Below are 72,089 nucleotides of genomic sequence, written 5' to 3' on the forward strand. Positions count from 1 at the left end.
CAGCATAACTAGCATTTCCAATGGAGCAGCAGCTGGACCAAAAGTAACCATTTTGTCATCCTCCAGCAATGATTCATATGCCAATAGACCACCACACCCCTAAGATGGTGTCACACACTATATAGCATCGAAGGCAATATCCGAATGTCTAGTCCACCTCTGTGGGATCTGATACATATCAAGTGGCAGTTCAGAGATAAAAAGAACACAATTATGCATGCAGTTACAGGGTTATATATAATGGCTAAGCTAGGTAGTTCACAGTATGCATTAGATATCTTCTCACAAACCACCCAGAAAGAAATGTGGTGAGAATCACAGGCATCAATATTTCCACAAATTCATAGGGACATAGGGATAGACTGCACTCTACATTAGTGGAGTGAGGTTGTGAGGTCAGCAGAAGCTGGTGATCATTGGGATGGGAAGTATCTGTGTCAAACATGATTTTCTCTGCAGTAATGACAGTGGAGGTGCCACTACAGAACCATGCCATGGGGGAGCTGTGATGGTGTAGTTCTCTGAAAGGAAGTATGTTTTCATGCAGCATGAGTCTAGTGCCATAAAGGTTGTGCAGGTACATGTGGCAGCTCTCAATGAGTGCACTTATCCAGGCTATCCATCATCACCAAGGAATGTGAGTATCTCAACTTTGATGGCAGTTACTTTGAGATGGTCATCTACATCCATCATGTATAAGCATATGTCCATAGCTATGAACCAAAGTGAGATGGAAACCACCAATGGTAACATTTTATTGCCTTCTTCAGAAGCTGTCCATTGTAACTATGTAGCCCACAATGTAGCATACAAGTCTGATAAAAGCCTAGTTACGAGACTCCATTGTCTCCTGATGGTCACCAACAACACTAGCCATTTCTACATGTGTAACAGTGCACTGTTTACAAATTATACCTCTGTATATCAAAAAACTTAAAATCACCAGGAAGACGCCACTAGCGAAAAAAAATAATTTTTAATCTAATCTATGAACCTGAACCTAAATTCATTTAGTGCTTTTGTCCATCATAGAACTTCATCAGAATAAAGTTACATTCACTGTTTCCTTTTTTATATCACAAACAACCAAATGAAACACATAATTACTTAATTAATCATATTAAACATTTAAAAGGATAACTGCATAATAAAACTACCTTATTTTAAAAAGCATTTAATATTGATACTCTCATTTAGCCCAGGGGGCTTGTCAGCCTGCAGCCTCAATTGCCATATAGTTTCTGTCTTTTAAAATTTATTTTTATGACAGCCTCCCTTAAAATTTAAAGGTACACATTCCAACACAGCAAAATAAAATTTCTTAAAAGAACTACAAACTTGACTATATTTAGACAAAGCATTGTTTTTGTCTTTGTTTTTAACTGCATATAAATATTCTTTAATTCTTTTGGAAAATGTACATGTAGTCATACCTACATAAAATGCTTTGCAGTGTGAACAAATTCCAATATAAACCAAAACCACAGCATTACAGTTAAAGTGTTCATTAATTTTAATAGATTTATTCAAATGGGGTAAGTAAATGTTAGGAAAAAACTAATTTCCCCTGAAGATATTAAGAAATTTGTTATGGATTTAATAGTATCACAGATTTTTTTTATCTTAGGTCACTTAGATTTAAGTGTACCATATCTGGATGTTAATTACTGATGCAGAGAACTTTTCATAATTGCATACCGGATCGGTCGAGGCCCGGGTTAACAATGACTGCCACCAGTACTGTTAGCCAACAGGGTGCTGGCGGAAATTGGGCTACTGTTGGCCGAAGGAGAAGAGGAGGGCAAAGGCATGCCAGAAGGCAGGAAGATAGGAGGAAGGTTAGGAGTGTAGCAATGAGGGTAGAAAATTTGAATGTTGGCAGTATGACTGGAATAGGAAGAGAGCTAGCTGATATGATGGAGAGAAGGAAGGTTGATATATTGTGTGTGCAAGAGACCAGATGGAAGGGAAGTAAGGCCAGGTGTTTAGGAAAGGGGTTCAAATTGTTCTATCATGGTGTGGATGGCAGGAGAAATTGGGTAGGGGTTATACTAAAGGAACAATATGCCAAGAGTGTTTTAGATGTGAAGAGAGTGTCTGACAGAGTGATGTTTATGAAGCTCGAAATTGATGGTGTAATGATGAATGTTGTTAGTGCATATGCTCCACAAGTTGGGTGTGCGATGGATGAAAAAGAGAAATTTTGGAGTGAGTTGGATGAAGTTGTGGTGAGTGTACCCAAGGGTGAGAGACTAGTGATTGGAGCGGACTTTAATGGGCATGTTGGTGAAGTGAACAGAGGGGATGAGGAAGTGATGAGTAGGTATGGTGTTAAGGAGAGGAATGCAGAAGGTCAGATGATAGTGGATTTTGCGAAAAGGATGGACATGGCTGTCGTGAATACGTATTTTAAGAAGAGGGAGGAGCATAGGGTGACGTACAAGAGTGGAGGAAGATGATCACAGGTGGATTATATCCTATGTAGGAGGGCCAGTCTGAAAGAGATTGGAGACTGTAAAGTGGTGGCAGGGGAAAGTGTAGTTAAGCAGCATAGAATGGTGGTATGTAGAATGACACTGGTGATCAAGAAGAGGAGGAGGAGTGTGAAAGCTGTGCCAAGGATTAAATGGTGGAAGTTAAAAAAGGGTGATTGTGAAGTGGAGTTTAGGGAAGAGTTAAGACAGGCACTGGGAGGCAGTGGAGAGTTACCGAATAGCTGGGTAACTACAGCAGAACTAGTAAGGGTGACTGCTAGAAAGGTGCTTGGTGTGACATCTGGACAGAGGAAGGAGGACAAGAAGACCTGGTAGTGGAATGAGGAAGTACAGGAGAGTATACAGAGGAAGAGACTGGCGAAGAAGAAGTGGGATTGTCAAAGAGATGAAGAAAGTAGACATGAGTATAAGGAGATGAGGCGCATGGCAAAGAGAGATGTGGCGAAAGCTAAGGATAAGGCATATGGAGAGTTATATGAGAGATTGGACACTAAAGAGGGAGAAAAGGACCTGTACCGATTAGCTAGACAGAGGAACAGAGCTGGGAAAGATGTGCAGCAAGTAAGGGTGATAAAGGATAGTGAGGGAAAGGTACTCACAAGAGAGGAGAGTGTGTTGAGTAGATGGAAAGAGTATTTTGAGAGGCTGATGAATGAAGAGAATGAGAGAGAGAGAAGGTTGGATGATGTGGGGATAGTGAATCAGGAAGTGAAACAGATTAGCAAGGAGGAAGTAAGGGCAGCTATGTAGAGGATGAAGAATGGAAAGGCTGTTGGCCCAGATGACATACCAATGGAAGCATGGAGGTGCTTAGGAGAAATGGCAGTGGAATTTCTAACTAGATTGTTTAATGAAATTTTGGAAAGTCAGAGGATGCCTGAGGAGTGGAGAAAAAGTGTTTTGGTACCTATCTTTAAGAATAAGGGTGATGTGCAGAGCTGCAGTAACTACAGAGGGATAAAACTGATTAGTCACAGCTTGAAGTTATGGGAAAGAGTAGTGGAAGCAAGGTTAAGAAGGGAGGTGATGATTAGTGATCAGCAGTATGGTTTCATGCCAGGAAAGAGCACTACAGATGCAATGTTTGCTCTGAGAGTGTTGTTGGAGAAATACAGAGAAGGTCAGAAGGAGTTGCATTGTGTCTTTGTAGACTTGGAGAAAGCATATGACAGGGTGCCTAGAGAAGAGTTGTGGTATTGTATGAGGAAGTCGGGAGTGGCAGAGAAGTATGTAAGAGTGGTACAGGATATGTACGAGGGTAGTGTGACAGTGGTGAGGACTGCAGTGGGAGTGACAGATACGTTTAAGGTGGAGGTGGGATTACATCAAGGATCAGCTCTGAGTCCTTTCTTATTTGCAGTGGTGATGGACAGGTTGACAGATGAGATCAGACAGGAGGCCCTGTGGACTATGATGTTTGCAGATGACATTGTGATCTGTAGTGAGAGTAGGAGTCAGGTTGAGGAGACTCTGGAGAGGTGGAGATATGCCCTAGAGAGCAGAGGAATGAAGGTCAGCAGGGCTAAGACAGAATATATGTGTGTAAATAAGAGGGAGGGTAGAGGAATGGTGAGGATGCAGGGAGTAGAGTTGGTAAAGGTGGACGAGTTTAAGTACTTGGGATCAACAGTTCAGAGTAATGGTGAGTGTGGAAGAGAGGTGAAGAAGAGAGTACAGGCAGGGTGGAATGGGTGGAGAAGAGTGTCAGGAGTGATTTGTGACAGACGGGTACCAGTAAGAGTGAAAGGGAAGGTCTACAAGAGGGTAGTGAGACCAGCTATGTTATATGGGTTGGAGACAGTGGCATTGACAAAAAGGCAGGAGTCAGAGCTGGATGTGGCAGAGTTAAAGATGTTAAGATTTGCACTCGGTGTGACTAGGATGGATAGGATTAGGAATCAGTATATTAGAGGGTCAGCTCATGTTGGACAGTTTGGAGACAAAGCAAGAGAAACGAGACTGCGTTGGTTTGTACATGTGCTGAGGAGGGATGATGGGTATATTGGGAAAAAGATGCTAAGGATGGAGCTGCCAGGTAAGAGGAATAGAGGAAGGCCTAAGATAAGGTTTATGGACATGGTGAGAGAGGACATGCAGGCGGTTGATGTGACAGAGCAAAATGCAGAGGATAGGAAGAAATGGAAAGAGATGATCCACTGTGGCGACCCCTAACGGGAAAAGCCGAAAGAGAATGATGATATCTGGATGTTTGGGTTAGTTGGGATTCTGATAGAAACAAGTTTTGAAATCAGATTTATAGAAAGTTTATATAAAATAACATTCCTAGAGGTCAAATTATTAGACTTTCCAAACTGACTACAGACCATCAAGTTGTTTTAGATGGGATTCAGCAGTTGCTGGATTTATTTTCTGATAGGACTTATAAATTGAGCAATCTGCAGAATACAGCTGGAGATATTATATCTTAAAGAAATGGACTATTCCTCCCATTTTAAGTTAATGAATACACACTACGTTTTTTTCTCCCATTTTAAGTGCATGAATACACGCTAAGACTTTTGCTGATGGTAACATTAGTTATAAGTATGGTTTTAATTTACAAATGACGGTGGATGATTTTGTATAAAAACAGTTATTTTTGATAATTGGAAAATCTGTATGGGTAACCCTGAGTTATATCATAGTGTAGGTTCTGCTCCTAGGTTTCTTTAAAGAAAACCGAAGTCTATTTAACAGTTTTTGTAAAATGAGAATACTAATATACCAATATTACACACTGACAGAAGTAAAGGGGTGTTCAAGTGTGTTTTTTTGCAGTGCATGCAGTTTTATTCTGGAAGGCCTTGACATCTACTTAACCCAATTGAATAAGTCCATTAATGAGGTTTAGGAACGAGCCAATTTGTCCAGGGATATCTTTACTTTAGGGGTAAGGGGAGTTAAATGTGGGTGTGGGTTTTTCTGTTTTGGGGAAGGATATTAAGGCTAGGAAGTAAGAGGTTTAGTAGACTCTGGGAATGGAAGGGTTAAGTAGGGTGGGGCTTAGGGGTTTTATGTGAGTGCAACTGGGAAAGGGAATCAGATTTTGGTGTGATCTTGCTACTGCAAGCTGTACGTTCACAACAACATCAGATTAATACTGGTAGGTATGAGGAAAGTAATTAATGCTATTTTTTTCATATGGTTGGTTTGAGTTAATTGTTGGAGTTTGTTAGTATTGGTTAAGGTTGGTTATGGAGGTGTGCTTGCAGCCTGTTTTTCAGTGAGGATTTGGTACATGTCTGTGTGGTAGGAAGAGAGTTTTTGGCTAGTGTTGTTCACGGGTTATCTATTGTCTCAGGCATGGTTTTCATGTCGGATTGGCCATTCAAAGGTCTCTTGTTCGTTCATGGGTAATGTTCCCTTGTTGCGGGTAAAAGTCTCACTTGTATAGTGTGCTTCCCTTTACATTGTCGGGATAGAGTATTTGCATCTTAGCAGGTGATTATTTTAATTTTGTTGGTGGTAGTCGTTAAGTTTTAGTTCTGTGTTGCTCTCCAGGGTGGGATAAATGTTACCGTCTACAAAATGCATTGACTAATAGTTTTTTGTTGCACATACACAGTGAACTCTTAATAGTTGGGGGAGGGCATAGGGATGGTCTGTTGCTGGGCAGATTCGCTGGTCATAATGGGCTGGTTCTTTCACCATATTAATCGAGCTGTTGAGGTGTAGCGAGTCTCAGACTGTAAGGTCAAGATGCATTAGTCTGTGTGCTGAGGGCAATAAATTATTCAGAGTTCCAGTGCAAACTTGAAGGTTAATGATAGCCTCCCCCACATTAAACTGTTTTAATTTTCATGTTGGTTTGGCAGTTTTCCACTTAGATTGCATTATAATCTGCCCTAGATTAGTGCTCCTATTAGTATTGGTGCAATGCAGGAGTTTTATGTTTCACTCTTAAATGGGTCGCTATATAGGAATGATAGCTAACATCTGCTATAATATATATATTTTTTTGTGGATGGAGCAGACATTTTAACAAAGAGGTAGCTCTTCTCCTGAAAGCTTATAGTTATGTTTTTCCTTTCAGATGGTGTAAATGCAGTGTTTTTGGCAGAGGTGGGTAGCTATTGTGTTGCAAGCAGAGAATCTGTTCTGTGAATTACCTGACAGTGAGGCTCTGGTGGGTGAAGAACCTGGTGACTTCAGTCACAAAAGGGAAGACATGCAGCAAAAATCAGGTTTGTGGCCCAAGTGAAGCAGGCAGGTCAGTCAAGGGATGCTGTCACAGTGGATGTTCTGGCTGTTGGAGTGGTACAGGATGCGGTTGCAGGTAATGACATGTTGTTGGGAGTTGATGTAGATATGTCAGACATGATGCGGTTTGGCATTTGGTTCAGAGATATGTGAGTATGAGTTACATCAGGAGTCTGGTGGAACTACAGGTGCCATGGAGCATTAACAGAGACATCATGAAGGGGGCCAGGTTTATGGGGAGGCATTTACTGAGGAGGGTACCATGGGGTTGCCTATGGGAAGTTTGGCATCATCGTAGGCAGGATGGTTGCGTAGATCTAAAATGGGTCAGTTAGGGAAGGGCATACAAATAGTTATCTGGAAAAGATGGGACCAATTGGATGTGCCCAGTGGGTTGGGCTAGAAAGTTACTGCAGGCCCATGCTGTGAGCCTCAAGACTTTTTTTTTTTTTGATCAAGAGGGGGTAAAGTGACAACAGGTAATCAGTTCATATATGTGATGAGGAGGGCTTTTCACTGTATGGGTTTTCCAAGAGAGAGAGATTTTCCATTGATTCCTTTCACATAGGCAGGGTTTCGGATTTAGTGAGGAAAGGCAGATCGGTTAAGGTCATTAAGAGGGTGGGTAATTGGTTATCTAATGCCTTTTTAGCTTAGTGGTTTAGTATTTTTTTTTTTTTTTTTTTTTTAGGAAAAGAGATTGTTATTCTAGCTCATCTGTATATTCATTGGGCGAAGAGGGCTGCAGTTATGACTGCTAGCAATGATTTGGGTTTACATCACTTTGGGTGGAGAGTCTTATGGCACAATATTAGAGGCCTTAGGTGGAATCAACTCATGGATGAGTTGGCATGGATGGAGCTTTCTCAAGTATTGGTGATACATATGGCAGATAATGACTTAGGAATAATTCCAAAGAGGCAGTTGGTATATTGGATGAGAGAGGATTTAATTGCACTGATTAGTTTATATCTGGGTATGTGCATTTTATGGTTAGAAATAGTACCTCATTTATTTTGGAGGAATGCTGATAGATTTATGGGTTTACAATGGGCTTGTAGATTTATTAATTGTAGGTTGGCAAGGCAGCTGGGTGCTTTGGGTAGTCAGATGATAGAACATAGGGACTTTGATGACAGGGACCCGGTTTGGTTTTTGGTTTAGATTTGTTTAAAGTAGACAGGTTTATTTTGGAGGGTTTAGTGAAAGCTCTGCAGTAGGGAGGGAGAACAGCCTAGTGTCAGACTGGTGGGCAGAGAACAAGGGCAGGTGGCCTGAACCCTGTTTATTCAGGCAGGGTGAGTGGGGATATGCTACCCTAATGTATAGTTACAGGCATGTCACATGTTGTGGTTACTGGGATGTTTTGAAATGATGCAATAAAGTTATGTTGTTGGAGGTCAATAAAGGTTGTCACATTACATTTTGGTGTGATATGTTTCATTGAAGGGGGCTGGGACAAATGAGGTTTGGGAACAAACCAATTTGTCCAGGGACATCTTCAATTTAGGGGTTAGGGAGTTAAATGTTGATGTAGGGTGTTTGTTTTGGGGAAGGATGTTAAGGCTAGGAAGTCAGGGAAGGTTTGAGTAGACTCTGGTGATGGAAGGGTTAATTTAATAGGGGGGGAAATGTAGAGGAAGTGAGGTAGGTGTAGGGTGGGACATAGGGGTTTTATGTGAATGTAACTGAGAAAGGGAATCAGAGTTTGGTGTGATCTTGCTACCCATACACCCGCTCTCCCTCACTTTCTTTCTGGGTTATCATGGATGTTATGGTTATTGAGGTGGGTGTTTAGGCGGAGAAGAAGGGCAGGCTTGTCGCTCTTCTATTCTCCCTCTTGGTGTTGGGTGTTGATGCAAGGAGTTTGGGTGATGAAAGCAAGCAGTAGGATGCTGCTTTGATTAGTAAGAATAAGTGACTGGTGGTATGGATGCTCCTTATTCGGGCAGGGTGAGCGGGGATACACTTCCCTGATGTATAGTTACAAGGAGTGTACATGTTGTGGTTACAAGGATGCTCATGTTGTGATTATCATTTTGAAATTATGCAATAAAGTTATGTTGTTGGAAGTTAATAAAGGTCATCAAATGCCATTTTGGTGTGATGTGTTTTATAGAAGGGAACCAGGACAAAAATTAATAGACACTTTAACTGTAATGCTATGGGTTTGGTTTATATTGCAATTTGTTCACACTGCAAAACATTTTACGTAGGTATGACTACACAGTAGAGTTTCCAAAAGAATTAAAGAACATTTGTAAGCAGTTAAAAACTAAGACAAAAACAATGCTTTGTCTAAACATAGACAGGTTTTCACTTCTTTTAAGAAATTTTATTTTGCTGTGTTGGAATGTGTGCCTTTAAATTTTAAGGGAGATTGTTATAAAAATGCATTTGAAAAGAAAGAAACTATATGGCAATTGAGGCTGCCTCAGGCTGAATTAAAATGTCAATATTAAATGCTTTTTAAAATAAGGTACTTTTATTATTTAGTTGTCTTTTTAAATGTTTAATGCTATTAATGAAATAATTATATGTTGCAGCAGGTTGTCTGTGATATAAAAAAGGAAATGGCAAATGTAACTTTATTCTGATGAAGTCCTGTGATGGACAAAATCACTAAATTAATTAATTTTTTTCCCCTAGTGCCATCTTCCCGGTGATTTTAAAGTTTTAGTGGGCATTTGTGTTTTTAGCTTTATATATCAGCTGAGGGTTGAACAATTGTCAGGAGCTAGCTGTGACTGTGATTGATGTTGTGTTACACCTCTAGCCCACCATATAGTGAGTATGAGAATGCCAGAAGTGATGATTAAATTCTCCCCTACTGGTCCACCACTTGCAGTGGCTATCAGTGAAGGTGGCAGCCCCCCCCCCCCCCACAGAGTGGGTAATTGGTATGAAACACTGTACATTCTGTTGTGTGTGTGGAGAAGGCTATATTATTACCCTGATAAGTGGATACATTCCCACCAAGGAGTGAACAGACATTGCCACTTTGTCCTGGAACAGTGGTTCAAAGTGCATGGTGTTATTACCACCAGACCACAGCAGGGGACTGGCCTTAGCCTGTTATTGCTACCTGGCCTCTCTTAATGTCATAATGAAAGTGCTGCGTGGAAAGAAACACATAACATACCATATGATTACTTTTGGCCCACATGTCCAGTACTCCATGGTGTGTATGCTACAGACAGCTTCACCTCATAGACAAAATGTACACTTACCTGTAGTATCCATTCCCCATGTCTGAATGCCCAAGGTACCTATGAGGGACACTGGAAGTAGTTAGTAGATGTAATACTGCATGACTATATAGGCAGTTTGCCTGTCCTGCTGTCTGGGTATGTTACTGGCTGGTCCCCATGAGAGATACAAGGGATCTGGCTACCCCCAGACCCAGTGTCAATAACTCCAGGTATGAAACCAATCCCATCAATGTCAACATGCAGGAATGCAAGAAATGTTTCTTCCCTTCTGAGGCTGAAGTTGATAGGGAATCTCCCTAATACAATATTTTGCACTACTATGCTGTGTGCCTCCTACACCATCTCAATTACATATTACTGACAATGATGTATTGTGTAATTCCTCCCATCCACTGCTGTGACACTGTGCACTGCAGATTTTCAAACACAGTCAGGTAGAGGCTGGTAGGTAACCCCTCTCCTAAACATCAGCTATTCATGTCTCCCTAGTATCTGTAACAAGACATCATTCTCTTCAAGGCTGAACTTTTCAAACCTTTGCTATCAAATCTTTTTGAAGGCATTCATATACCTGGGGGTACTAGGCATCATAGCTCGAAAGCTATTGAAAGATGTAGTGATGTTGCTGAAGACCTGCACAATATAAATGAAGGTGCAATCAGTATGAGTGGAATTCTTAAACAGCATATAATGAAGTAACTTAACAATAGGCTTTCAAATACAAGTTAAGTTGTTGTAGTAAGTGTTAAGGACCAAGAAATAAACAACAAAAAATACAAATAAAAACTTTATTTATTCTGTGTACAGGGTAGAACCTTATCATGTTATTGGAATTAACCAGACAGGTCGCTCCTCCTCCTCTTAAGAACTTCCATGTTCCATTGCCCACAGACTCCAGAAAGAGCTACCAATCTGTTAGTCTTTTCTATGTCTGAGTTGGGTGAGATGTTCTGTGCACATAGGGAATGAAGTTTGTATTTTATTTTTTTAGTGTTATTTTTTTGGTGATACAATGAAGTAACTCTCAGTATGACAGAAGGTTTCATATTAAACTTTAATGCAATGTAGAAGAAGAGAGGCATAAAATTATGGACAATATAATATATGATCAAAAAACTGACGTGGTGGACAGGAGAAGCCCAGTAGGTGCATTTGCCTCAGACGAAGGCAGGACACACTGATGCTAGCAGTTCTGTGTGAGACAGATTCCTGTTACATTATATGATTAACAGGTGCCCAGCATGTTCAGGGTAGACTGAACTGTTCAAGATCCTGTTAAAATCCCAACATGAACCTCATGCTAACTGGGCAGTACAACTGTAGATCCTCCTGGAGATCAACAGTTCTTCCATTCAAGTAGCAGACAGCATCAAAGAGCTCATAAGTGATACAGCAAAATATCCTATCATCTTCACTGATGATACTGGACACAGCATTCCCATGTACGCTGCAGAATATAATATGAAATACATTATTTTGTCTGATATCCATAGAAGAACCACCATTCCATAGGACAGCAACTCTACATATGTTAGGTATAATAAACTGAAAACATATAGAACATCACAATGGGTGCAGAGTGAGTGACATATGTGTGCAATGTGGGTAGACATTTACTGAATATGTTCTGCAAATTTCCTAGGTGTGTCCATACTGTCCACACTGATCAGAAAACTGACTACTACAAACTTGAGCACTGATTGGTTAAATGACTTGTGCAATGCCACACAGTAGGCAAATGGAGGTGAAATGATGCAAACCCTGTGTCTTTAAATGAAGGAAGCAGCTTATTAAAATAAGTGACAAAACAACTCAAAACAACTTAAACATTAACAGAACAATACATGTTTCATGGATGTGCATTCTCTGAACAACAAAAACTATGAAAGTGTCATGACAGGCATTCTTGCCAGACAGTAGTACTCAGTGAATTACCACACAAAAATAAATAAATAAATAAAAATAAGTTACTGAGGGGCAAGACATAAATAGGAGTTAAAATCAATGATTTTCTGCATAACCCAAGACAGATGAGAGGGAGACTACTTTAATTCCCTTAAAAAGTTAACAGAACAAAAGGTTTGGCATCAACACCAATTTTCTGAAAAGTTGAACAGTAAGAACTATGGAACTCTCATAACTGGCATTACTGACAGACTGTAAATCTCAGTGATTTTTAACCCAAAGTGATATATCTGAAAATGAAGATGTGACTAAAGGCATTTAGTGCAGAGGATTAAAGCTCCAAGTGTTTTATCAGCTGGTTCCTGCAGTAAGCAGTATATGGTGTGAGTCTTTCTACCTCCATTTGCCTACTGTGTGACTTTGAGCAAACCAGACAGTGTTCCTGGGTTGCCCCCTTACATGGTTTAAAATATAGAAATGCAACAAAGACAGGTTACAGATATGAGCTAAAATATTCAAGCACAATTTCTCAACAATAAGAGCAGAGCTGAATCATGGTCAAATGGGTCTGTTGGCAGGGAAATGGACAGCCCCCCACCCTACCAATATCTTATTACTTGACTATCTCTCTTTCGTTACCATAAAATGGTGTTTATAACTGTCAGTGTACGTACTACTTTTTACTTTTACAGTGATCACAGAGATTAGGATTTAACTGAAGAGATTTATTAAAAAATTTACAGCAAAAGTACTGACAGCCATTTGATGCACAAAACAAAACATTTTCACATTAAAATTAGAAAGCATGAACAAAAGTTAACTTCTCTTCCTTTTAGAGTCACGGAAAATGCATTTTGGCAATCCATTAAACTACAACATACATGCTGTTACTCATAATCAATGATGTATAGTGAAACACTAATTAGCAGCTATCTGAAGGGTGCTGCAATTCAGAAGGCAAATATGTGATGCATTTGCCAACAGCTTGGGACAGCCTACTGGGACAACCCAGTAGTATTATCTGTTGAAGTGATTTGGTCAGACTCACATAGACAAAGGAAGGCTGAGGGAGTCAAACACTGCACTACAGTGCATGTAACTCCCACAGCAGATCAAAATGCTCATTGGTCGACATGTGTTTAATTGTCCAAATTTGGTTAACATATGCAAATGGTCAACACGTATGTAAGACTGACAATCCTCAGGTGGGGGAATATTCCCTTTCCACAGGGATTGTGTGATCTCAGAGTTAGTATATATAATTGCCAGAGGATTTTTTTTTGTTGGAAACTGCATGTGCCAATCGCATGGTAGGGTGCCTATGTTCAGTTTATCAACTTTTAATGGTCAGTGTTCTGACTTTCAGTGTTTGGGTTTGTCAAGGTGAGTTAGTAGACGTATATATATTTATAGATAAACTTCCAGAAAAACCCAGCCATGTTAGAGTACTTTGTAATACTTAAAATCTTATAATGAAGGACCATGGAGTATATTTATTTATTTATCATTTGTTGACCGGGAAAGTCCGACTAGGTTCCACAGAGCCTGTTTTCAGTGGAGGCCCAGGGAGAAATGCTCCAGATGCATGTCTTTGGAATGTGGGAGGAAACTGGAGTACCCGGAGGAAACCCACGCGAACACAGGGAGAACATGCAAACTCCACACAGAAGGCACCCCAGCCGAGAATAGAACCGGAGAACCTCTTGCTGTGAGGCGACAACGTTAACCGCTGCACCACTGTGCCGCCCAAATTAAAGTATATGCAAATTACCCCTTAAGGACATACAGCGTTTCAGATGCATGGCCTCAGAAAGCCCATGACTTTTAACTTTTTAAGTCTTTATGGGTATATTCAGCCCAATAAACCAAACTAGATGTTAGTTAGTGACATCATCAGCACAGCATAAGTGGATTGTTTGCTTATACTTTAGAAACACATAGCTTTAAATCAAGCTTGATGTCCTTAAACAGTAAGAAGTCTGCAAAATATCACAACCCACATCCAGAGCAAAAAGTAAAAAAGTCACACAGACAAACCATTCAGTAAAAATTGCAAGAAAAACCCAGGGGTTTATATTACATTGTCAAACTCTTAAAAGTTTGAATGTCATATGGTTGACACCACATGATCAAACTTTTAAATGTTTGAATGTTTCAACGGAGATCTCCATACAGTGCAGAATGGGAAGATTTCCCTTTTCTGCACTATAGTGCAATCTCGGAGTTGGTATATTTAAAGAGCGAGGGGTGTGGAGGCTGCAGCACCCCACATGGGGGGTGCAGGGTGGCTTGCCCCCCTGTTTAAACTGTTCAGATAGGTTTTTTCTTTGGTTTATTTTTTTTATTACATTTTCGAACTTTTAAAAGTTCGAACATATGGTGTCGACCATGTGACGTTCGAACTTTTAAAACTTTGATTATGTAATATAAACGCAAACCTAGCCAAACTGGAGTTTTTACTGTGCAATACCTTAAACTTGCTGTAGTAGAGGCCCATGGGATATATGCAAATGAGACCTTAAGGACATAAGTGCTTCGGCTACATGGCTACTGAATGCCCATGACTTCTTATGGGTACATTCAGGCCAGTAATGCCTAACCCCACTAGATGTGGGTATGCATGTTTCAACCTTTTTAGTGACTTTACTAGCACAGCATAAGTGAACAAGGCTTTAAGTCAAGCCTGATGGCCATAAGAAATAATGTGCAAACCAACATCCAAGGCAAAGGACAGAAAGGCCACAAAGTCAAACCTTTAAGTAAAAACTGAAAGAAATCCCCAAACAAGCTAGAATTTTTCACTGTGTAATACTTTAAACCTCCTGTATGCCCTTAAGGGGTCATTTGCTTATATCCCATGGGTCTTGATTACAGGAAATTTAAGATATCACATGGTGAAAACTAGCCTGGCTTGGGGGTTTTTTTGCATTTTTTATTGATCTTGGAGTTAGAATATATAATTAGCTGGGGATGTGGGGAATGTAGGGTGGCAAAGACCCCTGCAAAAAAAAAAATGATGATGATTTAAATTTTTTTTTCAGTTTTAATTTTATATGCGCCTAAGCTGCTGCTTGGTGTATGCATAACAGTGTGTTGATGTTTGTAAAGTCTATGCAGTACATCCATATATATAAATGTATTTATGTCAGATGATTGCGTTTTCAGAAACTTGAAATTCATATGGACGAGACCATATCATCATGTTTTTGAATACTCGAACATCAAAAAAACCTCACAAAAATCTACTTTTTTTACATTTATGCAGGAGTGCAAGCCCCCCTGAACCCCCTGCAAATTATATATGCCAAATCTGAAATCCCACTACAGTGTAGAAAAAGGTAAATTTCCTGATCCTCCATGTACTGCAATCTCCATTCAAAAGTTTTGAATTTTCAAAAACTTGATTGTACGGTCTCGACCATATGAATTTCGAGATCCAAATAAATACACACACACACACACACACACACACACACACACACACATTATATATATATATATATATATATATATATATATATATATATATATATAAAATATACATATGCATGCACAAGCACGCATGCATACACACACACACACACACACACACACACACACACACACACGCACACGTGTGTGTTTGTATATGTGTGTGTATTACATCATTTATTATCAAATGTTTACTTACTGAACCATTAAACTAAACAGCCCATTACATCCAAGCCCATTCTGTTGAAACACCAGAATAAGTTTTAACATGGGTCCAGTAGAGGGGAACATAAATAATAAGGTTGCCCACCTACATGCTGTCATGGATGTGCATTCATTTGATATCCTGTGTCTCACTGAAACTTGGCTCAAACCATCTATACAAGACAATGAATTGATACCACCAGCGTACGGCATCTTAAGACTAGATCGAAAAGCTAAGAAGAGAGGTGGAGTAGCTATACTGTATACATCTGGATTACAGGTGACCTCTATTGACACTAAACCCCCTCTAACTAGTAATGAAGAAATACTTATCTCCAAAATTCAACTCAATAACTGTAAATCCATCTGTAATATTGCTGTCTACCTTCCCCAGTGAATAACTCTAACACCCTAGAAAATATCCTAAATTGGCTTTCCACCAATTATCCCCAAGAAACAATAGTGCTTGGTGACTTTAATATCAACTGGAAAAACTGTACTTCTGAACAGCCTTCTACTCATATTAACCTACATGGGTTCACTCAAACTATTAGCTCCCCCACAAGGAACAATAAATGCAATAACAATGAAAGCACCCTAGATTGGATTCTGATAACTAGACATCACCAAACTTACAAAGTAGGGACTCTCCGTGAGGATATAAGTGACCATGCACTCACTTTCATAATCAGATTTAAGGCTGACATCCCTAGCCCAATCACCTATAGAACAATAAGGAGTAACAAAAATGTTAAACCTGACATCTTCCAAACTGAACTTAAAGCATGCAACTGGTCACCCCTCAAAAACTTACCTCTAGAGGAAGCAGTAATCTACTTTACTACTAAATTCTTAAGTATTCTAGACTTCCATGCTCCAAAAAGGACCATTAGAACTAGGAATAAACCTGCCCCCTGGCTCTCAAAAGCGACCAAACAAAAAATGCTCCTCAGAAATAAAGTCTAGGCCAAGTGGCTTACTACTAAAAACCCAGAGGATCACTTAAAATTCAGACAGCTAAGAAATGATACAAAAAAAGCCATTCTATCAGACAAAGGAAACTATTAAAGTCAACTCCAACATATCCAGCAAAACAAACCACAAAAATTCTGGGCAGGGATTAACACACTTTTACACCCAGGCCGTTCTGTCACACCCACCCCAGGAGGTACTGACCATGATAATCCAAAGCAAATTGCCAATACCTTTAACACATTCTTCACTGAGACCATTCAGTCTCTTGTCAATCAACTAACTCCTGACAGCTCATCTCTGACTTCCTCTACTACTACCGTACCTCCCTCATTTAATCTCAAACCTGTCCCTACATCCCTTATATGTACCCTTATACTGAAACTCAAACCTACCACCACCGCAGCTGATCTCCTTCCTGCAGAATATCTGCAAAAAGCTGCAAATGCCATAGCCTACCCCATCTCCATTCTGATTAACAGAACAATCTCTGAAGGAACTATTCCATCTATTTGGAAGATTGCGCATATTATCCCCCTGCATAAAGATGGAAACTCTAGGGAATTATCCAACTACAGACCTATTGCTATACTATCTCCACTGGCAAAAATTATGGAGAAATGCATTTATAAGCAACTGTTAAAACACCTAATAGATAACAACTTATTAGCTAACTGCCAACATGGCTTCAGGCCATTTCACAGCACTACTACTACCCTTTTATCCTTCTCTGACTGTATAAACAAAAATTGCAATAATAACACTCTATCCTCAGCCCTCTTTATTGTTGTGTCTTTCGGCTTTTCCAGGTTAGGGGTCGCCACAGCAGAACTCCGGTCCACTAATGATTGGCAGCATATTTTTACGTGCCGAGTTGTCAGCCCTGACGCACAACCTTCACCGAAGGTACGCCCATTCATGCATGTCTCCACACAGAAGACGCTCTGGCTGAGAATTGAACAGGACAACATCTTACTGTGAGGCGACATTAATCTCTCTAAAGCCTTCGATATGGTTAACCACCAACTTCTCATAAACATACTCAAAAACCTATCTCTAGATGCACTGGCTATACAATGGTTTCAATCCTACTTAAACAATAGGCAACAGGCAGTTCTTTGGAAGAACAACTTATCTCCCCATCTCCCCATTGCACTCGGTGTCCCCCAAGGTTCTATACTTGGACCTCTTCTATTTTCAATTTTTATCAATGGCCTGCATTCTGTAATTCCTCAAGCTACCGTAATACAATACGCAGATGACTCTACATTAATATGCTCAGCCCTGACTCCATCAGACCTTCACTCCCTCACCCAAAAAGTGTTTAACACAGTAAAGGAATGGTTACTACCCCATTGCCTCATCTTGAACCCCAAAAAAAACAAATTCCTACTTTTTACTCTCACCCATAGGGCCACACCACTATAATTTACTGTTACATCAAACAATGGAACCATCATATCCCCTGACTCTACCACAAAACTCCTAGGGGTACTAATTGACAATAACCTTAACTTTGATACTCACATTAACAGTACCATAAAAACAGTCAACAAAAAACTAGGCTCCCTCTATAGAATCAAATCCTTTCTTACCCCACTAGCAAGGTCTACTATTGCCCAGACCCACTTAATCTCCACCCTCCTCTACGCCTCCCCTATATATACTAACCTCTCAAAAAACAACTTGAACAAACTGGCTGTCTCCTACAACAATATTGCTAGATTTGCAACAGGCTCTATATTCAGAACCCATCACTGTACTAATTATGAACAACTAGGATGACTAGAGTTGCCAAATTTACTTCTATTTAAACAATTAACAGTTGCCTACAAAATCCTGTATCAGCCTACTAACACTCCAGTTCTTACCAACCTTATCACTCCCTACAACAACCTTAAGACCCTATGCTCATCTAATAAAATATTAGTACAAATAGGCAAACCCTACAATAAGGCTGGTGACTCTTTGTTCTCTATTACCATGGGTAAAACCTGGAACTCTCTCCCCACTGACCTGACTTCCCTTTCTTCACTAACACAATTTAAAAGCAGGCTGAAAACCTACCTTAAATCCCATTGGTTATGCCCCTGTGTGAACCCAGGCTAACTACTCATGTTATTTTTCACAAAGACACCTGTCTTATTAACTGTATATACTAATTGTCTATTGAAAACTATAAAGATAATAGGCCTTATATTTGATTAAAATCTCTATCAATATCCCTAAAATGTCATTAACACTACCTACCTATGTTAACAAATGTTACATGTCATATGATTCTGCAATCAAACGTGTTTTGAAGTGAACATATTGGCTTATATATTAATCTACCCACATCTGTAAAATCTATCATATATAAAATAGCTTAATCTTGTATTGCACCTGTACCTGTGAAATATTGTTTTATATATATAAATTTTACTGTGTTTTCGAGGAGCTTTTCTCCCTGGGCCTCTGCTGAAAATGGACATATATCTAGCTGGACTAGCCCGGTCAACAAATGTAAAATAAATAAATAAATAAAATAAAAGGCTTAAACATGGATCCTGCAGGAGAGACAATTCCTATTCTCTGTCCTAAACACATTCAACACATTCAGTGAAACAACTGTACAATCAATTAGGCTTGATCATTAACTTGTCAGCCAAATGAATGTTTCCTACAGGCACAGTAACCATGTATTTATGTTTACATGTAATATGTGTACATGTATGTGTGTGTGTGTGTGTGTGTGTGTGTGTGTGTGTGTGCGTGCGTGCGTGTGTGTGTGTGTGTGTGTGTGTGTGTGTGTGTGTGTGTGTGTGTGTGCGCATGTGAAAAATGTTTGAAAACTTTGAAATGTTTGCTGGTGGTCTAGGGTTTGGTTACAAGTACAATGTGGGTGACTACGTTTTCAGAATAAACCCATTCATTCAGTTGCTATCATTGGCTGGTCTCTATTTTAGAAGGAGGAAATGGGTAAATGCAACTGGGTTGGAATGAGTAATGTTGCATTATAAGCATTGCAATTCACAGGTTAATCATTGGCTTTACTCATAATGATACCTTGGAGCCCGAGTATGTACAACTAGAAGGGAAATAGGGGGTAAGTATACATATATATTTTAACTATTAAGAAAGTTTATTTGTAGTTGGGTCATCCTAAACATGAGTTTAATTATATTGTGTAACCGAATTCCCCTACTCCTTAAACGTATTCCCTAATTTATCTGCAAACCTGCTAGTTCACATCTAGTGAATAAGGGTTATTATCATTGTCACGTTTTTGACACAGGGAGAAGAGTCACTAATGTAAATTCACAAATATATCATGCCATTATCAAGTGAGCTTGAGTTTATGATACACACACACACACACACATATATATATATATATATATATATATATACACACACACACACACACACACACACACACACACACACACACACACACACACACACACACACTGTAAACTGCTTATAGTTTGGCCACTTTCACTAGTTCCTTTCAGTGATTTTCCATCTTCCCATGAAGTAATGGCCACCACTATGGCAGTTCATTTCAGGATATACCTTTCAGAATTTTAGTTCCAGAAATAGGGCCAAAGCCCAACATAAACAGGTATGCAGGCCTCACATCAGGAGTCATTTTTAAGCGTTCCCATTATTGGAAAGCTGTCAGACTAAAAGGATATGACTCGATTAATTTTCTAAAGTAAAAAATGTCTATATCTATGATTGTCATCATTCATTAATAATGATCCTAACTTTTCTCAAAAAAAATGTCAAGATATGGCACATCCCTGATAAAAGTCAATTTTAAAGAGGGGCAAAGCAAATTTTTGATTAAAAATCAAGTTCATCACTGAATAAAATGAAAGGTGAGAGGCAGGTTTCAGGATCTGATAAAAATTACAAGTCATTTCCATTGCCTGCATTCCCCCAGCCTCCTCTGCAGTATTCTAAGTGTCATGCTAGTCTTAACCACTGAGAGAAATTGGTTCATCCCTGAGCCAGCTAAACTGAGCAGAATAGGTTAGCTAAGAGGAAACAGACTAAATGGAAAGCAAATTATTCACTGCATTTAAGACTATGCCACCCAAAGAAACTCTTGGCAATTCACTATAACAAGGAGAAGGTAAAATGCCACTGACATGGGCTTACAATGTATTTGCAGTATGGGAAACTCCATGATTCCCTGATGTGTATGGATATCATCATTCAGCATTCCCTTACTGCCATCAAATCATTAAGGGCACAGTAGAGGGGTGTAATCCTCATTCAGTCTTGAACTAGCACTTATTCATCTTTAAGTCCCATAACATCCATTTACTTCAACCACACACACACACACTCACGCATACACGCACACATGCACCCACACACGCATACACAAACGCACACATGCACACACACACATACACACGCACACGTACACACTCACGCAGACACGCACACACACACACACACACACACACACACACACACACACACACACACACACACACATGCATACGGATCCATATACACATATACAAACACCCCAGCTGTTTCTTCTGCTTAGCAAGTTTTATAAGTGTTGCTTCAGAGTACCTTATCTCCATGTAATTACAAAAACATGTCACCATCCAAAACTATTTAAGGCATGCATCATATATAGATCAATGCTAATAACATCCTTGTTATTCTGAAAAACAAGAAAAACAAATTATTCAGTTATCACTAGTAAGGAAGTCTAGTGATGTAGCCCCTCACTGCATTATTTATCAGTACTCATCACGGGCAAATATCACTAATACTTGACAATTCAGGTCTGTAATTGTCGTAGGAATAGGCCATAACTTCAAGAGCCACAATTCATTTTAATAGGTAACACTAGATTCATTGACATACTACACACTGCTTTCATCATTGCTTTAGCTGCTTAACCAGGAGTGCTTTTTTCCCCTCTGTGTAGGGGGGGGGATGAGACCATGCGTGAATGTGTATCTCTCGTGTGCATTTCTTACAGTGCTTCACTGTTGTGTTATAATTGGTTCACACTTTTCATTTCTCAGTAGTGATTGAACTAACCCAGAAAAAAAGCAAAAGATGTCAGTGAATTCATTATTTAAAATCTGAAAGACAGTGATAAAAATATTAAAAACAAAACAGAATACTATTTGCAGAAGTTCATGAATATCATAAAAAATAAATTAATGCATATTGCAGATGTACAGTAAATCAACTGCAAATGTAAACAAAGTAATACCCTGATGAGATCCTAACAAAAAGCAATAGATTATTTCCTACTGAAAGCTGTGAACAAAAGACAAAGTGTCAGCATTTGAAGAACACTACACCTGACAGTTCAAGGCCTGTTTGCACCACCACTAGTACTCATCTCTCTCCCAATCTCTCTCTCTCTCAGTCGCATCCTACCGAGACTTATCCCAGGGCTGTAAAATGTTAGCACTTTTGTATCTTTCCTGAGGTGTATCTCCACAGAAATATTCACAGTAGGGTATTAGCAAAACACTTTAATACACATCAAATGAATATGTGCAATTTAGTTCAGCAAGAACTTAGAGTCAATGTAATTTGTCAAGAAGAATTCAAGTCTTGAGTTTTATATAGCAATATTCAATGTAATTTGTCAAGAAGAATTCAAGTCTTGAGTTTTATATAGCAATATTCAATGTAATTTCTCAACAAGAGTTCAAGTCTTGAGTTTTATATAGCAATACACATATCCATGAGGAATAAATGTACCCATTTACAAGATAGCTTTGCATGTTTTGAAAAATACTTATAGGAAATATGAAACATATTACAGACCATTACACAGATCCCATCACCTCTGACTGTATGTGTTGACTACATAAATGCCTGAGGCAAAGAAGACTGAAACTCCTAACAGATGAAAATAAAAGAAATGCAGTTTTTCATCATTTTAACAATGACAAAAGAAGGCAAAATCGTATGTTGAAGAAACTATTCATTCAGGATAGTCTGTCTTGGAACCAGGAAAATATGTTTGTCCAAGATTTAACATTTTTTAGGGCTAATCTTGTTTTGCACTGATCTGTTACACTTGCACACTGAGGTGTGCTTTTTGATTAAATTTCTTTTCTTTATGCATGGAACAACCATTACTTCATGTTTGCTGCAATTAATGCTCAGAATCCTTACTGAAACTAAAGCTGCTAAAATGCAAAACAGTACAAACATGGCTACTTGAAAACATAAGCCTCCCTGCCCTTTTCCACCTCATGTTGTTCACTGCTCACTATGAAAGGTTATTCTACTGAAAGGTAGGTAGAACTAATTACTTAGTCTTTTTTTTTCCTAACGGGATGATGGGATCCTTAAAGTGTGTTTCACATGAAAGCTTTAGCAATCCACAACTCACATATACCTCATTTTATCTGTTGCAGAAAATTCATGGCTTGTCCAGAGACTTGCACCTGTTCTATGTTTTATGCCAATACATCCAGCAATATTAGCATTATTTTTAGCAATTTATTGTGAAACTAGAAGCCACATGGTTCAGGACAGCATTCAGACTTCTGATTGGTAACGAAATATTTGTAAACTTGTACAGGGTCCAGAAATTGTATTGATCTTGAAACATTTAGCAAAATAAGAAACTCTAAAACCAGGACTGCTTCAAATTTTGTGGAAAAGAAGGATAAATATAGAAATTATCAGAGATGGAAAGCTGAGTTATGAAGCTGCATATACACTTAGATTTATGTAACAGGAGGACAGTGCAATTTATTTGAAAAATGGTGTCACATAACCAGCCACGTAAATAATGCTGTCCATATGGATAATGAAGGAAAACCACTTAATAACATCTTTACTCCCATAACTAAAATGCAAAGTAATTGAGCCCCAGTAAGATGCCTCAAATCTCTACACTCTGCCTTGATTTGGATATGGTTCCACCCTTTTAGCAACCTGTTGGCTATCCAGTGGGTTGTAAAACTGGGTAAACTAAAACACATTGCCATCCAAACTAAGCTTGAAACTTGAATGTGTAATGAACTGGGGGCATCCTAACAAGTACATTGGTGCACTAGAAAACACATAAGGACATTCAGCGACCAATGCCGACCAATGCCTATCCTTTTGTGGCAATCTTAGATAAAAGGATTTAAATTTCTGATAGTGCTTCAGCATAAGTTCTCCTAGTGTTCACTGTCCAAGAATTGTTTAGCAGGGCTACCGTCATTCCTCTCCAGTTAGCCAAATCTATGACAGAATTGACATGAGGAACTGGTGAGCTTCTGGAGCTAGAAAGTGAAATCCAGAAAGCTGAAAACATGACAGGCTGTCAGCTATTGCATTCCATTCTTATGGGACATGCTTGGCAGACTAGGTTAAGTTAAGTTTTAAACTTAGTAATACCAACAACCACATGACAGACTGAACCCTGTGGGAACAGGAGGATCTCAGCAGTAGTTTACATCTTTGTTATCTGAGTGTAAGGGAGGATGACATAATGGTTAAGGAGTTTACCTTAAAGACACAAGGTGCATGGTTTGATTCTCACATGGGGTAACTGGCTAGGCTTCAAATGGCCCAAAAGGGCAGTTAGCCTAGTACTAACCTATGAACCTATAATATGACCTTTTTATCTTTAAACCAGTCTTGCCACATGTAAATAGATGCCCAGATAGGTAAAATCACTAAGAAGGTAATGTTTATTTTAACTGGTTCTAGCCAAGATAAAGGCCAAGAGGCAGTGAATCATCTCCCATCCAAGTAACTTCCCACTCCTTTGACTGGCCGCTGAAATTCATGCATAAATGAAATGACTCAGTGGATACCAATTTGAACTGCCATGAGGATATGTCATGATACTAACTCAAGAATACCCTCCACAAGTGTAAGTCTTCTTTAATGCTGCTGGTTTTAGGAACCAAGTGGTGCGTGTTTAGCTCTCCTCCCCTTTAGTAGCTTGAGCACCAATCTAGTGACATCACCCTGCAAGAGAAGGGGCATGATCTGACGAACCTTAGCTTTACTTCCTTTTAAACAGTCATCAGTGGAGTCCTACAAATGGATGAGCTTGTCCTCTGGTAGTCTGAAATTTGTGCCAGTGATGTTGATTTACAGGCCTGAAAATCTGATGCAACAGCTTGATCCCTCAATCTTATAACTGGCCAGGAGTACTCCAAGATATCTGCAGAGAGCCATGAAAATAGCCATTACTTCTTTAGTGCCTTGTTCACCCTCCCCGTAATAAGGAAATCATCCAGGTAGTGAATGGCTGCCTTCCTCTGCACTCTTCCCTATCAGCACCAGTGGAGATTTGTGCTGAATGTTTCAAAGACTGAATAAGCAACAGAGCAGCCCATAGGCATTGCCTTTTCAAAATATAGCAGCTATTGGAAGACGAGACCAACCATTGGCCAATCCTTCTTCCAGATAGGTAACAACCTGAGAGCTTACTATATATCTAATTTTGAAAGCCAGAGGTTAGTAAACTTCCAAACATTGTTGACCTCCTTATCAATGCATCACACTTGAATCCTACTTGCTGATACAAATCATTAACTAATGTACACAGGGGGGAAGAGAGGTGATGGATGAGGGAAAACTCACCTTCTTTCTTTTTGGATATTAGAACAATAGAATAAATCCTAAAGTGTTCCCAACAAGATGTCTTAAATGCCTGGCCATTCTTCCTGCTTTAACCTCCTCATTTAAATTTGTTAATACTACCTCATCTTTGCCCAGGATTGCTTCAATTTTTTAACAATCTTGGTAGTAGAGGGCACTGCTGGTCTTATGGGAAAACCATATAAAAAGTCCCATATCAGAAATGTTGCTGCCTGTTAGCCAAGGTAAGCTCACAATACCTGAGCAAACTGTGGTACCTTGATAAGGGAGTGTGATGTCCTAGAACTGTGGAGCACCCCTTTGTGAGGGGAAAACCTCTGTTGGGACAAAAGGAACCTTCTCTCCAAATGGCAAACCTGCTTTGGGGCTAACATTTTTTCGCTGTTTTTTGTACCTGTCACGTGTCTGGTTTGACGGCTGTTTTTGCCTGCAGTTGTAAACAGAGTGGTAGTTACCAGAATGTGAACATGTATGGGCGGAATTATATGAAGGCAAGGTGTACCTCATGCTGTTAAAATCCCAGCAAGCTTTTGCTGGGGGTTGGGGATTTCAAATTCCCACCCCGAGTCTCTGTAGCAGGTCTATCTTACATGGCACTCAGCCACATAGCAGGATGGTGCTCCTCCTACTTTACAAGTTTATTAACAACCTTTAATTTTCCAATGCATTGATTGCAGCATAAGCAAGCAGCCTCCACCCCTTCCCCTACACATGTTGTTCCTTCCTGATGGTTATTAAGTAAGCCAGCAAAGGCAAAGCTTGCTGAGAGTCATTCTCAATGACAGCCATAAAAATTGTAAATCCTGTAGCCCAAGGGCCCCAATTCTTCTGATGTGGTTTATTTGTTGTTTTCTTACCTAGTATAGTTAACATTAGCATGAGATCCTTTGATATGGATTTTTCTGCTTTTAACAGTCTGTGAATTCCATTGGGAGCTGCTAAGTCAAATACATCAATGTTGCCTATGAATAATTTTGTCCTTAATTGCTTAGGTATACGAGTGGTGATATGGGGTCTAGGAATATTCACATTTGTTAAGGTTGTGCTGGTGCTCCAGGAAATAGTGGACATTCGTGATAAAAGTTGTAATGGCCTCAATTCTGTGCACCGCATGTTCTTCCTACCCTTTGCCTTTTTACTTTCATCTGACCCTAAAGTATGCTGTAAATTAATTAGAGGATGGCCAGCAGTCTGTGAGTTGTCATTTACCCCTTGTTCCTATTACCTACTGATTCCCCAAACTATTTTCCAAAACTAAATCAAATAATTTGGCTTTACCTTTTTTGTGAAATTATTCCAGGAATTCTTCTAAATACCCATCTTTGGTCTGAGTTATAAAACATTTCCCGTCCCTGGAACTTTCTGATATTCTTGACCCTTCTTTACCTTGCTCCTCCAAAACTGCAGCTGTCATGGATGTTTCTGCTTGCATTTCAACATGCAGCACATTTTCAGCAGTTCTCTGTGCCTATTTTTCTTCAAAATGTTTATGCTGGACTATCAGCCTTCATTGCACTCTGCACTCTTTTGGATCCCACAGCACTGTTCTGGCTTCCCTCAGCCTCCAACTTTTTAAACAGCTCTGCTGCCTCTGAGGCTAATTGGGCCCAGTGAGACCTGAGAGCATGTAGTGCTACTGAACTTAAAGAAATAATTATATCAGTGTTGTGTCAGCATTAAGTATATTCATTTTTATTTTATTTTAACTTCCCCCTCTCTACCATTTCTAACATCCATCTTCCACTATTTCAGTATAAACCGTTAAAAACATAATTGTGACAGTGTGGCAGTGCTTCTATTGTGAGGGAAAAAAGTCATCTTGCGCGCTTTCTCTGTCATAAGCAAACCTAATAAACATCGCATAAATCAAATGCTTTAACATTTTCATTAGATATGTTCACTTTTCTGTTTATCTAACTAACTTTCAGGTTACTAAATAATTATTTCATTTATTAATGTATTTATTATATATATTTTATTTAACTTTTATTGGGGTGGTGGTTAATATGGTGTAAATCCTGATTTCAAAGGCCGTGTTTATTAAATGTGTCAAACATGGACACCCTTGCGACTTCTCTAGTTTCCCCTTTATATCTTTTTTGTTAGCTGCTCAGTGTTCTTTTTTTTTTTAACTACTTATTTGATCCCATTAAAACTGACCCACATTCTCTTTAAAGGAAAGGATGCATTTTGCTGCAATGCAACAAAATGGCTTCTTGTAATGAAAAAAAAGTTTATCACCACCCCCAATTTATTTAAAGTCATACCATGATTATGGCAACTATGCTTTGACTTATTCACAATGCCCTGAATAACTTGCACTAGTGATCCACCTCGTGTTAAGATTTAGCACCTTTGGAGAAAACTTTACCTCAGGTGCAATGTAGCACATGATCAGCAATTCTGTGTTTGTCTCTGAACAGCTGTTTTTTTCCCTCCTCCTCCTCCTATGATGCCTCACTTGGATCTTTCTGACAATGTCATACAGGAGGTCACTAGCCTTTTAAACATATTGTCATTATAGCCATAATCATTCAATCTCTATTTCTAACTGAACTCTTTATTGCTCTACAAATGTTCACACAAACAAAGCTAAAACAATGATACAACAAACAGCTTTCTGCTGTAAATCCCCCCATTAGATCTCATCACTGTTCTGCCCTTGAACAACTAAACTGGAGTGAACTCCCACATCACCTCCACTGTAGTCAGCTAGTACTATCTCATACTCTAGTATAGTACCCTGATAAGTGTCTGGCACTAAAAGGCATTTGTCAACACTACCACCCCAACAAAGTTCTTCGCTCTAAAGACAAAGTCCTCCTCTCCATCACTAAAGGCCAAAATGCACATGGAGCCTCCTTATACTCAATCTCTGCAGCTAGCCTCTGGAATGCGCTACCCACATGCTCTCAGGCTTCTTGAAAACCAAGAGGTATTCAAAACACATTAAGAAAACACCTCTCACCATCCCGACTCTGTAGCTGTACATCCCCAGGATAAGTATAACATCTTTGCTTCTTCTTTCTCTTCTACTATACCTCTGCACTCCTCTACTCTCTTATCAAATATCAGTCTGTCGGTACCAAACCCACCCTCTACCTATGTTTCCCTAAACGCTTTCACCACTCATTTCATTTCATTTACATCTCATAATTAAACTATCCTTTTCCTTTTCACCCTTTGTAAATAACTCCATATTCTGTATTTAATCTCTGTTCTATTGTATATTTATCTTATCTGTATAGAATATAATTAGTCTAATAAGCCTTACTACTTTATATATAATTACTGTCTTACCTGTTTTGACAAAGTAAATTTTATTTTAAGTGCATTCAGCCTAACATTGTTGCTATTGTATAACTTAAAATATTTTGTTTGTATTGCCTGTATTGGAGCTTTTCTCTCCAGGCTTCTGCTGAAAACGGGCCTTTGTGCCCAAACTGACTTTCCCAGTCAATAAATGTAAAATAAATAAATAATTTCAATATTGTTTTAATGTATGACTTAAAAAAAAATTCATGGAGCTACATTACAAATCACCCCAGAACAAAGGAGGGTTGAGTCCCTCTGCAATATGCTGCAGTGCCACAAACCCAACAGACACCCAATAACCCCTCCACACAGAAAAAGCACTCCACACTAGGTTGTCTCCTTTCCAGTTTTATTTATTTTTTAAGAAGAGGACCAATCACATCAGTAACATGGACATCATCCCAGTTCTGACAAAACTACAATTCACTTAAATTCCCTTTCTTTTTAGGTTCATAGATTAGTACTAAGCTAACTGCCCTTGGGAGCCATTTTAAGCCTAGCCAATTATCCCTTGTGAGACTCAAACCCTGCATCTTGTGTTTGTAAGGCAAATGCCTTAACCATTAGGCCACCCTCCCAACCCTTTTTGCAGACTGGATAAGGCAACAAACCCATACACTTGACTAACTATCCTGAAAATGCCTCATGGGCTGCCATGCCAAAACAACTGACCTATGCACTACAAGCCAAACAGTAAGTTACTTAGTGCCCTCTGCATTCACTCTTTGACAGATCTGCCACACAACTCATTCCATACAAAATCACTATATTGTTGTCATATTGCTATTTATTTACTTCTTTTCTTTTTCTCTCTTTCTCTGTTTTCTTTTTTATATATTTACAAACATGGTTGCTAGCTGTCAGTGCTGTAGACATCATTGCCATATCAAAGACACCAAAACATCTTTTCAGGGAAGGAAAGCTGTCCAGTTGTTTTCCAATCACCAAAATGAGGTGTTACTTACCAACCATGGAAGTAATATCCCACCTGAAGTCCTTCCCTTCAGTGAGCAGCTTCTGCACTGGTCTCAAGCTGACAAATACATCTGCTCAAGCAAATGTTACTTATCTCAGAGGCTTGGCAAACGCTGTTTTGTTATAATTTTTTCACTGAAGTGACTTTTGTTGTAATTGCAAATCTGTCTATCAACATGAGCCCATTGATTTGGATGCGTAAGAAGGGGGCTTGGTAATGGAGTTGACATACAAGCAGGGCTGTTTTGTTAATAGGTATACTTTCATTAGGATTTTAAAATATAGATGAGATAAGATCAAAATAAGAACGGACCTTAGTAATTGGGGTATGTAAGTGCAGGACTATTTTTATTTATTTATTTATTTATTTATTTATTTATTTAACATTTGTTTACTGGGAAAGCCCAACTGAGACAGAGTCCATTTTCAGTGGAGGTCTGAGAAGAAATGCTCCAGATGAATGGTATAATTTCAAGGAGTTTTTAAATAGTAGACAAGATGAGAAATTGTTGTTGTTTGTTGAGAGAGAGTTCCACAATTTAGCAATATGTGCAATTGCCACTATGATTTTTAGATTTTTAAGTAAGCACTGAAATGCTGATTCACTGAACACAGTTCTCTGTGGGGTAGTACCAGTTTAATAACAGGCTGATGGCAGAGGATCTGTCTGGGCTATACTGGATGTTCTGGAAAGTCTTCATGCAACTGTAGGCCAATAAATTAAGTTCCAGCCAGTTAAGAAACTCTTGTATAAAGCAGGGATGTGTTCCATTAATGTGGTTACTTCCAAACTTTGCAGTTTCATTAAATTATTGCAATAGTTTGGATAGTTGAGAAGACTGTAAGTCAATCTAAAATTGATATGACTAGTTAGCAGATAGGTATGAGCTATGGTTTTACATGTATGGTCTGATAGAAAATATATGGCTTTATGAAGAAGTCCTAGTTTATTGTTTTTTATGAACAGCATATCAGATATGCTGATTGAATCTTAATCTGTGATCAGTTACTATACACAGTTTTGTGTTTTGTACTAGCTGACTTCTACTATTATCAAATGATAATATTTTTACTTCAGATTCATTTGATTCTTAGGTTAAAGGGAAATACTATTAGCATTCCTTTTTTGGATACAATGGATTAAGTGTTTAATGAGTTGATTGTGAATATGGATTTTTTTTGATAAAGCAAGAGTTGAGATTTTGTTAACCAGGATTCAATGGATGAAAGTGAGTCTTGTGTTTTTTCTTCAAGAGTGTGTGGAGGGTGTTTAGTCATCAGCATATTAAACTAGGGTTGCATGTCATTTTGCTGCTTGGTGATCATTTATACAGATGTTGAAGAGTGGAGGTCCAAATATTGAGCCCAGGAGTGGCCCTAGTTTAACAGGAAGAAAGGTTGAATAGGTTTTATGCTATTCAATTGGTTGGCATCTGTTAAAGAGATAGCCAGGGAACCAGGAAAGCGGGGATGTACAGGGTCCCAGCTTAGAGAATAAGATGGGATGGGAAATAGCATAAAATGCTTCTGAAAGATTTAAGAAAACAACAGAAACAAGGTTTCCATCATTTTTGTTTCGATTTATGGCAGTGATGAAGTTTAGGAGTGCTGTAGTGACACTATGGAGAGGGCAAATTTCATGTTGTGAAGGTATTAGCAGGTTATTGCCAGCTATATATTTAAGGAGCTGAGCTTGAATACACTTCTCAAGCATGTTGGCCAGAGGGGACAGTAAGATTGGTCTTTAGTTAGAGAGCTCTGTGAAGTTACGTCCTTTTTGAAGTGAGAGACTATAGGATTGTTTCCAAACAGTGGGTACATAGGTTTCTTTTATTGAGAAATTTGTAAGGATGGATATGTTTTATGTATTCAGGTAAGTTATCAGGAACAATGGTGGTAGATCTTAATTTAGAAAGGAGTTATGTGATGTAGGAAGTGGGGACTGGTGTGAAGATAAAGCTGGATGTAGTATAGGGGTAAGTTTCATCTGACAAGTTAACAGTAGATGTTGCATCTTTGAGTAGTGAGACTAGAATCTTAATGAAGTCAGAGCTGAGTCCTGGCTATATTTGGGGTGTGAGGGGTAGTAGCAGGGCTAGAGTTGGGAGGATTTTCCAGGATGTAGGAAGTTATTTACTGTAGACCAAAACAGCTTTAGTTTGCATTTCTTTAGGTTTTAGAGGATTATGTGTCATTTTTTTATCATGTTTAATTTTGGATTTTGCAGTAATAATGTTGCAGGTTGGGGACTGTTTTTTCACCAGGCTCTCCAAGTTTTATCTATCTGGTTCATAAGTTGTTTAGTTTCTTTGGAGAGCTAGGGGGCTGGATTTGTTTTAGTTCTTTCAGTATGAAAAGGGGCCAGGTTATTAAAGAGATCAAGGAAAAATAAACTGAAAAAATATATAGCCTCTACCAGTGAGAGGGATTTTAATGGTAGGGATGACAGTATCTTTGTTAAATAATACACAGTTGTGCATTTATTTATAATGTGATGTTTATGTATATTTTCCTGTTTCTGAAGATGAAGGTAGTGGAGTGGTCACACAGGGAGTCAGACAAGCTGGTGTATTATTTGTTTATTTATTTAAGGTTCTAGATTCGGTTAATTAATATTCATTTTCACAATGTCATTCAGTCTGTTACAATAGATGTAATTCTTTATAGCCTTTGCCCTACTTTATCCCATCAGCAAATTAATTTTTGATAACATTTTGCTTAGTTTTATTTGGTTTATTTGAACTGGTAGCTGTGATGACATTGTAATAAAAGATAAAGAAGTGCTCTGATGTTAAATACAACTAAATTGTTGTTATGGTCTGAAAGAGGGAGATGTAAAAAGTATACTTGTTTGTTTTCCATTATTTTTATAGTCTATTTTTGTACATGCTTCATTCTCCCTTGTACAAACTTGGTAAATACTTGTAAATTATACATAGTATTTTTATATTTGGTTAATAAAATATAATATACCCCTACTCTGCCTATGGTAAGTGTCACAGCATCTTTTACATCTACCTAAGAAACCACCAACTCAGGCAGATGGAATCCCTGTTTAACATTTTATCTAGGGGCAGCACCTGAAGAGTGCATTATCCCCATTAGGATGCACTGCAATGTCAGTACTGGAAAAGCTAACCACGCACCTGGAATGGGAATAAAACCCAGAACATTCTATGCTTTCAGCATCAAATGCTACCTGTTGGGCACTGCTAACACTGGTCATTTCTGGAACAAGATTCCAAGTGAGCTTATAAAGAGAATCAGTAGGGATAAATTCATATTATGCTGTATTTCTTTATCATATAAAGTACATATACCTGTATCGGGCAGGGCATCACTTGACTTACATCATTGTTTATTCTGTTACCAGTTTATGTACTTACAACACTTCTATATTAGGCTCCTGATATTTTAACAATATCAGCTTTATGTCTAAAAATGCAAATTATGTGATGCAGTATTGAAGATTCTGTTATGAGTGCAACGTATAATTTCAATGTCCTTATTTACAATTTATTGCAAATTTAAAAATTGTTATAGACTGCAAATGTTTTGTCCCAAGACTCCACTGAAAATGAGCTGCATGTCAGCTAGGAAAAACATTCAACGAAACATAAAAAACAAAGAAGTGTGGATAATACAATATAGTAACTTTAAAAAGGAAGATACAATCTTTTAAAATTAAGTCCACTTTATAATATGAGTTAAGCACTCTGATCCATAGGTAAAATAAGGTTTACATGTTCTACCTATATTTACTGACTCAGGCACAGATTTAATGTGTAAATCATGCTGGTGGAGAATAAATCCCATATAACCTGCTAGCCAGTATAGCCAATTGATTAAGTATGCCAGGAGCAGAATAATCCAGCCAATCATAGCCTGGGGAATGAAGATTTTATACTGTATAAATTCTCTAGTTACCTCACTAGTAGAAATATTAACTTCCGCATAAATGTCATTCACATGTCTGCCATTAAAAGGTAAACCGCAAGTCTTCAAACTTATTAGAAAACTCAAAACCAAACAAAAATGCACATTAAAAACAAAAAGCAGGATGTACCATATGTTGTTCTTATCCTGATGCTAGAGTTTGCATCAAAAATCACACATTTCCCAATTTAAAAAAAATGCTCTAAGCCTCTGTAAGGTGCATAATTCACAAATCTCCAATGTACTTCATATGCGCTGTTATGAACAGAAATGAACACATATGAGATACATCAGAATCTCCAATAAGAATATTTTAAAGATAAGATAAAAATATGTTTATTTATTTGGCATTTGTTTACCAGGAAAGTCTGCCTGGACATGAATCACGTTTTTATTGGAGGCCCAGGGAGAAAAGCCCAACATACATAGTTCAATTAATAAACTACGTAATATTATCCCATGAAGTGCAGTAGCAAATAACAGAATTGACATGCAAAATAAATAAAAGTCAGATCAGAAAATCATACAGTGAATATTGAATAATCAATCATAGGATATTGCTCACCTAGTAAAGTATAATCAATAGTGTTAACCAATGGTAAAGATGTTAAACATTTTAAATATGGGCAAAAGACTAAGAGAATGGAAAGACATTTTGCAGCTGGAGGAGATCAGGAAATGGAGTTAAAGTAGGTAGCTATCAGAGAAGTAACTGGTGCCTTGGCTAATAAGAAAAGGGAGGAAAGGAATGGAGAAAAAGAAGAGCAAGGGAAAGAGAAGGAAGAAGGGAGAAGGAAGGAAGGAAGAAGAAAGAGAGGAGAGAGAAAGTAAGAGAAAGTAAGAGAAGGAAGGACTAACATGTAGTGTCTGCCTGGTGTAAGACATGTACAGAGCCAGGAGTTAAAGAGAAATCTCTTTAGAGACTGAATGTGTGACTACATGGCATTGCTCTAATATCTGTAGGAATACGGTTCCAGACATTGGCTACCGAGTAGGAGGAATATAGGCAATGAATGACAGATTTTCTTTGGTTTATGGATTTCAAGGAGGTGTTTCTCAGATGAGCAAAGAGAGTGAGGTAATGGTTAAAAATAGTGCCAGTTGCTTGATAAAACGAGGATCTGTATACCAATTTATGAGCAAAGGGGAGTTGGCTGAACTTGAGGTAGTGAGGTAACTCAAGCCAGTTTAAATATCTGAGGGCAGAGCAGTGGTGTGAGTTGTATGACTGACTGGCTGCAAATCCAGCTACTTTGTTACAGCAAAGCTCAAGTTTCATCTTAGGGTGATCTGAATATTGATGAAAATGGGTGAGACATATAGTAGCGAAGGTAGGAGGTGTGATTTGGCTAGAGTAACTCTTGAGGAATTGATATGGAATTGTTTTGATCTATACAGTATGCCCAGGTTTGGTGCATTGCTTTTATGCACTTTTGAATATGAAGATCAAATTTCAGTAAATCATCTATAATGACACCAAGTAACTTTGTATGAGGTAAGTCTTCAATTTCAGTATTGTTGAGAGAGGATATTTTAAAGCTGCCTTTTATGTGTCTTGGGATTTGGAGAGAAATAAGAACAGTTTTGTTTTATCTGGCTTTAGGAAAAGCTAATTGTCACTGAGCCAGTTTTCAATAGAGTGGAAAGCCTGATGAGTGATAGATTGCAACTGGGAAGGACTATTAGATGATCAAATGACAGTGGAGTCATCTGCATATTGTATAAGTGTAGCTTGTTGGGAGAATGTATATAGATCATTTATAAATATGTTAAAAGGAGAAGGCCAAGTACAGAGCCTTGTGGGACACCTGTATTAACTGAGAGAAAAGATGAGTGTTAGATACATAGCTAGTGAACCAAGTGAGTGTTGTACTAGAAAAGCCTGAAGCAGACATTTTTAGAGTAGTTTGGTATATGAGACTGTAGTGAAAGCTTTAGAGCAATCTAAAAAGAGGTAAAAAACTAAATGATTCTTATCTCTGGCTTTAATGATGTGATCCATGCTGGGTAGAGATTAATAGATTTTTTTGGAGTAAGTATTGCAATTCTTGTTTGTGAATACATTTTTCTAAGATCTTAGAAAGAGGGGACAAGATTGCAATTGGTCTGAAGTTTGTTATTTCAGTTGTGAGTCTCCCCCTTTATGAAGAGGAATAATGTATTTTTTTTTATTTAAAATATCTCTGTGGTATGATCACACATGACAAGCCCAGTTGCTTGGTAATGCTGCATTTATCCACCTTTATCCTCTCCAGCTTTGCTCTTGTCAGGGGCAGCTTCTGCTTTTGGGCTGCAGGACTGCAGCCCCCCCAGCTGTAAAACATAACAGAAAATAGAATAAAAAAGTGAGTCGTGGAACACTGCACATGCGTGGCATTTCTGATATCTGGACTACTGATGAATCAGTCTGGAGCATGCGCACAGAATCCAGACTGTCTCACCAGCAGTCTAGATTAGAAAGACAGCAATATCACACAGGGTTCAAGCCTCTATATTCCCTACCAACCACCATATAGCAACTGGTGCATGACACATGCACTTCTCCTGCAGTTCCATACCTGAGAGAGCAGAGCAGTAAGGCCCATTGTAAAAATCCGGTAAAATGAGAGCAGTCACATCCATCCATTAAGGTCCGTTGTAAAAGCCTGTGAGGTTCTGCCTATGAAAGCAAGCAAGCTGGGTGCTGCCCAGCCTGCAGACGTTGCAGTCTGATCCCCAGCTTGCTTACATAGTATGTAAGTCAGTGGGTTATAGAGGGGCACAACTCCAACAACACTTTCTGTGCTTTTTTCATGTTATTTTAATGTTTGAATGGGATGGGCTAAGAGTTAATATAGGTATGAGTGTCTTTATGAATATTAATTTTATGTATGTTCAGGAAAGAATGTTTTCAGCAATGTAAGCTTCTGGTGAAGTGTGATTCACTCTGGTATGTTTAGTGCAGTGTGAGTTCATGTGTATCTTAGTTAATTGTTCCTAAACCATATATCTGGTTTACGGAACTAGTAACAAATGACTTTTCTTCCTTACACAGATGTCACAGCTGATTATTGAAATACTGTTATTAAAGTGATTGTAAAGCCTATGTGACCAACTATCTTTTGCATAAACTGTCCCTTAGATCATTACTCCTGGAATATATGTGCACACTAACTATTTAAAACTTTAAGATTATTTAAAAATTGAAAAAGTAAAGCCTGTACTGGTGGTATGTAGGGGCAGAGCCATGACAGAACAGGTGACCTGAGCTCGACTTGCAGCTCAGACACTTTATGGTGGAGACAGGGAGGATGGAGGATATCCATTGAGGGTAATGTGGTTTCTGCCTGACTTGTGCCACTGGTTTAATAATAGGGCTTTGGTTGATGCCTGGAGGCCTGTCATGATGTGTTGAGACTGTTTATGGTAGATACAGGTATAGCATAATGTTAAGGGGAGACTTGATTTTCAAGAAAATTATTTTGTTCCACATTCATATGTGTTTAATGAGAATGAGTGCTATGCAACTCATGTGAGGATAGCTATGTTATTTGTCAATGCTGTGGACAAGGAACTGGATCTACTGTCTTTTTTGTGTTGACTGGCATATGAGCAAACAACACTTGAGATTGACAGCAGACATACTTGTGTACAGGTATTTCAAACAAAATTAGGATATTTGGTAAGCAATGCCCAATAATGACAGTTCTCCAGTACCAGGTTTAGTTCAAGTCCTTGTTTTCCTGCCTGATGTTCTACACATCCAGTGTTGAAACACCGAGTAACTGTCAATGACAGCATTCCAAATGCTGAAGTTACGATGACCTAACTCATAATTACTACTGAACATTGAAGTCCTTCTGAAAGCTACTAATTGCAGCATATTAGTTAATATGACAGTTGCATAGGTGCCTTGGGAAATTATGAGGATTATAAATGCAATACATGCTAAACCTGGGGGTACACAACCTTGTAATATTCCCTCAGTTCTGTAAGTACAGCAAACACAGAGTTACATAATTAGCAGGGGTGGGTGGTATAGGGGAGGGCTTTAATGATGAATGGTTTAACAGTTTCAAAATGAACTGGCTTTGTTTGAATCACAGTTAATTATTTCAGACCTACAGGACCCCCAGTTTAAAGTCTTGTACTTGTGATAGGCAGGACAGTTTTATACCTAGTCATCTATAACCAGCAGTAAAGCTAATATGAAGACTGAGGGGTGAAACTGAACAAAGTGAAACACTCAGCATTTTTCAGGAAAGTTCAATGCAACTTACTTCTTTAATATGAATTCCAATAAAGAAATTCTCCCAATCAACTACTCCAGTTCACCAATCACACCAAAACCCATAACACCACCCAATGCCTATCACTAAAATCTAAAAGTGGTAGGTGGGTGTGCATTCCCCTATTATAAAAAATAGATATTCAGAATAATACATTTAGTACATATTGCTATTAATCCTGTGGACAACAATTGTGGTTCTAAAATAAAATTCAACACCAGTACATTTTCAGGATGCTTACATATTTATTGAGGATGTTCTCAGCAGCACGGTACTTGCTTTTTAAAGAACAGTACACTGTTCACCCACTCTAGTACAATCCCCCCACCCAAACTCATTAATGCATACAGTACATGAGCCTATGTGCACAAAGGCATGAGTGGTATATACTATCTTAAGAGCAACGTGAAAGATAATTGCTTACTCACTCACTGCATTTCACCACCCACCTTAGAACTATGCAGTACATGGGACTATCCACAAAAACAGCTCTCTGGGAAACTAGATGATAATTCTCAGTAAATGAATCAGTGTCCTGTCATCTCCTGCCCATTTCCCCAACCGTCTCAGTGCAGACCAACCTGCTGGCAATGTGCACTGCAATGCAGCATGTTCTTTAAACAAACTTGCAGAGTGATCACTTTTTGGCAGCATGCTGTTTACTAAAGAAATTGCAATACTTTTTGAGTTATTTTCTGTGGGGCTTTAAGTAGATGACTATAAAATTTTCATCTGTAACATTCTTAATCCTTGTTTTCATTGTAACATCTGTGGGTACCCACTGCATGAAGTATGTCACTGTCATTTTGTGGTTTTGGTGGAAAATGTCATATTGCACTGCAAAAGCACAAATCACCTTCTGACACAGAACTGCACAGATGTACTTTAGGTGGAGAGGACCAGAGTATCAATGTTATGCTGATGGCTCTCAGCTTTACCTCTCCTTTCCTCAAGACCCTGTGTCAAGACTGGATTTATATGCATGTGATCACATTCCACTGTTAGATGATTCCTGATTGGCCAAGGCACTTACCACAGCTATACACATAACTCCCAGGGACTCAAAACGTAAGCCATTAAATCTTTTTATTACCTATGGGGATGGCAGAAATGGCTTGGTGTCCAAGATTCCAAAACTTGGTACTATCTTTAATGCCAACTTTATACTTAAGAGCCAGGTGTCAAGTGTTATATTCCTACTTTTCCTACTTTCAGCTAAGAAATATTTCCCAGACCAAACATCTACCACCTGTGAACCTCAATGTGATTGTACATGTGCTTGTTTCTTCAAATTTCTACTTTTGAGTTCCTATCACCACAGTTGCTTTCAACTATTATAAAACCTGTCTGTCTATTTACTACCTGATATTGCACCTTACCGGCACATTACACCAGTTCTTTAAAACCTTCACTGGCTACCAGTGCAGTCTTGTATTATTTTTAAGGCTCTGGTCCACACTTATTCAGCTCTGTGAGGTATGGATTTTCCGCCTCAAAGATTTGCTTGCTCTATTTTGTTCTACTCATATTGACCACTCTGGTTTGCCCTAGAAAAGTTTTTGCAATAGGTTATATCATGGCAAATGGAAAGACAATATCGTCATTTTTCTTGGGGGGGTTATCATGTTTAATTACTAGCAGTAGTGACTCCAGGAAAGAATATGGCACATCCTGGAAGCCAAACAGGTGCAGCAACAGTTTATTTATTTAGTTAACATTTGTTTACCAGGAAAGTCTGACTTGAAATGAAGCCAGTTTTCAGTGAAGGCCTGGGGAGAAACATTCTAGATGCATGTCTTTGTAACATTGGAAGAAACCGAAGCACCCAGAGGAAAACCACACAAACACAGAAAGGACATGCAGACTCCACACAGAAGGAACCTCAGCCAAGAATTGATCCTGTGAACCTATTGTTGTGAGGTGACAATGCTAACCGCTACTGCTCTGTACCATCCAGTTTATAGCATAGTAAATGCAGAGACCATTTCACCATTTACCTTAAGATGGGAAGGGTCACAGTGTTAGGACTACACATTCCCTTTGGCAACAGCCCACATACTTTCAGGATTTTCCAAGTGGTAGGAGAACCAGATGAGGATATGCATCACCCTGTAAACCAAGAAGTCATTGAAGTAGTTTACACCATGGTAAATTCAAAGACAGATTTACTGTTTTCCCTGGGGAGGTCATTACTTTCTGCCATAATCCTCAATAATATTCCAAGGAAAGGATCCATTTGGCCTGTGTACTCACTTTCTATTCAGTATCACCCTTCAGTGGAATGTGATGCATTTCAAAAGATCATATTTTGGCATAGAAATTACCCTGACAGCCAAGCTTTTTGTTCTTTCAGCCAACTTATTCTGCTACTATAACTGAAAAGTGCCCACTCAGACCTCCCATTAATCCTTTAATAGGCAAAGAGTCTTAAATCATTTGCAAGTTGACAGGTATTTTCTTTGGGCACCACAACACCCAGGAAATAATAAAGTGTGTGTGTGTGTGTGTGTGTGTGTGTGTGTGTGTGTGTGTGTGTGTGTGTGTGTGTGTGTGTGTGTGTGTGTGTGTGTGTGTGTGTGTGTGTGTGTGTGTGCGTGCGTGTGTGTGCGTGTGTGTCTGTGTGTGTGTATGTGTTTGTGTACATATATATATATATATATATATATATATATATATATATATATATATGAATCTACTTTGAAATCTTGAAAGGCCAGATTACGGAATGTCATTTTCACGAGTTCACGTGATGACAACATTGAAACCTTGATTGCCTCAATGCGAAAATTTTACCAGGATAAGTAAACACTTGCCCAACTTGTGGAAATATGCCCTTTCCCCCACAGTAGTGGAATCCTGGATTTGGTGTATATAGTTAGGGGGGGTTGGGGTAGTGCACCATGTAGGTGAGTTTTACATACTGCAGTGTGTTTCTGTGCAATTTTGGGTAAATATTTACTTACCCTTGTAAAACTTTCAAGGTTTTGATGTTGTTGTCTGGCAAAAATCACGTTTGGTAATCTGGCCTTTCAAGCTTCCAAAGTAGATCAATATATATATATATATATATATATATATATATATATATATATATATAGGTCTACTTCGTAACAACAAAAGACCAGAAGACCGAAACCCAGAACACCGAGACGAAAACAACTAAACCCCAGAACACCGAAAACCACATAACTTTAGAACACACACATGACACACAAAAACACACACACAACTGCCCCACACTACCAAACTCAACACCCTTCACTAGTAATAGGCAAGCCCCCCTGCAACCCCCACATTCCCTACTTTAATATTCTAACTCCGAGATCGCACTAACAGACACACAAGGCAAACTCACACCCACACAGTACAGTCCCTTACACACCATAGTCACAAGACACACTTACACACAGCTATTCCCCTCACAAATACACTCACACATACATACTTACCTACAGCAGAACACCAAAAGCACTAATTCAAACTCCCATAACATCGGGATTTTGAATTTCGTGCTTTTCGGTGTTCTGGGGTTTCATTGTTTTTGTCTCGGTGTCCTGGGTTTCGGTCTTCTGGTCTTTCGTTGTTACAAAGTAGACCCATATATATATATATATATATATATATATATATATATATATATATATATATATATATATATATATAGACACACATACACACACACACACACACACACACACACACACACACACACACACACACACACACACACACAGGCAATTTTTAGTTATAGTGATGTAAATGTATTTAATGTTTGCCTGTTGAATTGCTGATCTGCCTTGTAATGAATGTCCCTCTTAAAAATGCACAACAGTTTAGAATTCTATCCTATGACACATGGAGGAAAGATATTGTTGGGAATCTATCTGTTTTTTGGGTTCCCAGCTAAACAGCTGAATTATCAAAGGCTTACCACAGTGGTATGAAGCATTCTTTATATGAATTTAAGTATGTGGTGTGATGTGGTGTGACCTGAGTTTTTCTTTGGATCATCTTAGACATTACTACTCTGTAAACTATGATTCTGTGCTCTGAAGAATAGGTGACCATGAGAAAGGTGGTCTCACCGTTTTCTTATTTAAGTAATTCATCCGGTAATAACTGTATTCTGTTTACATAGCTGACTCCAAGTTATAATGTGGGTTTATTTAACAGAATACTCTGTCCTTGAGTAAATGACACTGAAATGGGACTGCAGTAGCCTTAATTATGTAGGTATTTATTTGATTTACTGGGTACATCTTAGAGATTGTGATGAAGCCTGTCCATTTAAAAAACAACTGCACTTTTATGTTTGAACCGGTATTGTTGATGAGCTTAATGATGTCATGTGCTTTTAGACATTAAAAGGAATCTGAAATGTATTTTAACTGTGTTGTTTATTTCTCTTTTTAATGTTGTGTTATAGGTTCAGGGAGTTATTTTTTCTATGTGCAAATTGTTGGAAGATACAGAGTGTGGTAAAGATTTACATTTTGGTCACCACTATTTTATAAAAAATACTAAATAACAGTATCAAGAAATACCTTAGATGATGCTAAATCAGTAGACAAAGTCAAAACAGTTGTAGAAAATGTTAACATCCATGGATTTCTGGACACAATTTTACAGACTTAGTTTGAAGGTGTTCTAAGGGTTAAGATCAGTAAAACCACTCAGCTTCTAGTCTAATTCTGTAATTTAGTACTGAATATAGAAATGTGGAGAAGACATTGCATAACACAGCAACAACTGCCTGGTGGAGGCTTATCTTAATATATTAAGGCTAGTATTTCATGTTAAGAGTACATAAATAATTGGTAACAAACTAAAGTTCTTAAATAAGAGAAAAGAGAGAATAAGGGAATGAATGAAGACTATGAAAGGGTTACTAATTAATGGTCATCACATGAAGCATGTACATATAGCCTTGAGGCTTGGCGACTTTAAATGCCATGAATATCATACAAGTAGGTACTTATTGCCACATACCAGAATCTTGCACACTGTGACAAACAAGGTTTATTTGTATTAATGAATTAGTAAACTGTAAAGGTACACTTCTGAGACAAAGTAGTATTTCAGCTACTTGCTTGAGAACAGTTTGCCTGACTTATGAATGGTAATCTCTCATTTTTTTGCAAATGTAAAGCCTTCCTAGATGTGCGTCTTGTGCACCCAATGAAAGGTCAAAGACTACAACTGTGATCCTTAGAATGATGAGAACTTACCTGCAAAGAGGGAACAATGTGTAACAGAGTATTGTCCCCTGAAGTACAATTAACTTAGCAGGTGAATGGGGGGGGGGGGGGGGGTATTCACTATCAAAAAAGCCTTAAAAATTTAAAAATGCAAAAGAAAATGTTCATAAATGTCTATACATACACACACACACATATATATATATATATATATATATATATATATATATATATATATATATATATATATATATATATATACATATACACAGAGAGAGAGAGAGAGAAAGTTTTTATTTTTTTTTTATCTTTGACGTATTTGCACTTTAATCTTCAACGTGCCAACACCTGCAGTAGTACTATTTCTTGTATTTGTGATAGGGAGCCATGCCTCTTTAAGTCCTGATTTAATATCCCATCCATTCATCCATCCATCCATCCATCCATCCACAAAAGTGTCTCCTAAACAGTGACAATCATCTAGAGCCAAGGATTACACCACTGGGTGGCTAGCCCTTCCACGGTAATTATTCCATATCACACATTTTCAAGCACATTCACACTCATGGCCAGTTTTGAGTGTCCACTCTATATACTGCATATCTTTGGAATGTGGGAGGAAACCAGAGCACCCAGAGAAAATGTATGTGAACACAGGGAGGACATGCTGACTCCACTCAAAAGGCATCCCAGCCAAGGATCGAACTGGGGAATCTCTTGCTGTGAGACAACAGTCTTACCGAAGTAATAAAACTCTGGCTAGTATAGTATTCTTTTCTGCATCTACTATCTGCTCTGGGATGTATCTTCTTTTACAGTTGCTATTGTTATCTTAATTGGCAAAATGCATATTCCTATATCTGTATAGCAATAATAAATTTAACTGTTTTATGGTTATGTGTCTCTACTGCATTTTTATATATGCTCTGTAAACTGTATGAAGCTTTTCTCCTTTGGTCTCCATTGAAAATGAGCCACTAGCCAGCTCAATAATCTAGTAATCAAAACACAAATTAAATAATTGTGTCTTGTAATGCCATTTAATCACATAGTTATTTATGTATTGGTAAAATCTATAAAAAACTGCATGCTACAACTTAGAATTATTTTTTAGTACTTAAAAATTACAACAAAGTTTGGCAAACTATGCTGAGTCTACTGGTGAATGAATATATTTTTAATCATAACTTTACTGCATGTATATAAAAAAGCACATAGGCTGATACTAACAGCAAATTGCAAACTGCTGAGACCAAATGGCAAGCAAACCTTGAGGTTTGTTTATACCTTGGCATCAGTGATAATTTAGTATTAAACCAATGCTTAAAATAAAAATGTTAGATAAGTATGTTGCGTCAGTGGTGTTTATCAGTGTACATTTAATGAAGTTTTTATAAATGATTTTTTATGAATATTTACAAATTATACATTTTCCTTTGCCAGCTCATATCATATCCCCTTCTATGTAACAAACCTTTCTACCACTTCTGCTCAATTTCCTTCCTACCTTAATCCCCACTTTACATTTTAGTTTCTTTCTGACCTTCCCATTTTATCCATGTCCCTCAAATTCTGTCCATCATTATATTATGACCAAGTTTTTGTGTCAGTTAAATGCCCTAGCTTTATTACACCCACTATCCTTGACTCATCTGTTATGCAATGCCTCTCTCTCTCTCTCTCTCTCTCTCTCTCTCTGTCTCTAGTACCTGTAAATACTACCTGCCTACTGACAATGTTTCACACTCCTTACCTCAGTTTTCTTTATTCGTAACATCTATAGTACAACCTGCCTTACCCATATCTCATAAGTCAATTTGTTTCCAGATATTTTAAGTGCTGTCTCTGTTTTGTCATGACTAGTTACAGCCAACGATGACAAATAAGTAAGTAAATAAAAAAAAAATATTTATTTTTTTTTTTTTGTCTTTGTTGACTGGGAAAGTCTGACTGGGCAGAGCCCATTGTCAGCAGAGGCCCGTCGAGAAAAGCTCCACCACAGTACATTTATATTAACAAGTGAATTTCAAATAAGTAATAGGGGTCTATATTAGATGACTGAACTTTCAAAAGTTCGACTGTCAAATGACCGACACCATACGATTGAATTTTTGAAAGTTTGAAAGTTTTAACAGAGATCTCCGTACAGCACAGAATGGGAAGATTTCTCTTTTCTGCACTGTAGTGCGATCTCAGAGTTGGCATATTTAAAGAGTGTGGGTGGTGCAGAGGGGCTTGCCCCACTTCCTTAAAACTTTCAGGTAGGTTATTTGTGTAGTTTATTTTTTTTATTAGATTATTATACTTTTAAAAATTCGATCATATGGTGTCGACCATATGACAATCGAAATTTTGAAAGTTTAAATATCTAATATAGACCCAGTAATGGTTATACAGTTTTGATAAATGCTTATATTTCTAGATATTAATAAATGCCTGTACTTTTTAATGGTAGTTATTTTGCTTATGTTAAACTGGTTACACATTTTTTATTTGATGCCTGCAAACTTAAATTAAATCCATCATCTGATGAAAGTGCATGTTGTAAGAGCTTCTCTTTTAATTAGCAGTTTTATGTATGCTCAGTTTTGGTGTGCAGTATTGGTGTACAGTTTTTGATATATGTATTTATGTGGCACCTACTTTATTGTATGAACTGTTTTTGTTTTGTAGCTAAAACTAAAAAAAATCTTATATCCTTGAAATATACCATGATGCCATGACAAGACAAGTGTAACTACTACTCTGTAACTGCTTACACACCCATGTACATGTACTGTTGGACACCTTCCAAGCTATATCCTGTCTCATATAGCATCATCTGAAACAACCCACTGCCTCCTTTAAAGATCTGACTTCTGCTATGATCCCAGGTATCTAGATGCAGTGCGCACATCATCATCATCACCACTATCATCATCATCATCATCACTATCATCAAATTCCTTAAGTGTGTTAATCTGAAACCACTTCTCCTACAACAGAATTTTCAAGGGATGTTACCTACTAGCACGTTTCTGCAGTGAGCTCATATGCTTCCAGAAATGTGTAAACTACAAGTGAGGTTTTGAAATCTCTGACTAAACAGAAGGTCTATAATTGATGTCAATTCACGAAGATATATATCACATCAGACACAGAGACCTCACATCCCTGTTCAGCAGGCAGTTGTCTTTGTACAGTGTCAGTTTCTCTTTTTTAGACATATGTAAATGCACTAAGTCTTTCAAAGTCTTTCTATATCACACTAACTATACTTCTAACTTCAACAACCATGAGAACTTCAACCACAAGCACAACAGCAAAACCTGACTTAGCTGTTTCCTAATGGATAAAAATCAGGGTCTATATCTGTCCTTTATCAAGTTCCTGTACATATTGCTAAAATGCAAACAATATTATAAATCCCAGTATATTAACAAAGGTTAAGTGGGAGACAAATTTCCACAGTGTAAAATCTGGTTCATAGATAGGTTGATCGGTAAGTACTAGGCCGTCAGTTTGCAGACCATTTTAAGTTTAGCCAAAAAAAAAATTTCAGAGGTGTCCCTCGGCCTCAATGAGGACAAGAAAACATAGATGAGGGAAGAATTTGAGGCTGTCGATCCAATTATCTAGGTTTAAAGGGTGCTACTCTGTTTGACATTTAATGGAAGTTTGTTCAAGAAGTGAGAGATGGATACATTGGGATATGACTCTACCATATGAATGTGTCTTATTTATTTGTTGATGAAGGTTTAGCTCTTTTAACTGAGTATTCAAGGTACAATTTGTCCTGTGAAGGAATAGGGGGTCAGAGAGGGCTGGATCTTCATGCCGAAAAAGCTAGACATAAATTAACAAAGAGGAGCCTATAAGTGACTGAGTAAAGAGAGATGGCTGCCAGTCTGTTCTGAAATATAAGATTTTTGAGACTACTTATCTTTTTAGTTGTGAATTTCTGAGGTCTCTCAAGATGAGTGATATGTTTAGATACACACATGCCAGAATGTGCTTCATATTCAATAAAGGGTCTGATGAGATACAAGTAAAGGAGCATTAACACTTTTTTGATCTGGAGGAGATGCCTTTAGAAGGCTTTTCGAACTACTGTGGAGATATGATGATAAAACAATAAGGAATTACCAACAAGAGTGCCTGGATCCCTATGACAGTGTATGACTGGAAGAGTGTGTCACCTATATGGTATGTGAAAATGTTTTGTTTACCAAAACGTACTATGTTACATTTTTTCACATTTAATGTGAATTCATTGTCCTTGCACTAGTTGTTAACATGGCCTAACCCATTTTAGAGCAACTAGGAGTCAGTGAAAGATCTAGTCTACAAACTTGGATAACCAAAGGCCAGGAATGTTGGTCTGAAGGTCTGGAAACTAGAGGCCACAAAGCAGAGGGTACAACAATAAGCCCTGTGGTACACCAATAATACCTTTTTTGCTTTCAGTAGTGACATCAGCAACTCTAATACATGGGTTCTGTCAGACAGACAGCTAGCTAGCCAACACAAAACACAAAGATTTATATTCAGATTTACAAGTCTCTGAATAATGTCTGCATGGGGAACAGTGACCGAGGCCTTGGTTTGTCCATTTATGCTGTAAGTAAGTACTGCACAACCACAATCCACTACTTCAGTTACTTTTTCAAAAACTTAATGAGGTTAAAAAGGCAGGACCTTCCTCTCAGAGGTCAGAGTTGAGAGATTTTCAATGTCCAGATGAATGTGGTCTTAGATAATGCACTCCATAGGTTTACATGTGAGGCTAGTGAGACTATTAGGTCTACAGTTACCAGGGTCCATGGTTGTGCAATCCTTTTGTAATGGCACTGCAATGGTTGTTTTCTAGACTTCAGGGGTGTAATCAACATAGAGGTTTGGATTAATGAGGTTAATTAGGGGTTCATATAGGCCATATTCGGCAATGATAATCAGGCAATCTTGTGTATTATCAGGACCCATGGATGAGGAGTTTTTTTATCTTTTGAGAGGGCTGAGAGAGCTTGTTCCACAGTAATTAAATGGGGTGGTTGGGATTATGGAACCTGTGGAATAGCTATAACTGTGGGTGGAGTAAAATTTGCAGCTAAGGTATTAGCTGTTTCCTTTGGGTAAGAGTGTAGTATTATTATGAACTAGCTCTGAACATTGTGGAATATTAACTCTTAACTTCCAGAGATAGTTGAAGAAATATTTATAGTTATTTTTGACTTCAGTGGCAATTTAAGTTCATACTCAGTTTTGAGCTTCCTAATAGTGCCTTTAAAATTTTACTAGATTGCTTAAGTGTTCTTAAGGTAGGTAGAATGAGACTTCTTATAAGCATTAAGCAATTTATTTTTCTTGTTGTGTAATTTATTTATATGGGTATTGCACCACAGGGGGGTTGTTTATACATTTCTCATTATATTTGATATGGATAAGGGCTGCCTTATTAATATAGTCATTTGAGTAGAAGTAGACATCACAGACATTAGCATCAGCTTTACCAATGGGATCCATCAGAGGAAGATTACAGTAGAATTTATTTAGGTCATCAAGTTACTGAAGGTTTTCTTTTTAGTAAACACAGTAGTATTCACAGGAAAGTACCACTAGTTTTAAGGCAAAGGTTAGTAATTTACTATCTGATTTAACAAGGCAGGTTATACATTGGAGAATGAGGTGATACTCCAGGCCCTCTGTCTTCAATGCCAATGGTTCTTTGGGCTATATGTTGTAAAATGGGCCCACCAGGAAGATGCCTGGAAAGATCTGGTGGTGATATTAATGTGGCCAGGACCATACTTACAAAATGGTGGGCCACAGGGCCACTGACATTGCACTTGCTGCTGAAGAAAGAGCTGTTCACCTGGCATGGGAAGGTAAGTCAGTGGGTGCCACCTGTTAAATAGATGGAAGAGTTTCTGGCCTCTTGAGAGGCAGTAACACCTCCACATGATCTTACAGTGTGGTGAATACTGGGGCACAGACTGAGTGGCCAACAAGAGTATCTATCACAGCTGCCTCAAGTATGTAGACCTCTTAATATGTAAAACTACCTGTAGATCCCTTAGTCACTGTCCAGTTTATTAAAAATGTCTGATTTGTGATATACAGGAACATTATGGATTCCCTCTTTATGGCCTTCTGCACAAGATACATAATTTATTTTTTTGTTTTTGAAATGGTACTATTTGTACACCTCACTTTAATGTATATTTTTAGATCTGGGTCATAGTTACTCATAATATTGTACTTTGGCATATTCACAGCTTAATCTTTACCTGGCACCACCACTCTAAAGCTGCCCCCACATGATGTTGAGGGATCTACAATCTCTGATGATGATTGCAGGGATAAACTGCTAAAGTCAGAGAGTACAGTCTCTGTGTGTGTGTGTGTGTGTGTGTGTGTGTGTGTGTGTGTGTGTGTGTGTGTGTGTGTGTGTGTGTGTGTGTGTGTGTGTGTGTGTGTGTGTGTGTGTGTGCTGAACACAGGGAATGTAAGCACTGGATCCTCTACACATACTATGGCCAAAGCCTCTAAGCCTGTAGACATCCAGGAAATGTATGCCACACAAGGAGGACCTGTTACTGTGAAATTAGCAGTCAGGAAAGTGTGTTACCTCATAGCAAAGACATGTCAGCATCTACTCCTAGCCACTATGGGCCAAGAGGTATACACAGGGATATGGATACTGATGATCATCTGAGACATGGTTACTGGAATCCCCCTAAGTTTGACTTTTCAATGGCCACAACCTAGTATATGAGCAGGGCCATCATGGCGGTACAGGCTTATACCACCCTAGCCATGACAAAGTTAGTAAGGGTGATGTCAGAGTGTGCAAGATGGTCAATGGGAGTGCATGCCCCATATATTTTTTATATTCCCAGTCAAATACTAAAATGTTCATTGTTCTCTCTACCTCACCTGCAAGAAGTGAGGCACCATCCAGATGGTAGCCATCATGAGCATGGATGACCTAGATCACATTTCAGCAATGATAGCATTCCCATGGCTACATCTGTTGTGGAGGTGTTTATGGCCTGGAAAAGATGTCCCCACGGTCATGGCAGTCACAGCAGTGGCAGGTCTTTTTAGAATACATCACTCACAGTCACTCAGCATTTCAACATCTAGGCAGGGTTGTGGTACAACCAGTGCAACTCTTAGAAGAGCCAGCTTTCATGGGTGGTTGCATGCATGGGATGCTGAAACCTCTACATTGCATGCCCTGGAGTGGTGAAGCACACAGCACTGCAACTACCACTAAGGCTGTGTCACATCATAGAGACACTGACACCACCATAGCCAAAGCCTGCCCCAACTCAAATGAGAGACCATAGACATGATAGCATGACACGATAGCACTATTTCTTTTAATTGTCCTCAGTACTCATGCATTTTCCTGTGAAAGATATCCACATGTGTTCTCTCCTCCCATGAAAATAAGAATACCTGTGCCCTGCACTTTGTACATTGATAATCAGGTTGTTCATGTCAGATGCACATTGTGGCCATCCTGTGCATGGGTAAGCACATTTATTATAGTGCATCTGCTTTATTGAGCTCTGCAGTGTAAAGGTGCAAGCCATTGCCTTTTTGCCAGTGCAATGATATACTGTGCTCAACTCTGTGTGGCACAATATGTCCTTGTTGCTGTCTCATCTGATTCAGCTTCCACTGCCTGGTGTGCTGGGAACTGCAGGAACTGCTGCTCCTCAAGTTCCTACCCTGTTGTAACTGACTTCTAAATATGTATAATGCTGCACATACTGAAAATATTTTATCCACAAGTGTCAGGGCCATACTGCAGAGCACCACTGGATAAATCCTGACAGTAAAAGTATACCTTTAGCAGCCTGGGCACATGCTCGGTAATGTCCCCTGTTTATGACTGGTCTGTTTCATTTTTGAGCACTGGTCTGTTTCATTTTGTGGATATCTGATGAGTGTCATCAGCTAGGGATCCAGGGCATAACTGGCTTCACTAATAAGATGCCCATGGGAAGTTACTCCTCACAAAACATTGGTGTTGGTCACAGGTGTTCTATATGTGGGAGACATGATAATTTCCTGGGTCGTCTGCAGCCACATTGTTGATGATACCTGTACATTGCACACCATCTGGCAGTTGATGGAGTGATAACCTTTGTAGTTCACATGCCTCCTTCCCAGTTCACCAGGTGGGGGCCTGTATTTCAATGTAGGTGTAGTCTATGGCATCCAGTACCTAAGTGAAATGGGTTATATAATAAACGTCCTGCATCATGTTCCCACTTTCCCCAGTGGTTCATGGGAACCACACATGCTGAAGAATAGCACTGAGAAACTGATGGAGTGTTCTCAAGGCAGATGCCAACTATGTCAGTCACTGAAAGGTCCCTGTAGTTAATATACGTAATGCCACACATTCCTTGGCATCTACTGGCATCAATATTCCATAACTCCCCTGGGCTGCAGAAGAGGCCAACACATGTCTACAGTGTCTTGCATGGTCTCTTAATCCAAATGGTTTTGGTCCACAAATGTTGGTGTTGTGGAATCCATGAAATGTTAAGTGAATTTGGTTGACATGGCACTTCTGGTGTTGATAACTCATACTGTTGTGGACTATTGCAACAATGGCAGCTTTTTGTAGATAAACTTTTGTTAATGCACCAGCAACCCTAACAGTATTTTCCCTTCACATGAATGTGAGCATTTATCCAAGGTCATTTATACAGGATGCACAGCTCCAAGATATGACTTTTATACATTTATGAATCACTCTGCCATCTTGTTTTGCCTCATTTTCATCATGACTTCCACTACAGATCATAACCAATTACTAGTGCTTACACTTAGAAATGATCAACATAGGGTCAACCCACACTCAAGGATTCTAGCACCAAAAAATACTGGTGATGTTATACATGCATAGACTGCCTAAGCTGAAGCCCAAGATGAACTTATATAGCTAGTTTTGATTCATATATAGATGCAACAATCCAAGTTAGTAAAGAACCAAAAGAAAGTCACCGAGCGCAGGATGCCCCATCTACAATCCAACACCAAAATATTATCAGCTCCCTTATCAAGTCCAATATCTGAATACAGTAAAAATAGCAAACCCACCTGCTGAAAGCATGCAGAGAATCAAAACGTTTATAATGACATACATAAACACCACTGAGTAAAGCCCAACCAATATCACAATATCAGAGACAGTCCAGGATGCATGACTTGTGCATGGGCACATGAAAAAGTCACTTAGAGTCCAGTATTTTTCAAGCTCCACCATGAGATAGGACTATACAGAGAAAAATAGTACCACTACATCACCAAAGAAGATTGCATTCAGAGAATATCTTTAGTTCACAGAAGGCATTTACTGTTCAAAACATTATAGTAACAGCTTTTATAAAACTTCAAAAATGTTAGTCAAACTAGGAAGAGAAGATGAAAACCTCTGAGCAGTACTGCAGGTCACTGTACTTAAACTACCACAACTTCAGCATGTATACTTTTGACACTTCCTGTCCCACCACCAAACACAAACACATGCAAGCACCCCCCCAAATACACACATACACAAAACACACACTTGAGAACTGTAGCACTGTATTACATGTCAGTGAAGCTATGAGTGTAGCACTATATTATACTTCAGTAAAGCTACAGGCGTAGTACTGTATTACATGTCAGTGAAGCTATAAATGTAACACTGTATTGCACATCAGTGAAGCTAGGAGTGTAGCACTGTATTACATGTCAGTGAAGCAAGGAGTGTTGCACTGTATTATATGTCAGTGAAGCTACAAGTGTAGCACTGTATTACATGTCAGTGAAGCTATGATTGTAGCACTGTATTACATGTCAGTGAAGCTATGAATGTAGCACTGTATTACACATCAGTGAAGCTGTGAGTGTAGCACTGTATTACATGTCAGTGAAGCAAGGAGTGTCGCACTGTATTATATGTCAGTGAAGCTACGAGTGTAGCACTGCATTACATGTCAGTGAAGCAATGAGTGTAGCACTGTATTACATGTCAGTGAAGCTACGCGTGTAGCACTGTATTACACATCAGTGAAGCTGTCAGTAAAACTACAAGTGTAGCACTGTATTACATGTCAGTGAAGCTACAAGTGTAGCACTGTATTACACGTCAGTGAGGCTGTCAGTGAAACTATGAGTGTAAGACTGTATTACATGTCAGTGAAGCTACAAGTGTACCACTGGATTACAGGCCTGTGAAGCTACATGTGTAGCACTGTATTACATGTCAGTTAAGCTACAAGTGTTGGACTGTATTACATGTCAATGAAGCTATAAGTGTAGCACTGTATTACATGTCAATGAAGCTAAAGTTGTAGCACTGTATTACACATCAGTGAAGCTACAAGTGTAGTACTATATTACATGTCAGTGAAGCTACAAGTGTTGCACTGTATTACACATCAGTGAAGCTACAAGTGCACCATTGTATTACATGTCAGTGAAGCTACAAGTGCACCAATGTATTACATGTCAGTGAAGCTACAAGTGTAGGACTGTATTACATGTCGGTGAAGCTACATCCCACAGTACTACTCTTATGCTCATGTGTAACATGTGTAACATTAATCCTTACAAGATACATTCCAAAGGCATACAATTGCAGTTAGTGAGTCAAACCTATTATGGCCTGCAAATTACATGGGTTAGGGAAAATGACAGTTATTATCATTTCAGTTTGCACTGTAACAATGCTATTGAACACGTAGAAATTATCAAGTCTCATTTTTACCAAAAAGAGTAAGCCAATATCTTGCTTATGAGCAGTGTCACACAGAAAGAAAATTAAACTCTAATCACCTTGGAGCATATTAAAAACTCTACAGCAGTGACTGTGGTTCTGCAAGATTTGTTGGCATCAAGTGAGTTATTGCAGTACCAATGTTACCAGAAGTGAGCTATCCAAACATGACAACATTCACTGCATTTTACCTTTCATTACACCAGCCCTTGTTAATACAACCTGTGCCTTTTATTATGTCATGTATTTATGTATATATGTGCCTTTATTTATGTCATATATTTATGTATATATGTGCCTTTATTTATGTCATGTATTTATGTATATATGTGCCTTTATGTTATGCATTTATGTATATTTATTTAAGTTTGCTTACCGGATAATGGAGCTGGTCCAAGGACCCTTTTCAGTCATAACCTCAGCCACAGGCAAGTACAAACATAAATTACAAACAATTATGCAGCAGTCATAAGTAACATACATGCATAACAATAAATGTATACGAACAGGAAAATTTGCATAGAAAAATAAAGTAAGACAAAGCAAGGTGGTCTAGCTGAATGGCATAAACATGACAAATCAGAATGAGCATTTAACCTTTATTAGTCTCCTTTGCAGATTTATAAATCTCCACCCAGTATGAGGTGCATAAAGTTTTATGGAATATAAAATGGAAATTTTAATTTGGTTAGTCTTTCACTATTCTCTAAGTAGTAACACCTCCCTTTTGGCAGATACAATGCAGTCAACAGTAGTGGTTAAAATGAGTCACAATTGGTCTCTGCAATATAGCCTTTGGCATTGATCAGACTCTTCAGTGAATTTGTGTTTTTTAAGATCATTTATGCTGCATTTGAGCACAGAAATAGTTTTGTTCTGAGATCCTCTTCCTACAAAAACACACAACACTGCCATGCAGATTAACCAGGGTACATTATTGTCCAGTTTATTATTCAAATTCAGGTAACTTTAATACAGCCAAGATGCGCTTGACCAAACGCATGGTGATGAAACAATATTTACAACACATTTATAAGATTCTTTCACCCTCATTTAATAAATTATGATTAGTTTCTTCAGGTGATGAAGTATCCAGGTTTTTCTACTAACCTGTCATTCTGGGTCATTGCCAATCTATTACAAATTTGCACCTACTATCAGTCATACCTGTCCCTTAACAATTTAGTTTATCCTCTTGTCATCTAATAATTTAGATCATCCACGAGTCATACCTATCCAATTTGGATAATCCATCGATTGTCTCTAAAGAATGGGGAGTGCGGGGACTCAACCCATGGCTCTGTGGAAGCATAATCTACTCCTGATGCAAGCAACATTCCATCCATAACAAGAGGGGGGGGCATCTTCTCCCCAACTGACCACCATAACTCTAAAATAACCATATCAATGAGTATTACTACACACACATGCACACACAAAAAAAAAACATATATATATATATATATATATATATATATATATATATATATATATATATATATATATATATATATATATATATATATATATATCTAGGACTTTTGATCGAAAGATCAAAAGTCCGAATCCATTATCACCAAACATACTTTACCGAAAGCGCTTTCACTAAAAAAGCACTTACGGCAAAGTATGTTTAAAAAAAAACAACATTAAACCTACTTCTATGCAGGTGGGCAAGCCCCCCTGCACCCCCCCCCCACACACCCCTACTTTAATATTCTCACACCGAGGTCACACTACAGTGGGGAAAAGGGAATTTTCCCTTATCCATGCCGTAGTACAACCGGCACAATGAGCATACTTATCCGAAAGTGCTGCTTCGGTGAACAGCACTTTCAGTTAAGTATGCTCTGTGATTTCTGCTTTAGTGGAAAATTAATTTGAGGATCTGTATGGATCCCATATATATATATATATATATATATATATATATATATATATGTATATAAGCATATATACATATTTGTCAATTCAGAATTTGTTAAGTCCCAGTTTATCAGTCACAATCCAGTGAAATTTAAGTCAGTGAACCTCAGGGATAGGTTTTAACATGTGCACAGAATAGGGCATATAGGGCAAGTCCAGGTATTCTAGCAAATCATGATTGATGTTTTGGGTCTCTATCATGCCTGATGATCCAGGATTCAAAGAGGTCTACCACAACTCCTATATATTGTGGCTCATTTTAGGCACAGAGAAAAATCCTGTGACTGTGTTAGTTTGTATAAATCATTGTTAAGAGATACGATCACAGGTGGCATAAGATATAACAAAGTAAGGAGATAGTTTTATTTCGGTCTGATTAGACACTGCAAAAAGCTGTGAGCATGTGCAGCTCATTTAAGAGTCTTACAAGGTTTATTTATGATTCTTGCAGTCCATTTGCAATTAAATCAGCAACTACCACAGCTGAAGAAAAATAATCCAGCTGTGAAATCTGCATTTGAAAAGTGTAAATGTGTGATAGGAAAGAAAGTCTGTAGACTGTGGTAATGAAACTAGACAGGAAATATAGAGACTAGTCAAAAATCCTGTAGTTTCCTAATTTCTCTGTCAAGGAAGAGAAAAACAAAATGTGACACTTTCTTAAGGAATGGCTCCAGTATATTTTAAGTAATAGATGGAGAGAAGCTTAGTAATGTAGCATAAATGCAGATTCAGTTTTTAAATTACACCAGCCCAACCAGCCATGTCCTAGTCAAGCTTAATTAGCAATGCTCTATAAAGGACTGAATTCTTGGGGCCAACAGCAATTATAGGCTAAGCTGGAACAGGCAATGATTAGACATTTTTATAAATGAGGTGGCCTGAAGATGCTACTTTAATTTCATTAGGAATGCCCTCTCCAAATATAATTACTAAGCATTTTTCAAGGATTGGCTTCTTTCTTGTTATTAAACAAGAAAAAAATCAATTGGTGAAAAACAACTTCCTTGACCTCACCCCCCACCAGAAAAAAAAACACTTGCTGGATTTGAATGTTGATCTACGATGATAAATAATTGCAAAAATATGACAATATAAAAAAAAAGATTCAATAAATTATAGTGACAAACACTCAAGGAGAATTCAAAGTTAGAACAATGTGCAATACTTTTGACTTATTTTCTTGGTATGGCATTGCAAGACTAATGAATACATTTACTCTGGTTGCAATTAAAAAATCCACCACATGCAGATTTAATCCATAGCATAACTGCCACTGTTTAAAATACCAGACAAGCTATGGTAAGATGAGCCATTGTGACTTTAATATATTTCATTAAAACATGACATTTATCTGTCCTATACAAACTACTATAATAAGTGGATACATTGTGGCTTTATGCCTGATTTAACATTATCTTGAAAGTCTTTCTTTTATGCACTAGATGCTCATTCTTTCATTCCCAAACTTAAATATTGCTCTGCGTATCTGCAGTAAAATATTGGATTTCAAATGTGTGCCAGTTGACATAAATAATGTGAAGATGTTCAATCTCACCATTCATTCTTTACTGATGGGTTCGGAGCCGATCCCTCGGCACTGATACGGCCAATTGCAAAGCTCAAGGTCTTCAAATAGCTCGAGGAAAAGTCCCTATCCCATGATGCACCTGTGAATTACATCAGATCTAGTTTACCGCTGCAACACATTGGAGGTTCTGATTTAGCATGGGCCTGATAAGCAATTTTTCCATTAAAATCTTCTAAAACTTTTTTGATAGTTAGTATAATTAGATAGTTAGGATTGTTGATAAAGTTCTTATAGCTTTTCAGTGTGTTTTCCCTTCCCATTACTGTTTTTGATATATTTCTAGTTGGCCTCTTTTAGGCCTAGTTAGTAGTAGTTTTCCTACTTGGTGTGGTCTGTCTAGCCTTCGTTTTTTAGATAAGGCTCAGTACAGTAAGCCTTAGATTATATGGATAAGGTTATTATTTCCTTTTTTCAGCTTGCTGTGTGTTATTCAGTGACCTTTGTCACATTTCTTAGATAGTTTTAGTAACTTAGATTTACTGTGTGTTCTTTTTAGCCTTCTGTATTTTGGATAAGGCTTAGTTCTTTACTGTTTAAATTTTTTTTACAGTAAACACTTCTTATTTAAATAAGGTTGTTGTTTCTCAGCAGCTATCTGTTTTTGAATAGTCTGTCTGTGTGACATTTATATATATTGTGTGTATGTGTTTTAGCCTGCTTTTATTAAGGCTTGTGTGGTATATTTTTCTATTGTGTGAAAAATTACTGTTATAGTTTTTTTTTGTGGTAACAGTAAATTTTTTCTAACAGTGCTATGGCTGACCAAGATAAACACCGTAAGTCTGGGTTCAAAAAGTGCCCAAAGTGTGGCCTGAAAATGTCAGTTACAGACAGCCACGTTAACTGTGTTTACTGTCTAGGGGCTCTGCATTTGCAAGACAGTTGTGCCACTTGTCATTCCTTCTCTTCTAGGGTCCTGCAGGAAAGGAAGAGAAAACTGATTGATAGAGGCTTGCTGAAGCCTTCATTTCAGGAAGCTTTGAGTGACTAGGATGGTTCCAGTAGGTCTTCAAAGTCTTCCAAGATCGGACTCAAAAAAATCAAAGAAGCCGTCAACTTCAGCTCCACTGTCCTCGGAGCCAACAGTCTTTTCCTTTCGGAGCCGGTGCCCAGTCTTGGAACCGGTCTCCCATGCGCTGGAGTCCTATTCTCCAGCCAGTACCACCTTCGGTATGATCCTCTCAATCATCTATCAGCCTGTCAGATCTGGACATGGATCGTGTGGTACAGAAGCTGTTGTTGGCACCGGCATTAGCCAAAATGTTATCGGCTTCTACCCAAATGGCTTCAGTGCTGAAGACCATTACACTGACTCTTACTATTCCTCCTCCAAGCCATGCTGGTCCTTCAGAGCCAGAGGAGGCAGACCTGATGTTAGTGGAACCCTTGGAGATGACACCTGTTCCAGTGTCTTCGGCTCCATGTACTCTGATGTACTCTGTGCCTAGCAAGGACTCTAGGAGCTGACACTCTCTGTTCGGGTATGGGGAGGATAGTCGAACTGACTTGGTTCCAACTTTGCCTCTCGGGGCCTCAGCTCGGATGAACTCGGCTCTTACCTCAGGCTCAGAGCCCACTGTCCCAGTGCCGGGGGCATTGATGGTTTCTTTGTTTCTGTTGGCTCCCTCGCACCAGAGCAGAGGTACTTTCAATGCCATGAGGAGAGTCATGTCTCCTAGTACATCCTTGACCTCAGGTCTGCCTTCCTCCTCCCCTAAAGTGCTTGTGTCTGCTTCTGCCTCACATGTTCTGACCAAGCAGAGAGACCCAGAACCTCAGGAAGCCCCATTGGGTAGCCCATGCTCTTCCGAGACCTCACCAGAGGCTCCCACTGATGAGGTTCCCAGGAAGAGATTGTGCAACAGGAAACACCTAGACTCCTCACAGGAGTCTCTCACATCAGATACTGTCTTAGATGAGTCAGAAGGGTCCCCTCGGTCCCCCTCTGAGAATATCTCCTTCGTTGAGATACTTGAGATCCTTAGGCAGAGGGGTGACTGGCAGTCCAAAAGCCCTACTGAGGATGAGTCAGTTCTCCTGAAGGCTTTCGGGTCTCAGCCCTTCACCTCTTGGGTATCTCCGCTCTTCGATGAGCTGATGCAGCTGGTCTCACGAAGGGTGTGGGAGTCTCCAGATACTATGATACCTGTCCCTAGGTGGCCTAATAAATTAATTTCTGCCCCTCTTGACAAAACATTCTTAACTAAAGGCATTTCAGTTGATGCCATGGTGGTGGTGGCAGCCACCAAGAAGGAAATGTCTGAGACTTCCTCGTCTATCTATCCTCCTAACAGAAACTCCAGGATTATGGATAGATATGGGAAGCACATGTTTAGTTCAGTGATTTTTTTGCTGTCTGTTCGCTGAACTATTTAACCTATTGTACTAGGTTGCAAAGAGATCTCCTTAAGGAGTTGGAGATACTCTTCAGGGTACAGTAGCTGCAGGAGCTTCCGACAAAGTTGCTGCCCAGCTTGCTACCCTAAATTCTACTGTTAGCTCATCCATGCACCTCATATCCTATGCAGCTGATGATATGAGTAGGGCAGCGGGTACAGGAGTTGCTCTTAGGAGACATTCCTGGATGCGCTTGTGTTCCTTCATGGAGCCCTTCAAGTCATCCTTCATGAACACTCCTTTTGATGGATCGTCCCTTTTCAGGCCTAAATTGAAGGAAACCTTAACCAGGTGTGAACAGGATGGGAAGACTTTGTTTGCCATCCGGGTCCATTTTTCCACCCCTACCCAACCCTACCCTAAAGATCAAAGAGGAGGAAACATGTGGTTCTGAAAAGCCCAAGGAGCCTTTCAGGACACACGTGGTGAACCCCCTTCCAGGGGCAGAGAAGGGGATAATAATGGACATCGCCGCACTCACGGCAGAGGGGGTCTGCAACACCAGGGTGACAGAGATCACTTCTCTGGGAAGCCCTACTAGTGCTCCTAAGAGGAGGCCCACCTGTCCTGCTCTGGATGCAGTCGAGGGTTGCTTATCTTTGTATCCAAATGCCTGGCTCAAAATAACAAAAGACAGCTGAGTACAAAGTTTCATTTCCAGAGAGTATTTCATTCCATTCGCCACACCACCCCCACAATCATAAGAAAAATCCTGGACGTTCCACCCAGTTACAGGGAACAGGCAACAATAGAGGTCCAAACGTTGCTAAGAAAAAGATTCATCCAACCAGTCCCAGCAGACCAGACAGGATCTGGAACTTACTCAAGATTCTTTTTAGTTCCAAAGAAGATGGGGGACTGGAGACCCATACTGGACCTCAGCAGACTGAACCAGTACGTAAAGAAAGAGAAATTTCAGCTGGTCATGCTTCAGTCTATATTTCCCTTTCCAGGGAAAGACAATTGGATGTGCTCAATAGATCTCAAGGATGTGTACTACCACATAAAAATAGCCAGGCCATCCGGGGATCACCTGAGCTTCTGGCTGGGAGCCAATCATTACCAGTTTTGAGCCCTACCCTTTGGTCTCACTACAGCCCGAGTGTTCACCAAATGCATGGCAGTGGTCATGGCTCACTTGAGGCGTCTAGGATTCCAGGTGTTTCCGTACCTAGACAATTGGCTCCTTACTGCCACCACCAGGCATCAACTCATTCAGGCCAGGGAGTCCACTCTGTCACTCTGCAATCATCTGGGCATTACAATCAACTTAGAAAAATCTGCCTTGTCACCATCTCAGCATGTCGCTTTTATCGGGGCAGAGTTGGACACCACCACCACCACACTAAGACTTCCAATAGAAAGAGTCTGTCTTCTTCGTCAACATGTCAGCATCCTGATATCAAAAGACAAAGCACCAGCATCGGAAGTTCTGAAAGTATTAGGCATGATGGCAGCAGCAATTCTAGCCATACCACTAACTCAGATGCACATGCAGGTACTTCAATGGCTATTATTCACTCAATGGTCTTACCAACAGCTCCCCATGAATCACACTATAATGATCACAAATTCTTGCAAGAAGGACCTTCAGTAGTGGCTGACCTCACTTCATGTCACGATAGGACGCCCATTTGTGCTACCCCCTCCAGTGGCCACAGTGACCATGGATGCTTCCCTGATAGGGGGGGGCATTTTCAGGGAAAGACTGCCCAAGGCACATGGACCAATCAAGAGACACATCTACATATCAATGTCCTAGAGATGAGAGCAGTACTTTTCGTGTTGCAGTACTTTCAGGACTCTCTTCCTCTGGGTACGATTGTGATTCAGACAGACAACATGTCGGTGGTCTGGTATTTGAACAAACAAGGAGGAAACAAGTCTTAATCCCTTTGTCGTGAGGCTCTCAAAGTTTGGCAGTGGGCTGTTTCCACCCAGCACTTTCTGTTGGCAACACACATCCCGGCGAGATCCAACGTGATAGCAGACAAACTGAGCAGGGCAATATTGTTGCCCCACAAGTGGTCCCTCAAGAAAGAAATTGCAGACAGGATATTCCAGAGGTGGGGCCTGCCTTGCTGCGATCTTTTTGCCAGTCACATGAACATGAAATGCAGAAGCTACTTTGCCCTGATCCCCCCTCCAGGAGAAGCCCCAAGGGACGCACTCATACACGATTGGCCTCCAGGCCTCCTCTGTGCATTTCCACCAATCCCTTTGATACCCAAGGTTCTACAGAAAGCAAAATCCCTGGGAAGGACCATTATTCTTATAGCCCCTCATTGGCCTCATCAGATTTAGTTCCCCTTCCTTGGACTTCATCTTTTGGAGGATCCTTGGATTCTGGACCCAGTTCCAGACCTTCTGACACACCCATCGGGGGACCTTCATCCCTCTTTGCAGTCCCTGAAGCTGACAACTTGGCTGCTTCAGTTCCCATCATAGTCAGGTTCCATAACCTTTCCAATGAGACAAAACAGATCCTTTTGTCTTCTCATAAATCTTTTACTAGAAAGCTATACTTTACCAAATGGAAGAAATGTTCTACATGGGCTTCTAAAAATAATATTGATCCTGACCAAGCCCCTTTGGCTTCCATCTTAGAATTCTTGACTATGATTTTCAACAAAGGAGCTGCAGCAGCAGCAGTTTGGGTTCAATTGGCTACTATTTCTAATTTTCATCTTGGATTTGAAGGATTAAATATCATATCTCACAAGTTATCCAAAGCCTTTCTCAAAGGGACTTTTTATATTAGACCACCTGTGAAATCTCCCTATTCTCCATGGAATCTAAATTTTATGCTTTCACATATAATTCTCCCACCATTTGAACCACCTTCATCTTGTGATCTCAAATTTTTGTCTTGGAAGACCATTTTTCTGGTAGCTATTACTTCTGCCCGCAGAGTGTCAGAGCTTCAGGCTTTATCCATCAAGCCTCTCTATTTAATAGTTCATGCTGACAGAGTATCACTTAGAACAAATCCCTCATTCTTGCCCAAAGTTCGCACTGAAACTAATCTCAACCAAGTTATTGATTTGCCAGTTTTCTTCCTCAGTCATTCTAACAATTTAGAATATATGCTGCACAAACTTGTTGTTCACAGACAGCTCTGATTTTACTTGAATAGAACAAAATATTTCAGGAAATCAGACCAGCTTTTTGTTTCATTCTCAGACTCCAGGAAAGGGAGACCCATGGCTAAAACAACTCTGTCTAAATGATTATCTGATTGTATCACCTTTGCCTATTCAGCTGCCATTATGCCCTTGCAACACAAGATTAAAGCTCACTCAACCAGAGCAGTTTCTACATCATCTGCCTTTTCTGCCAGACTTCCCATTGATAACATTTGTGCAGCAGCCACTTGGTCAAAACCTCATACCTTTATCATTCATTACAAAGCTGACAAGGCCTCCAGGGACAGGGCCCCCTTTGGATCCACGGTCCTGAGAAATATACTCCCGTGAGCCACCCGAGGTTGATGATGCTTGGGATGCTACCCATCACTAAAGAATGAACACCTTCACATAAAGAAGTTATGTACTTACCATAACGTTCCATGTGAGTTGTTCACCTCGCCTTCATTCTTACGTCCCTCCCTGCTACCCCCTCCTGGGCTGATAGATGACCGAAATGCTGGGTCCATCCTGGTTACTCAAACCTTCTATTCCTTTCTCTGGGAGTGAAAGAATGACATATGATATTAGTATACACAGCAAACAAGATCTGAGGTAATTCACAGGTGCATCACGGGATAGGGACTTGGCCTCAAGCTATTTGAAGACCTTGAGCTTTGCAATTGGCCCTATCAGAGCCGAGGGATCAGCTCCGAACCCATCAGTAAAGAATGAAGGTGAGATCAGCAACTCACATGGAACATTATAGTGAGTACATAACTTCTTTTTTACTAACTTTTCACATAAAATATATTGCCTCTGCCAGCAGAAGAGTAAAACAGAATGTCAGAGTGAAGTACATTTTAACATATTCTGTTTTGTCATAAAGGTTTATGTGACCTCTAGAACAAGTTCATGACCCACAACTGGGGGTCCTAAAACTCTAAAATGTTAACTGTGATTTCATTCCTATTTTAGAATTCTTTGCTATGCTATTAAAGCATATTTCTAGGGAGGCTTTACCCTGTCCTACACCACCATCCCTGGTCATCCCTCACAACCCACCTTTAACTACATTTGCTTCACCAAGATCACTCTACCTTTAAGATGGAATCCTCAGAGATACTGCAACCTCAGACTTAGTATATAGTCACTGTTCTTGCCATAATAGTCTTGGAATTCCATAGAATGCAATAACATTCCCTGGAGTTACAACAAGTACCTGGTTTATGCAGGCAATTATTTTTAACTTGACAAATGGACTAATCTTGTGTAACAAATACAGCTCTGAACCAAGCAACAAGAACAAAGAGAAAGGCAAATGTAAAAGCAGATGCAGTTTAGAGAAACCAATTATACAGCTAGGCTTTTGATGGCTAGAAGAAAATAGTGTTTAGAAGAAACTCACAGCTGCAAACAGGGAACATAAAAACCACAGTGACACTAAATGGAGAGCTGGAACAAACCCAGACATGAAGTTGTAACATTAATCCCTGTGGCATACTTTAATGGAAGAGAATTGAACATGGATTCGATGAGTAGTCCTGAATGGCATGTGTTGATGATGAATTCAGGAGGCATGTGGGAGTGACCCTTGGCAATAACCGATGATTGTCTTTTTAGAACGCAGAAGGACTGACCTTGGATAACAAGCACCAAAGCTAAATTTGGGAAATGGAGGGAATGCGGCATATATCAAAAGATGAACATGATTTTGGAATGGGCAGACCTTGGAAAACATTCAGTGACCATAAGTTTGAGAGCTGAAAGTGGGTACAAGGATAAAGCAACCACTTAATAAGGTGGGGGCTTAAATCAGACATGGTGTGAACATATTAAAGCCTAGTGCGGTGACCATAAAATGTTTGCCAAACTGACTGCAGAATATTAACTATTTAGCAGTTACTAACAGTTTTGGATAAAACTTTCAAAATGATTGTGAGTTTCTGTCATTAATTCTATAATGCTATTGCAGATTTTCATCTTAAAATATGCTTTCATAGTTGCTATTAGAATGGTTAACTCCTATCTGAAATCATCTTTTGAAATGGAAATATGTAGGGATAATGCAAGTTACTCTTAAAAAGAGCCCATAAAGAAGAAAATTGTCAAACATGGTGCAACCACATTACACTTTGATAGAGTTATGAGGAAATGTTCACCAAATTAAATAGTCACAGCTTCGACATTTAGTTATTCTATGGTGTGGAACGTCTAGAATACGAAATTGAATCCACTGGATGGGGAAGGATGGTCTCTGAAGGTGCAGCAACCCCAGAATTGAATATGATATCTCATAAGAAGCTCTGTAGTGTAGCCTTCTGCCCCACTGAAGTATGGCTTTGTCATAAACATTTCTGGGCAAACTCTTGGCTGAGTTTTCTGATACTTTGTTTGAGAATGTCACATGAAGTTGAATGTCCTATCATTATAATAACAAAGTAATTTGTAATCTAATCAGCCTGGTAATGATCAAGGACTAGTGTAAAAAACGCATGTTGAATGTAAAACTTTATTGCTATTTCCTTATTTGGCAACAGCTGCAATGTATAATGTCTTTTCTATTGTACAAAAGCATGCTTCCTTTTTATCTCATCAGATACGTGGCATTTTTATGTAGAGTACAAGGATCACTAGTGGGTTGGCTCCAACTTGTCATGACTGTTAATAACTACAGATTTGCTGTTACTGCATATGGTTTATTTTTATTTATTTGTATAAATGTTAGTGATCATATGATTTCCACAAATCCTATGGCTTGTTTTCAGTTAAAATGAACAGTAGAATTAAGCCAGGACACTTTTCAATAGTTAACATTTTAATGCATCGCCCTCATGGAGATTTGGATTAGGATGTGTTTTTGCAGGCTTTTGCATCTGTAAGCTAGCTGAACTAATACAAATATTCAAACCAAGAGTTATTGCTTAAACATTAGTGATTCACATATCTCTGGTCTAGAACTAATACCTTAATAAGAATATAATGTGCGTTAATAGTAAATATCTTTAATGTTTTTAAGATGTTGGCATGTGTAATTTTTGATGTAGAGCAATGGAACCCTATAGTAAAGTATACTAAGATATTAAAATGTTTGAAATCTGAAAAAAAAAACAGGTCAAGCAAACATTTTTGCAAGGCTCAGTGCTTGAAAGGAAAGAGGTGGTTGTACAGGCAGTAGTCAGACAGCCTCAAAGAAAAGAACAGGTGAAGTGCTTATTCTGACATGTAATACAATTTCTTGTCCACTAATAACATTTGTACTGATAGACAAGCTTAATGAGCCATGATGGATTTAATACCTCATAAGGTGTTTTAGTGAGAATCAGCATTATTATAATGCATTCTGATTATCCAAGTCATGTGCATGATTTAATGCACTATATTATACTATTGAGTGTGGGCTAAAGGATAGTCCCTCTGTGCTGTTGAAAGGGTCAAATATTAGCTTAATACACAATGCCTTCCTTCAGTGTTCTACCCAAAGGAGAGATACACAATAAACACAATAAATCCAATAAATCAGTGGAGACATTAGTCAAGAATGGGGGGATTAATGATCCTCAGTGCCAGACACCCTCAAAGAACATTTTTTTAAATTTTACTTCAATATAATATCAAACTACTAGGAGTTCAAATCGATGATAAGCTGAAATTCGAGTCCCATCTACTACTAAACATTAAAAAAAAACACCAAAAACTCGGCCTGCTCTACCGACACAAACGATTTCTCTCATCAGCTACCAAACTCACTCTCTCTACCACATTTCTCTTACCCTCCCTTCTATATGGTGCCCCTCTTTTAACTAATCTACATTCATCTCTCAAAACAAAACTATCTACCTGTTATAATAAAATAGCCAAATTTGTGACTAGCAATAAATCTTCAACCCATCACTGTGCACCACTCCACAAACTAAATTGGCTTGAACTTCCCAACTACCTCTCCTATACTCAGCTCACATATGCACACAAACTCATTTTTCAACCATCCCTCTGTCCCTCCCTGTCCACTACCTTTAAAATTTACCACACTCAAAGACTTCTCAGATCTACTAATCAAAACCTAATAGAAGTCTACAGACCCCTGCCCCCCAGGACATAACCTACTCTCCTTTTCCCAACTCCCTCCCTCCCTCCATTCGTACCATCACTAGCCTTCCTACCTTTAAAAAATCACTACACTCCTACCTAACATCCACATGGGAATGCTCCTGCTCCCACCCCACATAATCATTCTCCACTCTCTACAGTCTTCCACCTCTCACTTTCTCTATTACAGCTAGTAATCAATTTATTAATAATACTTATCATCCTGAAAACCTTCTGCATCTATCTACTCACTTCCTTATCCTTCAAAAAAATATATATATTTTTTTGTTTCTATTTTGCTATTTTTTACATTTTGTTTTTTTTAACTTTACTGATTGTAACCGCTGTACCTTATGTCGTGTATGATATGTAATGTAAATCTCTGTAACATGTAATCTTTGATGGAGCTTTTCTCCCAGGGACTCCATTGAAAAAGGGTTCACTTGGCCCAATGGACTATCCTGGTTAACCAACAGCAAATAAATAAAATAAATAAATATACATTGCATTCACAGTCACAAAACCTTTTCAGTGTTGAACTATAGGATCTGTACAGGCCTAACTGAGCCTGAATTTTAATTTTTGATTCTCTTCAGACTTTTCTTGGGTTTTGTACATCGTGCGTCCACAAGACCAGCCAACATCATCACAAAAATATTACAGTTTGCAGCTACAAAGTTTCAAATTTGAATGACCATATAGGTAAGATGTCAAGCAACATCATCAAGGCATGACTGCTTCTTGAAAGAATGCTAGTCAGATTTGCCAGGAATTAAAATCCTGGCTGAAATGTACATGATCTTGTTTTTTATTGCCCATATACATAGAAGGAACAGGCAACACCATGGAAATGTAGAAACGTTAATATGCTGGAATAGCAGTGTCACATGCCTACAGTATATGGCAAATAAGCTACCCTGTCTCATAAAATGAACCTTGAATACTGCTACACCTCTGTTCCATATCAAAAAGCCACATGGCAGTCCATGTATACGAGCCACCAGTAATAATGTGAACAGTGCAGTAAGTTACTGCCAGATAAATTAATGAGGCAGAAGTAGAATGCAGTTCAATCCCTGAAAGAAAATCAAAACAAGGCAGTCCAACACTCTGTGAAAGAAGCAGTTATAATGGCTACGAAATGACTCATTTCCTAAACTCTTCCTCTTCCTCCTTGTCTCACACCCTACCGCTAACTATTACTGCTCCCCTGTCCATTTATCTTCCTACTCATTTCCATAATTTCTCTTTTCATCACTCTCTTATCAGTTTTTAACCTACATTACTTCTTGTCTGTATGTGAATTATTACTAACCTCAAAAACACCCCAGTATGATCTTTTCCCTGCAGCCACCATGCTATAAATACATTGGCTGTTATTGTACTTTATTTCTCTGTTCAGTAATTAGCCATTTATCTTAATTTTCTCTTGTTTTTTATGTTAAAGTGCTATATTCATGTAAGAAATATTTAAAAATCGTGTAAACAAGCTCATGTACAGATGGCTTTATCTTGCAATTATAAATGTACATCATGTTTAACGAAAATGTGGAGCCTTTCTCCCAAAGTCTCAACCAAAAACAGGTTTTACCCAGTTGGACTATTCCCAGTCAGCAAAGACACATAAATAAATAAATATGTAAATATGTAAATAATGTCTTGTATGTGTGAACTCTGAACCTAGCAAGCAGGAATTGCCATAATTTATTCATGCAATGGATTTACCAAAAATTTTAGGAAAACTCTTACAGGCAGAATTAAAAAACATAATCAGTTATATTATATAGTAAAGTATCTACCTCAGATAAAGGCGCAGAATGACCACAACTGCATATAAAATATGAGCACACTTTTGCTATTCACATCAAAATTGAATAATTTCAAAGGCCTTACATTTATAGTGTCATGTTTTATCTGTATTACCAGTGTCTAGAACCCCTTTAATTTGTGATGTCCCACCAAGAACTTTATAAACTGTGCATTTATTGAAAAATGTTGCAAATTCACTTTGCTATACAACACACTGGTAGCACCAATGAAGAAATCTAAGGTACTGCCAATGTACCGTGAGGAACTTCTGGGTTTCTTCTCAGTCCTTAATTGGATCCAACTATCACCATGACTATGTCACTGATACTTGGCTGGCTGTTAGATACATAGGTGGGTAAATCATACCTCTACATCCAAGTCACAAGTGTCAGGGCCTGATTGCAGTAACAAGACAGAGAATCAATCTCATCATAGCAACTATTCACATGGCCAGGCTGTTCCAAACATGGATCTAATCAAGAAGTGTTTCTTCTTCCAGCATATGTAGCTGAACCAAATACAAAATAAACTGATTTGTTTTGTTCATTAGGTATTTTGAGCACAAAGTGCAAAATATTTCTTTAAGGAAAATGTACTAGAAATCACTTTAGTTAATAATGCTGAATTCTCATTACAGTCATACGTAAAAAAATAATTGGCTCTCTATGCGCAATATCTGGCTTTGGTAAAGCATTTAGAAATGAGGGAGTGGAGAACTATGACATGAGACAAGAAAGAGATATACCTACTTACAGGCAATGACAAGATTTCATTTGGGAAAATGCAGGTAACAAACACAGGGTGACAGTTTAGAAATGCATGGTTCAAGCAAAAGGAAATAAAAGCAAAAAAAAAAAAAAACTGGTAAAACTTCAAATTTATTGCAGGCCAGACAAACAAGACTTGGCATTTCTAGCTGCAACTGTCATGTGCATTTTCTTCCAGAATGTGATTTATTTTAAGACTGCTGATTTCGGCATCATGAGCGTAATAAAACATTTTGTTTATAAAATGTCACATTACATCACATAAACACTTTGTAACTTTAGTCCTCTCAAACTGTAATGAAAATGGATATTACAGAAGCAAATCTCTCAGATTACATCATTATATTTTATTTGTAACATAAAGAATTGCAAATATTAAAGATAAATTATGTATGCATTGATTTCAAAATATCATTTCTACTTAGTAAGGAGGACTCACAGCCCCCATTCACTCCACAGCCATTAGTTTATTAACACACTGAAGGCTGGACAGTGAGAGAAGTACTAGCCCAACTTACAAAACAATCATATTGCTTTTTTCTGTTTCTATACTGTCAGTGTGCTTGGGCTTTGATAGATGGAGCAATAAAAACATTAAACATTTAATTTAAACGTTGTGCTTGTGATTAAATACTACTTGTACTTCTGACTAACCACTTAATGTCATTAATTCTATGTAGGCAGGACCCTTTATTTTTGCCCAGAGGCCATGCTAGCAATATTGAATTTCATACAAAAAATTTTGTGCATATTGTTTAACATTTAGAATAGCAAGAGCAGGAAATGATTGGACAGAAAACTATCAGCTGAATTCTAAATTATTGCTAATTATTTCATATTTATGTATAGCTTCATACATTTTCCTGTGTGTATCTTTGTCATGTATTAATTGACTGTGCAGCTTCTGTTCATTATTAATCTACTGTTTATCTGCTAACTTTGATTATCCTCAAAATGCATATATGTAACCTTGATCATTCTCAACATACATATATGTTGGGTTTTATTGTACAAACCGGTTAAAGAACATTTTGTATGCAACATCTTCCACTGTAATTTCTCAAAGATATGCTTTTTTAATGGAAACCTTTGTTTCTCATCTCTACTGTTATTTATTCATGATTTTAAATAATATACCTATTTGTTAAAATGGTACTTACAGTGCTGCTTTGTATGAAGTAAATGCTGTCATGCTACCTCAAACTGACACATTCTGCTTTTTTGTGATTGGTTTATTCTGAGTAACAAGAAATCTTAATTTTAGCAGTCTGTTAACCATTTATACTTACTAACCACAAGTGTTATTACTGGCACTAGTCTGATTAGACATGTTTTATGTAGCTTAATAGTTTCATCTGCACGTACTTAAGTTTTTTAACTAGAAGAAATGAAAAGCAATTATCAAACAATTTTCTTTCAATGATAAGCTAAAAGATGCATCAGAGAATATGGAAACTTCCAGACATTACTTGCCCCTGGAGACATTGTATGCAGATCTACCAAACATTCAGAATACTGTACTATCATCTCACAGTCTGTGAAATGATCACACCAAATGTCTTGGTAAAATTCTAGCTGCCAGCTTCTGCTAAAGAAAAATAATTAAGCAGTAATCCACTACTGGGAAGCCATCTGTGAGTAAATCCTGGGATACCCGCACCCAGGAGTGGATTATTGCTGTTATACAATGAAATTATTTAAGTAAGAAATTGCTTGCTTTTCTTAAATAACATCACTATTGTTCTTCTGTTTCCTCAGATCTGTAGTGATGTGCTGTGCATGCATAAGAAACATATGTCTGCATGCAGTACAGTAGCGTAGAGAAGATGGGAGTTTTCAAATATAACATCTTTTTTTTCTTTTAACTGCACACAAGGGATGTGGCAAAAATATGAGGAAATAAGGGGTGTTCTGCAAAATTGTGTATAGCTGAGAGAAATGTTTACCAGCAGTATAATCGAGCGTACTTTCAGTAATATTACTTCTCAACTATTTACAGTTTTGCAGAACTTCCCTTTTTGTCTCATATTTCATAGTCCATCTGTTAAAATGTCTTTTGAATGGCAAAAGGGAGCATATTCCAATAGAAAGTCAGCTAGTCAATAAGACTTACACAGCCGGACTTGTTTCTATTGGGATATGCTCAATTTACAGTGGGCACACTGAGTGTCCAACCAGTATGCACGTTTTGGAATACTAATAACCTTTTATTGTATAATTACATATATCATACATTCTTATCAATTAGGCATCATACCCATCAATACTGGTGTAATACCTCTCAAGTTCTTTACTCAAGAATTCTGGACAAAGTCAAAAATAATGGGGGTGGGACACACACCCAAAATTAGTGATAATTTTTAAATATTATTCTAATTAACTCAAAAAAGATAGAACAACAGGTATTGCAGCTGCATGCATTTTTGAATAATAAAGAGTTTGAAACTCTAATGAATGACATTCCCCCAGATTCTGCAAGCCTTGCACAGCATGCAGGAGTAGTGCAGGAGCTCCAGCAGGCAATGTGTCTGCTGTGCGATCCAGGAATAACCTGTAGGGGCGTGCACGAGCGCTCCTGCACTAGTCCTGCACGGTCTCAGCCCCTGTATGCAAATTACCCCATTTGCAGGAGAAATCCATGCAAATGAGGTGAATTTGTGATCCAGGAAGTTAGAAACCAGCCGTGCAGGTCTAGTGTAATCTGCAGAAATGTACTCCGCCAGTAACAAAGTACATTTCTGCAAATTCCAAAATGGAGCCATGACAGCTCCAAATAAAGGGTGGATATAATTTAGAAAGCATGCCAGTGCCCAAGTATAAGGCCATTGGCATGGAAAACAGTTGGAAAAAAAATCAACTTTTATTTTTTTTTAG

The sequence above is a fragment of the Protopterus annectens genome, chromosome 6.part0 (assembly GCF_019279795.1).
Source record: "Protopterus annectens isolate FY-2018-M chromosome 6.part0, PAN1.0, whole genome shotgun sequence".
In the NCBI taxonomy this organism is placed as follows: Eukaryota; Metazoa; Chordata; order Ceratodontiformes; family Protopteridae; genus Protopterus; species Protopterus annectens.